Source organism: Lygodium microphyllum, unplaced genomic scaffold, assembly GCF_053477565.2.
Source record: "Lygodium microphyllum isolate KBCC unplaced genomic scaffold, Lygodium_microphyllum_v1.1.10 scaffold_148, whole genome shotgun sequence".
NCBI lineage: Eukaryota > Viridiplantae > Streptophyta > Polypodiopsida > Schizaeales > Lygodiaceae > Lygodium > Lygodium microphyllum.
In genome coordinates this window covers 32907-104995 of record NW_028229631.1, presented here as the reverse complement: position 1 = coordinate 104995, position 72089 = coordinate 32907, and the positions used below count along the sequence as shown (strand labels likewise).

Here is a 72089-nt window from a genome sequence, read left to right as displayed (position 1 = left end):
AGTGGAGGCTCATATGATAGGTCGGTCATGCCGACCTAACCGCCTTTATGGACTATAAAAGCTAAACCCCTTCACAGCCATCGATTATCTATCTTTTACCCAATCAGAGTTGTTCTAGCTAGCCTTAAGCTCTTCACCTATCTTCTGTCTAGATTGCCATCGAAGCTTCACAGTGGAAGTGCACGGGTGGACAAAGCCATCTTTGTATCAGTTGTTTGGAGCTAAAGAATTTTTCTAATTCTCCTCTTATCTGTTGTGTGCTCTCTATCTCTATCTCTTTCTCAAATTTTGTTTGTTGCGCCGTGTAATTTTTACAGGTTTTGCTACCACTTTGTAGTTGGCAACTATGGGCAATCAATTTACCTACAATTTTGACCAGCCTGTATCTATTTTTTGCGAGAAGAACAAAGAGATCTTGACAAAAAGGCCACTAAGGTGGTTGAATGTGCCTTTTCCACCTATCATCACCATGGAAAAGTCAAACCAAAAGGAAAAGACAAGCTGGCTGGTCAAAAATTAGCAAACTTTCATGTTGGCCATCCTTCTACTTCCACTTCTTTTCCATCAAACACATCCTTCCATGGTGCCCCATCCTCTTCAAACCCTTCAATAGGGTACATTCAACAAACCAAAGTGGTCTAGTTATTACTAAAAAATGGGACACAACATCATTGAATTTTGTAAGAGTATTGCATCAAAGAAGAAGAAGAAGAAATTCAGTCTTGCTCTCATACATGAAATCATAAACTATTCTCACTTCAAGGATTACACTTTTTTTTCATTCAGTGTTAGTATAATCTTTCTATTCATGATACTTGTTTTTCTATCATCACTAATGCAATTTCTACTTGGTATTTTGACAATGGTACATCTAAGCACATCACCTCTTGCCAAGCTCTCTCTCTCTCTCTCTCTCTCTCTCTCTCTCTCTCTCTCTCTCTCTCTCTCTCTCTCTCTCTCTCTCTCTCTCTCTCTCTCTCTCTCTCTCTCTCTCTCTCTCTCTCTCTCTCTCTCTTATGTAGTTAAAGGCATTGGTCGAAGTGCAAGTTGTCTCTATTTTGGATACTCCTTTGACATTGCATGATGTTCTCTATGTGCTTAGCTTCAAGAAGAATTTTATTTCCATTTCATCCATTTCAACTTTAAAGTTTTGCATCACTTTTTATGGCCCCCAATGTGTGGTATGTGGTGATCAAGTTTATTCTTCCATTTTCATTTCAACTTTAGAGTTTTGCATCATTTTTTTGGCCCCCGATGTGTGGTGTGTGATGATTAAGTTTCTTCTTCCATTGTCTTGACATGCATCCTCATGAAAGATCTCTATCATCTTGATACATATGATGAATAGCTTGCTTAAAATCCTATTCATAGTGCCTTACTAATAAGTGAATCTTTCCAACATACACATTTATAGCATTAAAGGCTAAGCCACATCAACTATTGAGCATTGATGAAGCTCCAATAAAATGATAAGGTTAGAGATCTTCCAAAATGTCACTTTCCATCAAATCACATTTGTGAAGGTTGTTTACTTGGTATGATGTATCAATTCTTCTTCCCTAAGTATTCTCATGTTCATTGTCCATCCATTTTGCATCTGCTTCACATTTATGTTTGTGTTCCATACTAACCAAATACATTGGTGGATTTCTATATTTTGTCACATTCATTGATGAAAAAATTCAATTCACTTGGATATATGGGCTAAAGTCTAAGTATGAACTCTTCTTTTGTTTTAAGACTTTTATTTCCTTAGTGGAGAACCAAAGTAGCTTTCACATTTAGACCCTCTACACTGACAAGGGGGTGAATATCTTTCCAAAAAAATTTTAGAGCACCTTGCATTTGGAGGTATTCATCATCAATGCACTATCCCTTACTCCCCACAACAAAATGTAGTGGAACAAAAGAATAGGTCACTCATAGAGATGGAAAGATGCATGCTAAAGAGTAAGAATTTACCTAATTCTTTTTTGTTTGATGTTGCCACTTATATTTTGAAGAGGTGTCTTGTAAGAGCTTTACACACCATTACTCTTATGAGGCATGGATGTTGAGATGTTGAGCTCTACATGAGCTAGCATCCACTATGTGCCTTGGTAATATGGTAGAATATTACTCACTAGCATGTTAGGTGACTGACATGAGGATATGCCAATGATTCTGTAACTAGACTACACCCACGTAGTCAATCCTTGGTTATGGCACATTCATTGTGCCACTTCTTCTTTCCTTACTGAGTTTAAACTTAGTGATGACCACATGTACATACGTTGTGGTACTTTCATATTAGTTTTTTATCATGTTGTAGACTTATTTCTTTGTGTGGAAGAAGAAGATTTCAACCCTATCTCTTTGTGTGCTCAAGTCTCCATTGCCTTTGTGCTGTATATTCTTGCTTCTTTATCTCCCTTCCCTCTTGTTTATTTTCATGGTATCAGAGCCATCCCACAACTGTGTGGAGGTGGATTGAAGGCTAAGGTGAAGGCACTGGAGCATGAAAACAAGCAACCAAGCAATGGGTAAGAATCCCTTCCATCTTGCTCAATTTACCTTCGGTTATAGCCATAGGAGGCTCCCAAGACTGGCAAGGTGACAGCCTCTGATTGTTGCAATGAAACTTGGTGAGCAAGAAAAATAGTATATGTACTATAGATCATCCCTTTAGAGCTTCTCCATTATGATTTTTGACATTTGAGGTCATTTCAACCTCCATTCTAGACCAACAAGTGATCTTGACATCAATTTTTGACATTTGAGGTCATTTCAACCTCCATTCTAGACCAACAAGTGATCTTGACATTAATTTTTGGTATATTGTAATTTCAGTTGTGTCAGCTATTTACAGGTGCACATGTTACAGATTTTAAATTTATAAGATTTTAGATATTTGTTGGGTTGGAGACACAAAAGATATATAATACAAATTGTAGATTGTAAGTATTATTATGTAGTCAATAAAAAAGGTTGTGTGTTTAGTTGTGGGGCACCTTGTATCAACTTACTTGTAGATTAGATTTTGATGAGAAGTTTGATAAGAACAATTATCTTGCATAAAAGTTTAGGATGATAAATTTCTTGAAGGACAAAGGTGTTTGGATTTACATTGAAGGAGACATGGCAATATCACTTGAAGTCCTTGTATGAAATGCTACTATAGAATAGGTAAAGGTTAAGAAATATTTGGGGCAAACATAAAGTAAAGTATTCGTTGTCTGTCAATGTCATGAATAGCATGATGGGCTATTTGCAAGAATCTAAAACCCCGATTATTGCATGAAAGAATTTGGCAAGGTTGTTTGAAGTAAACACAAAGGCCAAAAAGCTATAGCTCAAGTCACTGAGCTAAACCAAGTGAAAAGAGAGAACTTATCTATTAATGATTATGACTTAAAGATCAAGATTATTATGGAAGCCCTTGGATCTATCAGTGTGGTAGTTGTTGCATCATCCCTTGTCTCCACATAGCCTAGAGAATCTGGACTATGTATCTATCTAAACCACTCTCCATGAGAAGTCATGTGGTCAGAAGCACATGAGTCTACATCTCAAGGAAGTTACTATATGTATATCCTCTACATTAGGTGCATTCAAGGCCTATTTATAAATATCCTTATTTGTGAATTTTTCATGAATAAAACATAACCCTTTTCTATTCAATCTGTAAATAACCCCTTATATTACACCCTTCTATATGTAAAAAATGTAAAAAATGGTATTTAAAATTACCTTATTTTGAACCCACTTGATGCATACATATATTCATGAGTAACTTACCAGAGGTCTACATAACATACATCATTCTTTGACGAACCATTAGTAGTCATAGTATTCATAAAGTGCTACATAGCAAATAATTGTTCACTTTTTTCGTCATTGTTTTTGTTGTTGTTGGATGCATAATTGTCTTGCTGCTTTTTTCTATTTCTAATGTAGCCTTCTTTTTGAAATTGTAGCTCTTGTATTCATCTCCAAGTCCAACTAAGCATGCATACACAACACCATCATCTGAAAATGTTCCTTTGAGTATATATGATGATAAAACTAAGTACTTGACTGAGCTGATGCATGTACCAAAGATTATTTAAAAAAAAAAATTGTTAGTTAGATGGTAGAACTGGCATTCCAAGTTCAATTCGCATCTGATGGTTGTTATGTAAAATATCGCAAAAATGATTATTGGTTTATTGCAAAAGAACATGCTAGCAGATTGTTTACTCTTGATGTAAGCTTGTTTGAAATGGATGCTTCCATGTTTGCACAAGGTTCACGTGTTGTGGTTGATATTGAAATTTGGCATTAGAGAATTGGTCATGTGAATGTGCAGTATAGCTGAAAGACATGCAATCAATATAGAGTGTGAATTCCTTGCATAAGTTTGGAGTTGATGTGATACATAAATGATGTGAAGCATATTAATTTGAAAAACAAGCAAGGCATGTGTTTCCACATGAAAATCATGTATGCAAGAAGCCACTTAAATTGGTACATTATGATGTGCGGGGTCCTACAAAGATTGCAACTTTGAGTGGTTGCAAGTATTATATATCCTTCATTGATGATCATACTTGTAAAGTATTGGCTTACTTTATGTGTGAGAAAAGTAAGGGATTCACTCACTTTAAAGGCTTTAAGGCTTTGGTTGAGAAGGAGACATGGTTGCCTATTAAATACCTAAGGTCGAATGGAGGGAAAGAATATCTCTCCAATGAATTTTTTGATTTTTTGCAAAAAAATGGTATACAGAGGCAATATACATGTAGATATACTTCGTAGAAAAATGGATTTGATGAGTGAAAAAATAGCCATATTATAGTAGTGGCTCGTGCATTGATGTCATATTGTTCAAGATCATGAGTGGATGCATGATCAAAATTTCTAATTAGATTTGTTGTATTCTTGTATGAGGCATTACAATCCTGTTATGCATTATCTTGGTCATATGGATTTTTGCAAGCTTTTGTTTCAAAAAACCTGGAGATCTTGATACATGAGAAGAATGCTCTTAAAGGGAAGCTTGATGGATTGCAGAGTGACTATAATAATTTACTAGTTATGTTCTTTAAGTTGCAAGGCATGGAGCAATAAGATAAAGCTGAAATTCAGCAACGGATAATGATGCTTTGAAGGTTGATATTAATAAAGTGATAAGGATATCACTAAGCAAGTCAAGATAAGGGGACTTGCATATGATAAGATTCATAACGTTGATGTTATACCTTTTGTAACACATGAGCAACATGCATAGGAATAGTCCATCACTAGTTCTCATGATACTCATGAGCCTCACAACTCAAGAAGTTTTTTTTGTATGACTATATTTAGACTTTATATTTTCCATCATACTTAAGATGGAAATGCCTAGGCTTTGTGATAGTCTCCTGAGCCGATTATGCAACTTGCAATAGAGGGCTATGAGTATCCTACTAAAGAGACTCTACTCATCGTTTCTTTGTGCAACTTGCTTCATTGCGCAAGGCTTTAACACATAATTTATCTCATTAGGTATGTTTACTTTTGATAAGGCATTTGACACTATGACATGAAAGGGTTCGAGTCATGGCTATTTCAGCCATCCACTAGGTTGTGCCAAGTGTTAGCCATGGCTTAATGCATTATATTTATCCTTAGCATGGTTCATTACCTTAGTCTTAGTATTTTCATATATGAGTAGCCTTTAGATGCCTCATGAAGTGTAGTTATGTAGGCAATTTTTAAGGATGACTTGAGGAGGTATCATTGGTGTCTTTAATGTTTTGGTCATTGTTGATGACCATGACTGGATGTGTGATGGACATTGTTGATTATCTTTGAGATATGACAATTGGCACCATATCTTTCTTTGTGTTTTTAAATCTATTTTCAATATATTCTCTGATTTGTGTCTTTGATTTGTTATGTTCTTGTATGAGGCATTACAGTCCTATTATGCATTCCATATAGATTTGGGGCTACAACAGCTCTGAAAGCTACTTGTAGATCTTCATGTAGACCAGATTGCTTCGACACTTATCTACACTAATAGCCATAGTGCTTTTTCCATTGTATGGAACCTTGTGTTTCATGCCCACACAAAGCATATAGAAGTTCCTTACCATTATGTTTGTGAGCGGATGTCAATTGGAGATAGAGAGTTATCTTATGTACCCACTGAAGACCGATTGGCAGATCTTTTCATGAAGTCTCTTCCTCAACCAAACTTCCATGCTTTTTAATAACCCTTGAACTTGATTCCATTAGTTCCATGATCTATTATACTTTGTACTATCATAGGTTGATATATCCACATGGATGAAGTTGTGCAACTACCTTATATTTTCTTTTTTTTTCTAGGATTTTGTCAATGTTCCTAGATCATTCTTACCATTTCATGAATGGATCTTTCTAGATGATCTCATGGACTACACATTGATGCCCTTTGATCCATGATCTAGGCTCCCTAAGCATTTAAGATATCACTAAATGTAATTATTGCCCCTATGTCCTAGGCACTAAGTGACACTAGGGTTAGAGTTATACTTGGGGTTTCTTGTGATGGTAAAGCGATTAGGGTTTCATTTCATTATCAAAGGACACTTTGTGCATTATTAGCATACAAGCGTGGCATTATTCACTTTGGTTGCCTTAAACCATTGTATTTTCTCTCTCATCAATACATCACCTCCCATTTTGTGATTTTAGTTATTATGCATTGCATTCATTATATTTCATTCTCTATTAATTAATCATGCAATTACTTTACATCTGGGCCAATTAAAGTTGATTGTGATCATAGTTTTGTTAGAGAGATGCAACCATGATTTGTTTGCCCTTTCTTTAGGGCTTCACGTTGATACCTCCAAATCAGTTCTAATAATCGTTGCACAAAAAGTTATATTCATGCCTTGAGTTGGCAATGTGAGGTGGTTCCAAAGCTGCTATTTGCAAACATTTGGGCTATCCTTTGGAGATAAATGTCTTATCGAAGAGGTTTCTTTAACTGGATTTTCACATGCATTACATATACTTTTTTATGCTGAAAATCGCAAGCTTGGCCTTTCCATGTGCATTGTAAAGTTGCTGATCAAACTATTATGATATCAAGGATTTCGTATTATTTACCATGGCTTTCTTGGCCAAAGTCTCATATGCAAGAAATCACTCAACCTATTCGATTCTTTCTTTGGAAGGATTCTACACGTTTGGGCATTTCTTAGATCTCATGAAATTATGGCTACGCTCTAAAAAGAATAGGAAATGGGGCTATTTTGGATCTCGAGAGATATAGTTGCTCTTCATAGATCTCTATTTCAGGCTTTGTGTGAGGGATAGCAAGCCTAGTTTTTGATTGTCACGTCTTTCCTTGAAGACCAAGGTATTATGTATGGAAACACTAGGATCCCTACTCTATGGTGGCATATGATTAATATTGAACAAGTTTATCTCAAATATACCACTCCTTTATACGAGAGAAGGATTGGCTAGCTCAATAGAAATCCATTTAAATACCAAATATTTACGTAGCAAATGTTGGTTCATCCTCTTCCCCTTACCTTTGTGCTCTTAAGATATCATAGCTTGATGGGTTGTTACTTCTTTTGTACAAAATATGAAGAAACTTTCCATAATTGGTTTCTTGTTTTGATGGTGAGAAGTTTGGTCTTTGTTGTCTTCTATATTTGGTCTCTCATGGTAAGGCTATTTATGCTTCCAAATGGATGAATTTTTGGATAGCCCAAATTCTTGAATCTTGTACAACTCAATTGCTTCCAAATGGATGGGTTTTTAGATAACCCAAATTCTTGAATCCTATAGAGGTACATATGAAAGTTCTTTTTCACTATTTACACTTTCCAAACTATTGACACATGGACTATGCAAAATGCATTCATTTTGGATTCCTTCTTTGGAGTGCATAGCTATATCGCCCATTTGAGAGGCATTCTCCAATGGCAACTTTACATCATTGAGCTAGGAAGTACTCTCTCAATAGGGCTTTCTTTCTTGGTACATTGTAGTTTCTTTTGTTTCATTGACATGATAGACTATTTGAATCTGTAGTCATGTATATTTGGATTGTGTATTGGAGAGACACACACACGCACGCACGCACGCGCACATGCACGCAGAGGTGTGGTGTGTACTTTTGGATTTTGTGTTTTGAGTTCATAATTTGTTAATTTGCACAGCTCAATAGACACACCCTTCCATTTAATATACTTCTTTTTATAGCACCCGTGATTTTTTCCATTAATTTCCACTCCTTGCTAGGCCTACCAACAATGAATGGCCTTATGGTTTGATTTCCCCCATACATTTATCGTGTTTAGAGTATCACACCACCTTTAAATTCATCCTACAATCTTTTGTGACCCTACTTCAATTGTTCCTAGTCTAAGAATTTGACAGCCAGTCCAACAATCACTCTATGCCACTATGTTTGGAGAGGTACATTTTGAAAGGTGGATGGATAGCTTGTACACTAGGTGGAGTGAGGGATAATCTAAGATCGCATTGATATTGTAATCAAAGTGAAGCTTTTATCTCGAAAGCACTTAGTACAACATTTTTTTATTTGATTGCATATGCCCTGAGAGCCAAGGAGAACTTGAAAGCAAAAACATGACACTAATTTGTAGGTACAAGTGGATAGGATGCGATGGGATTAAGATGTGCTACATATACAAGCTAAAAGTTTGAGATGAGATGATTATTGATCATTAGTTAAGGCATGTACAAGCCAACAGGTTGAAATGGAATGACTATAGATGCAAAATTTTAGCATATCCCTCATGGTCTCTCCAAATAAAGTAAGTGTCTTGACTCTTTTAAGTGTTCAAATATATCTTCAATGAGAGCTATATCAGAACTCGGCCACTATGGATGGACAAAAATTTGCGTTCATCACACAAATTGCAATATCTCTTCATCCATCGAGTGCCTTTCTCTATGACTTCACCCCAAATTACTAATCTCTTTGGCCAGGAATCTAGCCATGGTGGGTGGTGGGGGGGCGAGTTAGTATAGTATGCTATGCACATCAAGAGCTCTGCCAGGTAATAACAGAAGCAAAGCAGTCAGTAGCATCAAACTGTGTAAGGGCTGAATTAACAAAACTGCATGGCCTTCCTGCATCATCATCATCATCACTCCTGCCGCTGCCGCCGCCGCCAAGCTCACTGCGACCTCTGGGAGAATGCCCTTGCTGTTCATGATCATTCGTCCATTGAGCCTGCAAAGAGCCACACACAATCATCCTTGCAGCAGCATGTCAAAAGACCTCACCACGTACAAGATCAGACGCATCTGATCATCTTTTGGGACCATCATGCCAATTGTACAATCATCATGCAGACTTGAGAAGCAGGAATCCCATCCCTAGCTCACCCTTCATTAGGCGGCCATTAACATGCAGGCTCAACAGTAGGGATTGGTATAACATAAAGCACGCCCTCTCCTCACAGTCATTAACTGGCTGTTGCAGAAGACGTGTTTACACAATGGAGGGGCTTTCATTGGAGGAAAGGTTGCATAAGATGGAAGCAAGTTCAATTGGCAGGGAAAAGGCGCAGATCTATCCGACTTGTGTACTTCTAACTGTGATGAAACGGAGCTGTAGAAGGAACAGGAAAGTCGATAGAAGTGATTATACCTGTTGGGAGGATGAAACAGTAGCAGCAGCAGAGAAGGCGGCGTCGCACAGGCGCAGCACCTGCAATTCGGAGCTTGAAAGAGCTCCAATGGCGCCGCAAGCCAAGCCGGCGAAGGAACCGAACGTGGCCATTACCAGATCCTGCGTACGGAGAGGCAGACGAAGAGAGAGAGAGATCACACGCCTAATTCGTCTTTCTAAAGAAAGAGTGGATCAAAGCCCATCGTCTCCCCACGCCCACAACATCAGACACAACGTCACGATGCAAAATTTGCTAAGCCCTACAAAATCTTTTTCGTCCAGTTGGGAGTGGGAAACTTCCTTTTCAAGAAGGCTCTTTCACAGATACATCCTACAAGATGCACCGAACCCCCCCCATCCCTCTTATAGGCAACTTCCCTCTTATTATATAGGCCTATGGAGGGGCAGCAACACCCCAACATGCATTTAGAACACAAGCATTTATAGAGGGAAAGTGCACCCTAATGGATTCAAGCACACTTACTAGGTCAAAATAGGGTAGAGTGGCCAATTGGGAAATGGATGGATTCAAGCACCCTTACTAGCCTGTCCAAATAGGGTAGAGTGGCCAATTGGGAAAAGGGTGCGAACATGCACCTCAGGGATAGTAATGTGAAAAAACAAAAGGGAATATGTTGAGCATCTTGCTCAATAAAAGGTGTCGTATTTCTGGCTCCCATACAACCCGCTACCTTCAGAAACCCTTGGATTTACATTAGTAGGCTCATTCAATTCCCCTTTATGTCATCTATTTACTCATGCATTCAAACTCGAAAAACAAAAATCAAACATGCAAGATACCCTTAAAAAGATATCTTCTTCATGAGGTGTATCACAATTAGCTCATGTGTCAACCTTATTGGTCCCTTCATCTCCAATTAAACTAGCCTCACATCTTTTCATATTTAACAATACACATCTAGGTAAGAGTCAAATAACAGTTTGTCTACCTTTGTCTACCTCTACCAATTCAAATGGCCTAAAAATTAAATAAAAGCTTTAGATTCATGCCACCTTAGAATGTTACTCATTCTAGCAACATCCATCCCCATTCAATATGACTACTTTTTTGTTGCATAGAGTTTATATTTTGAATTGATTCCATTCCACAAAGAATGTTCACAAAGGAAAATCAATTACTTATTGTAAATGTTCTCTATTTATTCTCAAGTGTACTAATATTATAAGTATAACATGACAAAAAGCAGCTAGAAAGTAATCGAAATATGCCCACTATTCATGAGAGGCATGAATAGTGGGCATATTCTACAAATATACCTATATCATGATAAAAAGTAGCTACAAAGTAACCAAAATATGCCCACTCTTCATATGAGTCATGAAAGTTGCTTGGGAATTATTAAATCCAAAAAACATTACCAAGCTTATCATGTTGATTATAAAGCTAATAAGATAAGAATCTTTAGGCACACCACAAGTTGTACTTGTAATCATACGATAGCCCTAATAAAATTATGTCATTATCAAGTAAATTGGTCAAAATTTCCTCTTTGTGGTAGTAGGAATTTTTTAAAATAAATCTATTTGTTATGTTATGTAAGAAAATGCACAAGCGAAAGAAGAGTTCTTCATCCACACATAGCCTCATAAAGATCCAAGCACGTTTTACTTGCATTTGCCAACTCATTCGCAACATTGATCATCGAGTCACACTTGAACCTAGCCTGCGCCTATAACCTAGACCATTTAACTACATCCCTTCATTGGGTACCCACTCATACAAGTTCATTACAACAAATGAAGCTCATTTTGACACTAGGTTATGATAGCTCTAGGAAAAATTGTGTGCCATTGGTATTAACTTCAAAACAGACGTCAAAATCTTCATCATAATATTCATCTCAGTATATACCAATGTGCATACCAATATATATTTTGACATGTATTTTGAGGCTTATTTTGGTGTTGTGAAATATATAACAACAGTCATTCAATGCATAAGTCGATGCTGGTACAAAAATGCCTATAGTTGAAACTTTTCCTTTATTTACTTGTTTCTACAACATTTGGCACCCAAGCATGCAATACCTCAAGGTAAGTAATATTCTTTCTTGAATTTTTATGCATCTTTTATTCTTTTACTTGCCTCTCTCTTCCACATGCATACAGAAAAGAAAGATAAAACATGGGTACAAGGTTTCTATATGTTTTTTTTCATCTTTTTCTTACTTTTGATGAAAGTGATAGAGAGGAGGGAGAAATTAGTGAAATAAAACAATGTCAATTTCGTACATATATATATTATTTCTTTTTTCTCCTTGTTGTCATGAAATTGGTATGAGAGAAGAAATTTAGGAAAATTCATGTCCAATCTCTTATTGAAATCCCCTTCTCAATCTCTTATTGAAACCCCTTCTCAAATATAAACTTGTAGGTTTTGATTGATTTGGTGGTAGTTTCTGCTTCAGCTACTATTTGCTAATTGTTATCATTGCATCTCCTTCACTCTTGAGAGCCAGTTTGGTAGTATAGCTCCTTGATCATTCCTTGTGTTTTCTCCTCCCTCTTGGGGCTATCCTCCAGCATTGAGGGTCTAGGAAGGCTACGTCCTACCTTTTTGGTTTGATTCCTAGTCATTATACTCCGATGGATGGGACCATAGTCCTCATCTAAGGACTCAATATTGAATATGCTTAGAGGTAGAATGGGATGATTGCCTCACTTGTTGATGTTTGTTGTTTCAAGTAACTAGGAAATAAGTGTGTGATGCCATGCATATGGCATCTTGCCTCTAGTTTATTAACATATCTTTCTTTTAGACTCTTGCATTTGGGTATCAAGCTAATATTTGCTTGGGTTGTTGACCAGGCTCTATTGGTGGGCTTAAAATCCATGTGGAATTGATGTTTATCCAAGGCACAACAATTCTCTACTCCGATTGGAGTAGGCAAAGCTAATGTTATTCCCTTAGCATAAGCTTTATTGTATTGATCAAGATTATTAGCATAAGGGTTGGAATACATAAGTCATCTAGGATCATGACACATAGTTGCATCATGATCATAGCTCCATAGACTCTATTACATGGCTCAGGTCTTTCAAATGAAAAATGATTACTGCCATAGGGAATGCAATAAATGTTGCATCTCTTGGGCTTCTCCCAACTTCACATTAAGTTCCCTTTGATACTAAGCTTGCAAGTGCTCAAGAATGTGATTGATCCTCTAATTCTCCAACCTAGATAGCTACGTCTGATGTAATGAAACTATCAATAAGGTCACAAATCAAATGTATGGAAGTTTTTCTTAGAAGCTCTTTGCTTGTAGAAGACACTTTTGGATATATATCTGATTATGTACATGGTCAAGTGTAGAAATATCTTATAATTTCTTGTCTTTTAGTCGTTACATGGCTAAATATGTTTAGCTCTTTAAAAGCATTAGTAGACTCAAATTTGGACCTAATTTTTTCCTTTGTTTCTCTTAGCTTCCATGCTTGTATTTGTACCCTTTTCCTCTCTCGAGCTTCTTTATTTAATTTGATCCATTTTTTACTTTCCCTTAACTCTTTTTTTGATATTCTTTATTGCATTTTTATGTATCTTTTATTCTTTTACTTGCTTGTTTCTTCCACGTGCATACACAAAAGAAAGACGAAACATGGGTACAAGGTTTCTATATGTTTCTTTTCATATTTTCCTTACTTTTGATGAAAGTGATAGAGAGGAGGGAGAAAATAGTGAAACAAGACAATGTAGGTTTCCTACATATATTTTATTTCTTTTTTCTCCTTTTTGTCATGAAAATGGTATGAGAGAAGAGATTTAGCAAAATTCATGTCCAATCTCTTATTGGAATCCCCTTCTCAAATATAAACAATGAAGTTGTAATGGAGATGGGGCTTGATGTCTAATATAAGTGTAATGATTGCCATTGTATTAGTGCAAGTGATATTTAAGCAAGGTTGCATATGCATGTAAGATGTTAAACTTCATGCTCTTCATTGAGCTTATGTCAAGTATGTAGCTTTCCTTTTATTTTATTTGTTTTCTTGTAATTGTATATAGAATGAAATATTCCTTTAAGGTTTGATTTAGGAAGCTATGTTCTATTCTTGTATGCAAATATGTAGGAATACAGGTAGAAATGAGAAATTTGTTTATATGAAAAAATCATTTGAAAACTAGAAATTGTATGCCCAAGAGTTTAGGATTAAATACAAAAATGATAGAAAATTTTATATAAAAGAAGATTAAGAGTAAAGAGAGAGCATGTAGGATTGAATGTGTATTCCATGAGAATATATACTAGAAGTCTATTAGATCTTGGAAACTTAGATATGAGTTTTTGTTTGGGGTACTCCCCCACTTTTACACTTTTAGGTTTTGATTGATCTTGTGGTATTTTTTGCTTCAACTACTATTTGCTAATTGTTGTCATTACATCTCCTTCACTCTTGAGAGCCACTTTGGTAGTATATCTCCTTGATCATTCCTTATGTTTTCTCCTCTCCCTATTGGGGCTATCCTTCAACATTGAGGGTCTAGGAAGGCTACATCCTACCTTTTTGGTTTGATTCCTAGTCATTATACTCAGTTGATGGGAGCCATAGTCCTAATCTAAGGACTCAATATTGAATATGCTTAGAGGCAAAAAGGGATGATTGCCTCACTTATTGATGTTTGTTGCTTCAAATAATTCAAAAATTAGTGTGTGATGCCATGTATACGGCATCTTGCCTCTAGTTTATTAACATATCTTTCTTTTAGACTCTTGCATTTGGGTATGAAGCTAATATTTTCTTGGGTTGAGGACCACAATGCCAACAAGATACCTCTTCTCTATATTGGTGGACTTGAAATCCATGTGGAATTGATGTTTATCCTAGGCACAACAAGTCTCTACTCAATTGGAGTAGGCAAAGCTAATGGTATTCCCTTAGCATAAGCTTTATTGTATTGATCAAGATTATTACCATAAGGATTGGAATACAAAAGTCATCTAGGAGCATGAAACACGATTACATCATGATCATAACTCCATAAAATACATGGCTTAGGTCTTTCAAATGAAAAATGATTACTGCCATAGGGAATACAATAAATATTGCAACTTGGGCTTCTCCCAACTTTACATTAAGTTTCCTTTGATACTAAACTTGCAAGTACTCAAGAATATGATTGATCTTTTGATTCTCTGACCTAGATAGCTATGTCTGACTAATGAAACTATTAGTAAGGTTAGAAATCAAAGGTATGGAAGTTTGTCTTAGAAGCTCTTCACTTTGTAGGAGACGCTTTTGGATCTATATGTGATTATGTACATGGTCAAGTGTAGGAATATCTTATAATTTCTTGCCTTTCAGTCCTGACACGGCTAGATATGTTTAGCTCTTTAAAAGTACTAGTAGTCTCAAATTTTGACCTCATTTTTTCATTTGTTTCTCTTAGCTTCCATCCTTATGCTTGTACCCTTTTCCTCTCTCGGGATTATTTATTTAGTTCAATCCATTGTCCACTTTTCCTTAACTATTTTGGTGCTTGAGTTATAGTCCTTTTAACCCCATTTATCTCTTATTCAATAGTTTCTCAATGAGATGTAGGTATATGCATTTTCATTTTGAAGGTCTATTTTCCAAGAGTATCTTTGGAATGACGTTTCATAAGTTTCCTATCCTAATTAGCAACTTTCCTCTAATGATTTCTACTCAAATGCACTTAAGATAAGACTCTCTAATAATTTTAAAGCACAACTACACACTTTCAACTAGGTACAATAAACACTTATAAACTTCAAGTCATCAATCACTTCAAGCATCCATGGATAGCTCATGAAGGTTATGATTTCTAGTTATTCAAGGACTACTATCAAAGATTTCCTATGCTTGCAACTAATGTTTAGGACTAGAAAAGTGTCAAAGAAGGACCAATGGAGATGATTTTTTAATCCAATCGAGGTGATTAGCTGGTGGTTGTAGGTAGTTGGTGTCAATCCAACCTTTGGGATCTTGTAGTTTGTTATAGTGCTTGGTATAATCAAGATTTTTTTTGGCTTAGGTTGCTCTCAAACTAGATAGATAGATTGGAAGCTAGAGTCAATCCCATGAGATGGGTCAAAATACCTGTCCAATTACTTAAGGTGATCCTCAAATCCACTCAATGTGATTGAGAAACTGACTCCTATCCTCTAGGTAGGGTCTACTTTTAAGCTTTAATAATTCAAGGTGGTGTTAGGTATAGTTCGGTCTACTCTATGCTAGATAACTCTTAATTTGGTCACTTAGCACGATTGAGAACTTGCCTCTTGACTACATCGATTACTACTTTCAAGATCTAATATCATAGAATTCTGGTGTTCATAGAATTGTATTGTCTATAATCTAGTCTAACTAGAGTCAATTGGTGGTCAAATTAGATAAGAGGTGTGGACTTGTGGACACTTTCTCGTAAACTAGGTCAAAGAGTCTTATAGCCACCAAGGCGTTCATGGACTCATTCAATGTGATCCAAAATCTATTTATTGCACATTGGCTATATTTTGTGTGTAAGACATTATAGGGAGAATATAAACTATCCAAAAGCAAAAAATATTGAAAATTTGGGCACTATGCAAGTTCTAAGATAGTTCCACAAGGAAGGTCATTTAGCCAACATGGTCATGAAAATGAGTCAATGTGATTGAAAATTTGACTCTCAGAACTAGCTACGAGTGTACTAATGGAGTCAAGCCTATAGTACACACTATCTAGTATGCTTAGACTTAGACGATGCTTGATGTATATCCTTGAGACAATCTCACCAAATGGGTCCTAACAAGTCTTCTAAGTCCAATAAGGGTTGTGGAACTACTCAATGTGATCCAAAAATGGTCTCCTCTCAATCTAAATTTTGTTTAGGTAGTCTAAGTATGTAAGGTAATATTCAAGGTGGTGTAGGTGATCTCAAATAAAAAAACTCTCGATTGGGCACTCAAAGTATTTCAAAGAAAACTCCATGAAGTTGGTCCTAAGCTCTCTCATGAGATTGACAATATTGACCCTATCTAATGGGATTTCCTGATCTCTCATCTAGACATTTAGAACTCTTGTGAACTAGTCAATTGATATGATAGTTACACTCTAAGTAATCTCAGATCAATGTAGAAGCTATATATATGTGCTAGAGGTGATTTCTTGGTCTACCGTGATGGGTTCACTGAGCTAAGTTGATTCATGATTCAAAGCTTAAAGCATCTAGAATCAAGAACTTGACATATTCAACTAAGTTAAGATCCCTAAAACTGGTCTTGGTTGAAGAATGACTTGGCTATGTCATATCAATCTTTGTAAGTTCAAATTGGATATTCATCTATGTCTAAGGATCAATCAAGGTGATATTTGAGCTCGAAAGTGATAATTTGGCTATACACTTAGTATCTAGTGAATAAAAAAGGTGAGGGTCAGGGGTTGCAACGAAATTTTCATGACAATATTCATCAATCTATGGACAAAATGCAACTAATTGAGATAATGCTATCTTTGGTGTGGTTATTTTAAATTGATGTAGTTGATGATTCCAAGATGTATGATGTTATAAAGATGATTCAATGAGAAAATAGAGGTGTTTTTAATGCAATCATGGTGATTCATCAACAAGCAAGATCTAGATGCAATCAAACTTGCTCAATACAATAATTTCCAAACAAGTAGATCAACCATATCAACCAATTTTTCTATCTTGATCCAAGTTTCTCATAGATATTCAATGTTTAGAGCATACATGTTGAAGGGAGATGATGTTTGAGAAATTTTGTTTGTAGATAGGGATCCCACAACAACCTAAATTTCTCAAATCCTTCTTTTCCACTTTCCAACTATAGTCATGGTGATTCCTATTACAATCATGATGGTTTTGTGGGTTTGGATATTAATATCCTACACTCTCTCAACCTATGCTACAATTGTGTATGCAAAGAAATCATGTTGCATGCAACTAATGACCTTAAAGAGTTTCAAACTCCTTTTTAAATTAGCCTTTCTGATTCAAAGTGATGATGTGGTAGTTGAGGTGATTTTGGGACTTTTGCTCCAAATCTGGCTCCATACCTATTTCCGTCATTGTCATATTTCCCAACAATCTCAACCAATGCCTATAGGGCTTGTATCAATAGTGATAATAATGGGACTTCCACTTGCATAATTAACTTTCCTCAAGGTAGATGCAGTCTTCAGCAATTTCTTTAGATTTTTCATAGCAATGCCCATAAAGTGAGGAATCCAAATAAGATGGAACACATAGGCTCCCAAAAATCTACTCATCTGTGAAAGTGAAGAGCAAGTCTCTTCCATCCTATCAATAGCATCCACTTTTGCTCGAAATAGCCTTCTACCGTATGGAATACACATGTGTCCCACAATCAAAACCAAATTCATCCCAAAGATTAACTTCTATGAAAGAGTCAAATTCACATTTCCAACCTAGTTAAGAGCTTTTCAAGGTCTATATTGTGCTATGCACAAATCTCCTACATCCCTACTCATTCAATTCTTAATTTGTATCCTCTTCTATGCACCCTTTTCTTAACACATTATCCAAAAAAGGCATTTTAAGATGTGGCATGTAATCTCACAATACTTTATTCATTGCATTCATCATGTGAGCAATAGAATTCATTGTCCCCTTGTGGTAAAGTGCGCATCTGCACTTATCCCAATGGTATCTTTATAGTAATGAGATTGTTGCCTCTCGAGGTGAGGGTCACCTCAAAAACTGTATGTGTAGCACATGCAATCAAGAGAATTATTTTATTTAGAAAAACTTACAGGATTATATTTATAGAAGGGATTTTTCAATTAAAAATTCAAAAAATACCTACATTTAAAGGAAAAGGGGTAATTTTATTACCTTGCAACATATCAGGAAAGGATATTTTCTAATATCCCTTGAACACACATGATATAAAGGGTTCACATATAGTGACCCCCCCTTGAGTTCATTGCTTTTGATTTCCAACTAGAAATTATCATAATCATAGTATAAGTCACACAAAGAGTATATATCAAACACCTTTGCAAACTCATCCACAGTATGATCTACTCCTATATTCCTACTAGTCACTTTCTTAACCAACTTTATATCCTGAATGAACCTCAATGTACCATTTTTCTTAGGTATTATAAACAACCTATTTGAATAAGGGGCTATAGAAAGCTCCAAAATCCTCAACTTAATCTTCTCATTCAATCGATCAATAAGCTTAGACAAATGTGCCTTCAACACAAGAATTGGACGTAAGTTCCATGGTACATGCGGTATAGTGAAAATGCCATAGATACAACAATACGTGGATCCACATAGCCAATCTCATGTGACTAAAATGAAAAATCTCTTCCATAGCTAGATAGCATATCCACAAAGCATTGGTTCTCTATATGTAAAAGAAAGTCAATCCTTTCAAAAAACATATAGAACTTCTTGTTGAAAATCCAATAAAATTTATAGAAAAAACACTTATATGTGTGATATAAGGCAAGAGCTTTTTCCATCATGCACCATGGTGTTCAAATTTACAATCTTACCTATCACAACCTAGTTTACAAGAATCTCTAAACTCTTTCACATTAGGTGGCAAAGGATAATCCCTCAACATATTTATTCCTTGCAGGATTCACACAAATAGTAAGGAACTATATAGCTCATTTGCCATCACAGCTTCTAATCCTTGCATATGTCAAACCATCATCTAAACCTTCTCAATAGATTTACTATATCTAAACCCTCTATATCACATGCATTTAAGGCCTATTTAAAAATATCCTTATATATGAATTTCTTAGCAATAAAACACACCCCTTTTTCATTCAATTTGTGAATGAATATTTTGTATGGCACTCTTCTGTATGTAAAAAGTACACAAAAATGGTATTGTAAAAATCCCTTCTTTTGAACCCATGTGATATGCTTAGATATTTTTGAGTGGCCCACCTCCCCCCTTGAATAAACCTTTGTCTCCATGCATATAGCAATGCTATATGGATATCCATGGATGATAGGATAGGAAGAGGGGTGCTACACAAATAAGTGCTCATCATGTTGGATATTCCCAATAGTCACCTTTATAGTAGGACAAGTTAATACAAATCCCCATGAGCATTATTAGTAGCCCACACCCTCCATCCATGCTTTATATCCACTATGTTGAGAATCAGTCAATCACACCCTGTGTATGCCCCTTTATATGGAACAACTAGGCTAGGAAGATGTAGTTTATTCTAGGAAGAGAGACCAAATCCCATATGGACAATGGATGTAAAGTGCTACCAAGCTACTCTATAAAATGATGTACTTGACTATCATTTACACACAATATATGACAATGCAATAGTACTTGTCTCTTTCTGTCAAGTATCTGTGTCATTGTCTCCTTACACAAGAATGTCTTTATTAGTCCAAGCTTCCATCTTGGAACCTAATTCACTTGTGTAACAGTTGGTCTTCAGTCCTTGATCAATGGCATCATGAGTTCAATCTATGCCTACAAGCTGCCATAGCCATGCTCTAGATCCGCATCTTTGACATGGTATCAGAGCCCAGTTGGGCATGGCCTTGCCTCTCCAACCTCTCGTGGTTCCTCTCAATATCTGCCCAATTTCTCATCAATATCACCATCATCATCTAAGCATTCCTTACTCAATAAGGACTTCGCAACCACCACTGAGAAAGACCTCTGCTACTCCCTTCTACAAGCTCCTCCCATGGAGGACGACACAAGAAACCCTCCCCAAGACTTCCACAAGGTCCCCCATCCATATTCTTACTCCTTAAGGCCGCCTGCATCCTTTTCATCCTCGTCTCCTCAGCCTTCTCCATGCTCCTATTTATGGCCCCCCTACCTCTTCCTCCTCCACCTTTACAGCATCCACCACAGCCGCCGCGCCGCCTTGTTCTTCTTCGATCACTGGCTTGCCATCTGGCCCTACTTCTTCAAGAAGGTTAATAGCGCCAAGGTCATCGTCTCTGGTCAACGTGTGCCCCTTGGCAAACACGTCATTGTACTCTACAATCACCACACCGAGGTCGATTGGATGTACATTTGGAGCCTCGTGCTACGCAAGGGTCGGATCAATTAACAACCACTCTCAACATTTGGCAACTGGTCAGTCTATATCTACCAGCAATTTAATGGATGGTTCTAGTTATGTTGGTTAGCCTAGCAATGTGTGTGGCATGCCCTCAGATTCATACCCTTGCACAACAGATGTGATTGTCCCTCCTAGCTATGATGACAGAAATACTACCAGAGGATCATATCATGGAAACCCTTAGGCTGTTGTAGTTTATGGCATTTAGTTAGGCTTTGACAGATTCCCTCAAGTTGTGGTTAAGAGTAGCTTGTGCAATGCCTCGGGGGATCACTCATGAATATATGTATATATAACATGAGTTCAAAATAAGGGTTTTTTATAACACCATTTTTATAAAATTTTTATATACAGAAGGGTATCATATAAAGGGGTTACTTACAGATTGAATAGAAAAGGGTTGTGTTTTATACAAGAAAAATTCACAGATTAGGATATTTATAAATAGGCCATGAACGCACGTTATATAGAGAATATATATATAGTGAACCCCCCGAGCGCAATGCTCCTATCTTTGGATGGGCATTCTATATGCTCGAGTTTCTGCTCATTGACTGGAAATTGTCGATGGATGAAGTGGTATTTTAGAATTCCCTTCAAACGTTTAAGGGTCCCAAGGATCCTCTATGGTGGCTGGTCATCTTCCCGGAAGGCACAGATTACACGGAGGAGAAATGCTTATCAAGTCAAAAATTTGCAAAGGATAATGGCTTGCCCAAGTTAAATCATGTTCTTTTACCTCAAACAAAGGGCTGCTATGCATGTTTATGTCATCTCCTCAACTCCATTCATGCAGGGAAAAATAAAGTTGTGAGCATTCAAGTCCCATCCATGTTTCTATTAGGAGATTTTGAAGACACTCGAGATGCTTTGGTCATCGTGCAAAAATCAAAGATAGTGATGTCTTTGCTTGAGGGGGACATAGACATGAACATGAAGATCAGTACAAGAAAAGTCCACCATAAACATGAAGACCAAAAGACCACACCATTCAAAGCTGAAGAAGAAGAACCAAATATGAAAGACAAGAAGATTTTCCATCCTAACAAAGAGAATTTTTATGCTGAAAAAGACCACAAGGACCTATCGGTCCTTGTCTCTCATTTTCTGTTTTGAAAAAGCATTGTAAATGTCTTAATGTTCCTTTCATAAGCATTATAAACTCCTCATGTAGCCTATGCATGATAGCCTCTACACACTAAATGAGCCCTTGTAACATTCCCCTAGATGTCTGCCATGTTTGGGCACTACCCACACTTATCCTTTTCTACAACAACCTCTGGATGCTTCACCTATTTGTGGCATGCCCACACTTAGCAAGATTCTACTCATGACAGCCTATGTACACTTAGTGCTTTTCACAGTTGTGATTGAGGAGGGGTGTTGAGAATCTATCATTCACACCCTGTGTATGCCCCTTTGTATGGAAAAACTAGGCTAGGAAGATGCAATTTATTCTAGGAAGAGAGACCGAATCCCATATGCACAATGGATGTAAAGTGCTACCAAGCTACTCTATAAAATGATGTACTTGACTATCACTTACACACAATATATGACAATGCAATAATACTTGTCTCTTTTTGTCAAGTAATTGTGTCATTGTCTCCTTACACAAGAATATCTTTACGAGTCCAAGCTTCCATCTTGGAACCTAATTCACTTGTGTAACAGTTGGTCTTCAATCCTTGGTCAATGGCATCATGAGTTCAATCTATGCCTACAAGCCGCCATAGACATGCTCTACATCCGCATCTTTGACACACTAGCCATCTACTATTATCATACAAACTTTCCACCATAGTATTGATTTTAAATCCATGATCAATAAGAGCAATGCAAGGTATTTCAAGATCTCCAACTTTCACCATCATCTCAATGATCGCTCTAGCCTTATGATTTCATGTATAATGGCTTCTAAGTATAACACATATATCATCTTCATCACTGTGATGCATCTAATGCACTGATGTATGGCTACAAACCACTGCATTTTCAACTTTAAAAACTTCTCTTTTACCATCAACGATTGCATTTTTAGCATAAAAAGTTAAGTTCAAAACCTTCATCATGATCATGTTGTACTTGAATACCCTACAATCTTAGCTCTTCTTCTCCCTAAACCATAGCATGTGTTCGATCCCCAACAAACTTCCATTTTCTCTTAATGATATCAATTATCTCTTCATGGAATCCTCTCTTGGCAATGCCAACAATCTCTCCTAGGGTAAATTCCACTTTACTATTCAAGATGCATTCTTTCATGACCTTTTCCAAGTTAGTGACAATTTATATATCCCATTACAATTTATAGTGTGGTTATTTTCCCTTTGGTTTAGCATTTTCTTGTCTTTTTTCTTTTGAAACATCATCCATAGAATGCTTAGCTAACAAGATATGGAGTCTACCACTTCCCTTACCTACTATTTTTTACGTTCTTATATTTTCATAATCTCTCTTTCTCGTTTCTTTCACAATAGCCTCTATGTTTTGAGACATGGCAAGTTCCTGCATATACAAAAAAGAAATCCACTAGAGCATTCCAACCTACTTTTCCTGAATATTCTTTTCTTCCTCACTTAATTCTATTCTAGGAAATTTTCCCTTTTCTACAGTATGCATAGCATGTGTCTAGATTTCCATCTTCTTACCAAGACTAGATATAAAATTAGGATCTTTTCCAATATGTAAATCAAAGATAGCAGCTTCAACTACAATATATGTATTCTTTATCCATGTCATCGACTAGTTTTTGCATTCCATCCTTTCCAAATTTGGGTTAATTGGTAATCTTGTCTTGTGCAAATGAATCTTTCCATTCTTCAATAAAATTAAATTTTTATCTAATGCATATTTGTACATTTCATAATCTCTAGACTCATGCTTAGTGCTATCACACTAGATACATCTTTGTACAAAGCCTTCTTGCAGGTATATGGTCAAGAAGACTATAGGTATCACATCTTTGCTCCACTTGGTGATAGTAGAAGTCTTCAACCATTAGTCTACCTCTAACAATTTTGTTATGCCACTTATCCTTCTTTGCTCTCTCTGTCCATTACATGGCTTTGGTGCATTTTAGAAGGCAGAAGTTCTCGGTGGCCTCAGCTACCTTCATTTTGCAAAGTTATCCCCAACAAACAACATTTCACAAAATATCTAAGGATTTGCTTCACATGCATTATTAGGCTAACGTCTTCACTCATTCGCATAGTATTCATACTATTATTTTTCATCCCATCCCCCTTTGGAGCTCTCAAGAGAACACTAAGAAAATAGGGATCTTACTACAAGAAAATCTATCTTATATGCATCAACAAGATTGTTTTCATCCTTAATGTAACCACAATAAGAAAAAGAACACTAGGCACAACAAATCTTCACAAGTCTTCATGCAACATCATATAAAGAATCTCCCACAACTTTATCTTTAATCAAATTGATCACATTCTTAATATTCTTCTTAAAATCCATCAAAGAACCACAAAAACACAAAAGAATGCTTCACTTTGAATGGAATTTCATCACATAGTATTCATATTCAATGTCTTCATAGTCTTCTCTCAATCTCTCATATAAATATAATGTTTTTTAACATAGAAATGATTATTTCTCACACTTTGTCTCTCTCACACGTATCCTCACTAAATAGTACATTGGAATTACAATCAATAATCCTCAATAACCATCTCTTGTTCATGGATACCCCTCCCAAGAGGTATGTATGATATAAAGCCACTACAGTGTCCCTTGAGAGCTCACTACTGTCTCACTGTCACTATAGTCTTCACTTTCAAGTCTTCTTCTACTACTCTGAGCTATTTTGAGCTTGCGTTCTTCCTCTTCCAAGATTACAAAACATTACCAAGCTAAACATCCATCCCATAGAACATTCACAGAGCAAATAGAACAAAAATAGAAGAGAGATAGATGCTCTACAGAAGCTCAATAGAGGGTCAACAAAAACCATAAAAATCATACAAATTAAACCAAAACCACTTCAAACCATCCAAAACCATTCAACATATTCTCAATCAATCTTGAAAAGACTTATTCACAGTCTCAACTTCACCAATAGAAAGAAAACAATCAAAACATAGGCAAAACAGACCATAACAGAACCAAACAGACTCATCACCCATCAAAACATTAAATCTCAGCCAAAACCCATCATGACTCTCCTAAAGATATCAAACTATTGCAAAACACCCTCATATCAACCAAAAACCATCAAAAAATCAACAAAAAATAGTGAAAAATACAATCATTTCAATAGTCAATATATCCCCACACTTAGTTAGGGAGCATCCTTGTGACCTTAAAAAAGGAGAATAGAAGCTCAAAATACTAGCTCATCACTTTATCTTCATCAGCAATCAGCAATCATCCAATGATAGACAACAATCCATCGCAATTCCATCCATTCTTTAAAATAACCTAGATCTAGCAAACAAATTAACAAAAGGAAAACACCTTAAAGTATAGATCAATCCTTAGTATGACAAACTAGAACCAAACAAATTAGTAAAGGATATAAGATTTTTCTGCATTGCAGCACATAACATCCAGACAATCTTTAACTTCAACCTCCAACTAGCTTTGATCAGCTTTAGCTTCAATCTTCTTCAACAACAACTTCATTGGGTCCTCGTGACAAGGATAATATACTCACAACACACATATCACAAAATATAGAACACAACACCCCCAAATACATAACTCAATATAGTCTAAATGGCATCAGTCCCCAAAAATGGAGAGCTAAAAAGAAGGAGAACTTCCATTAAAGAGATGATACATCCAAAGACTACGCTACTGCTATGCAAGATGAAGATATTTCTTCTTAATCTTCATGCTAAGCTTGAGACATTCTAGGGTTTTTCTTTCATCCAAAAAATGAATAGGTACATTCTAAAGGAAGAACAGACAACACATCCTTTCCAACAAGATAATGAATTTGGTAAGAAACGCCTATAAGAAGTAGTAGAGCACATCCATCTCAGCAAAAAAATCACATTCTCATTAGGATTTATTGTCAAATTTAGAATGGTCTTCGAAGTGTTGAGATTGGACTCTTGATGCATGAAGGTAAAACACCAATAGAAATGTGTAGTGAGACATACAGAAGCATCTTCATACTGAGTATTCACACGAGCAAATTGAAGATATGAGTTCAAACATCTTGAAGAAGTCTCCTAGGACCCAGGAATGAGAGGCCAATTAAATATGGGTCCTGTCTCACAGAATCATGTAAAGTCTACTGCCATCGGAGAATGTCATTATCAAATCCAAGACTATGCAATACATACTGAGGTGGAATATTGATATATTCCGTAGGAGGTGGAATAGGAATGAAGGTAGAACATTGAAGAGGTGGATATGGTAGATCATAGAAAGATGGAAAGTATAAAGATAATGATGTTGGAAATGGAGGAATGATACTAAAAAGGCTTTAAGTGATTCTGAACAAAAGTTGAAAGGAATAGGAGGAACAACAAGAGAAGGATTTGTAGGAGGAGAAGAGGTAGTAGGACCAGCAAATAAAAGGGCAGGGAGTAAAAATGGGAATATGAGGGGATGAAGCAGGGGTAAAAGATAAAAGAGGAATGGAATCAAGATTAGTGGTAAGAATATGAATATAAGAAGAAAGGTTAGTAGCAATGAGGGAATAGAAAATAAGATCACCAGTATAAATAGAACAATGGAATTTAAAATTCTGGAAGAAGTAAACAAGGGATTATCAACAATGTGTTGCAACACCTTAGCACATAATTGTTGGATATCAGACTTGTAAAAAGCACTCTGTTGTTGACAGTGTGGACCCATGACAACATCATCCAAAGGAGGATGTCAATCAACTCCTCTACACCATGATATGCGCTGATGAAATTGCATACCATCCACAAGATTGTATGGAAGCTCACGCTCAACCACCAAGACCCACGGACCGCTTATTGCTTCAAGTGTTTCAAGCAAGAAAAAATGGCTATCTCTCACCTAGCTGACGTGCCTTCAATCCTATGGGGGTGTAGTGAGCTTACCTTGATGCCCAAACAAGTAGCCTCCTCCCTCAAGCAACCTGGTAGCTCAACGGTTTGAGATGCAAGCTCAAGAAACCTCAAGCCTCCACCTTTAAACTCCATCCTCCATAGCCACACATGAGACAAGTGAAGAGAAGAGAAGAGAAGAAGAGAGGAGATGATGGAGAGCTTCTTCTCCTTGATACAAGACATGTCATAGACAAGGATCACATAGCCAAAAGGAAGCAGAGAAAAATTGAGGAAGCCCAAGTCAAAAAGTGAATGAAGAAGCTCATTCTACCCAGGCAGTAAAAGTGTAGGAGAAGGCAAGCTAAAAAAAAACATGGGGAGACCATTGAATATTCTAGCAAGGTGCTCCCAAGGATGAAGGAAGCATCAAAGATTCTAGTAAGGTACTCAAAAAGAACATGGGAAAGCACCAAATGTTCTAGCAAGGTTCTCTCAAGGATGAGGGAGAACCTCTGAGAGCTCTTGCAAGGAAAGTGCAAGGCGCAATGTAATTCATTTTATAAGAGCGCCAACCTCCCTCTTGTGCAAGTTGTAAGGTCTAAATGGACATGGGTGAAGGGATAAGGCAACTAGAAGGGAATGGAGAAATAGGACCTTGGCAAGATGCCTGGTCACGTAAAAAAGGGGATGGGTGCCCAAGGGATTTAGGGTTTTGTATATAAACTCAAAAGTGAATGAAAAGCTCATTCTTTTGGTGTGTGGCAAAAGTAATCTCTTCTTCTCTCCTTATTTCTTTCTTGTGTGTGTGTGCTTGAGAGAGGGAGTGTGAGAGTGTAGGAGTGAGTGTGTGAGGGTGAGGGATCAAGGAGAACAAGCTCTCCATCATCTCCTCTCTTCTTCTCTTCTCTTGTCTTGCGTGCAGCTATGGAGGATGGAGCTTGAACGATACCAGGAGGCATATTCCACGGTGGATTCTGTGATATTCCATGGTGGATTCTGTGATTATATTTATTTTTCGAGGCTCGTATACAAGGTGGATTCCTTGTGCGAGAAGTTGACGAGGACACCTGTCTTTTTTGGGCATCATATTAATTTAATATGCACGTGGGTGATTCCATAGCGAGTGATTCTGTAAAATACATATTAACGAAAATTTGCGAGTTTAGAGTGCGCACTTGAATTAAATTAAGGTTACGACAAAGTTCTAACCTATTTAATTATTTTATAGCTAAAGACTACTAGGTATTCACTTTTGTTGGGTTTTATTTAATTATGTTCTAACAATTGTGAATGTTTCAATTGATGTGTAGAGCAGGCAATGATGGCGTTGGGTAGCATCGGGTGATGACGTAAATCCAAATGCCTAGACGAATTACTATTTTTGATGGGCGCACATCTTATCACTAAAGACATGGCACCAATATTTATTTAGGCACGATTATTTATTAAAGCGCTTAACAAAAAAATTATTATCTTGTATGCACATAGGCGCTCGATTAAATATTTCATTATTTGATATTTATATTTGTACACATCTGACTCTTGGACACCCAAACGTCTTACTCTATAATTGGGCAAAACCAAACACAAAAGCAAAAGCATGCTATTTGTAAAGTGGGATATTTTTTAGCTTAAAGATAAATAAATCTATAAATGCATGCCTTGTGAAGTGCTCACACAAGGCATGGGGGAAGATTGCACCCAATTTGTCTTTTTGGTCTCATGTTGTGTAAATTCGATTTTGCTTTTATGAAGGTTGTAAAGTTCTTTGTTCTTGGGAACCTTTCGGCATTTGCTACTTATGCATACAACATCCGATCTGTGCACCAATGGTATCAGAGCAAAGCTGAGATCAAGAGCTTCCAATCACTTATCATCTCACGCTATTGCAGCACGTAGAGTTGAAGGTCACCATAGGGGTTTGGCAAGAAAACTGGACAAGATAGATGGAGATGTATCTTCAAGAGATAAGTAGATTCAAGTGATTGTTTATGGGTTCAAGAGGAACTTTTCAACCTTCAGTTTTCCATATACTTTGGCTTATCTTGGAAAGACAAATTCATTCATAAGAGGGTTGGATAAATGGGTTAAGATCTTGAACTTATGATCACAATGATAGATTATTTGCAAAAAGAGAAGTCTAACTTCAATTGATACAAGAAGAGTCTTGCCCTTCCTTGCATATGAATATAGCTGCCTATTTCATCCTAGGCATGAAGAAGATCTTCAAGACACTTTCTCTTTTCAACTTATTAGTACAATGAAGATAGAGGTTCAAGATAAAGACTGCCTATATCAACCTCTGAATGATTCAAGGTTATGGAACTAGCTTCAGGTTGCTAGTTTTTCATTAAAAGATCATGAGATTCATGACTTAGAACAACGTAACACGAATAAAGCAACTACAAAAAAGCTTCAACCTATGGAATGAATGTTATGGACAGCCAAGATTAATTCCAAAGCATGGCAAGAAATCACCAAAAGACTTCTTTCAAAACCACCCTTGAATGAAGAGCAAGCAAGATACTATGTAGAGGGAATTCCAAATCTAGTTTGTACTTGCAATGATTGTAGGCTGAAGGAGAATCTGTGTTTACATGTTTTAGCCATAAAATACCTTTTTCTAGGTTGAGAAGAAGAGGCCAAAAGTATCATATAAAAGCGCCAAAAGATGTCTTGGAAGCTTCCTTACAAAGAGTATAGCTTGTAGTCACTCATGAGAACCAAGAACAGCTCATGTTTTACCAAGATTAAAGAAGAGGGTCTCAAATAAAGCTTCAGCCCATGAATACCCTATTTTGGGCTGTAAGAATAATCCAAGATGACACAAATAATCTCCAAAAGAGTACTATCAATGCCTTTCAAGGCAAGAGTGATAAGATGCAACAATTACACGTGAAAGTAGAGCATATTCTCTTCATAAACCATAAGAATAGAAATGGAGCATCAAATATACATGATTCAGCCCAAAAAAGAGAGTGTTGGGCTACATATGTCAGTCCAAAATCAAAGCTTTATGTCTTCCAAAGATCTCTTCTTGATAGAGAAGAGAGACTACATCAAGAGGTAGGTACATAAGGCATTTCCCTTCTCTTCTTCTTCACAGATACATATACCACTTGAACCATGCAAGCAGTGCTTTGTAAAACAAAGATTCAGCCCATGAAAGACCAAGCTTGGGCTGATAAGTACAGCCCATAATCCTTGATAATCTAGATCAAGAAGTGGAACAAGAAGCTCACTTGATAGGAGAGATTTGCTACTCCATAGACATAGACACAAACAATGTTCAAAGCTTTCTTCTTTCTTCTTCCATGAGCATGAATCCCCTGAATGGCCCTGTTTCCCTCCTCTTTATACATATTTACCCTATTTCTCATAGCCAAGAGTGGCCTTCCATTTTCGTCAATGCATAGGAAGAGAGGTACTTACATGTCAAGTAGAGTCCTCTTAAGTTGCTTGTGGTTGCATGGGACCTCCTCCTTTGTGTGGTAGCTTGGACTCCTCCATCCATGGCACCATGAATTGCCCAAAAATTGTGGTGGAATAAATAGACTGATCCTCCTCTACAACAAGCTTAATACACAAAGGTTTTAAAGTCTCATTAGTCATGTTAAGTCATTTATGCAATGTCATGTGTGCACTAGGTTGACCAAATACACTTTGGAGAATTATAAGAAGCTTAAGAGATGGGGTTTTCCATTTGAGCTTAGTGACAAAGAAGCTTACAAGGCATAATCAAAGGGCTAGAGTTCCAACAACCCAATCTCACATCATGTTTTATGCTTGGTGATTTACATGACTTATTGCAGCTTGTGGTCAAAGAAGCAAAGTAGAGTGTGTTTTAACTTCAAGGTAGTCATGACATTGTATTTATTCAAGGTGGGAACATATGACTCAAGGCAAAAATGTCAAGAATCGAGTGATGGGAGATTTGCTTGAGCTGTTGTGCCAAACACACACTGTATACACAAGAGGAAGCTCACTCAAGAACACCAAAAGAGAGATGGAGGCCAAAACATTTTCTTGCTGGTTTTTTCTTCTTCTTCCACACAGTATACAATGTACACAAAGTATAGATAAGATACAACATAAAGGAAAGTGGCCTACTAAGTCACACAGTGCATAACTGACTACACTAATCGACTGGCACTATGTCTTTGCCAGCTGTAGGTAGGTGTAACAAACTAAATATAATAAGTGATAAGTCAGTGGCCATGTGAGACCACCAACATGCTAAGTGTAGACGTGCAGACCCATCTAGCCAGGTGGTCCATCATCAATGTCCGCACGTGTTGAGCTTGCCATCTCAACACTCCTCCTCAAGCTCAACTCTATCTTTGCAACTCCAAGTAAGCTTCGAAACTTTCGAAGCTTCCTCTGCACCCAATGTCTTTGTGAAAATGTCAGCTATCTGATCCTATATGCTGACATATACCAAGTCAATCTCTCCTGCAAGTACCTTCTCTCTCACAAAGTAGTAGTGCACCTCAATGTGTTTTGTCGTAGCATGGAACACTGGATTCCTAGCTAGCTATATGCTACTCATGTTGTCACAATGAATGACAATTGGACCATCTCCCTGCACATCCAAATCACCTAATAACTTTTGCAGCCATACCACCTCACATGCTGCCATAGCAGCACCTCTATACTCAGCCTCTGTACTCAATAAACCAACTGTAGGTTGCTTTTTCCTGCTCCATGTAACTGTTGCACTACCAAGGAAAAACATGAATCCACTCGTAGATCTTCTGTGTGACATGCTACTAGCCCAATCTGCATCTGTGTATCCAAAGTCCTGTATGTCCTTACCCGCCTCATAAAAAAGTCCATAATGTAAGGTGGACTTTACATACGTCAATATATGTCTAACTGCATCCAAATGAGGCTTTCTAGGCATCTGCATAAACTGACTGGCAAGGCCAGTAGCATAGCTCAAGTCTGGCCTTGTGATAGTCATGTAAATCAAACTCCCTACTATCCTCCTGAACATAGTAGGGTCTTCTATCTCATCCCCAACATCAACACTCAACTTCACTTTTTGCTCCAATGGTACTGAAAGAGGCTTACATGCTATCATACCATACTTGGATAACATATCCAAGCCATAATGCCTTTGGAACAGCCATATACTATCATCACATCTGATCATCTCAATACCAAGAAACTATCTCAGCTAACCCAAATCTTTCATCTCAAACTTCTTCTTCAAGAAGTCCTTAACTTCAGCAATCCCATTGTCACTGTCACTTGTAATAATCAAGTCATCCACATAGATGACCATGATGACCAAACCTGCATCTCCCTTTCTCACAAAAAGTTAGTGACCAGCATCAAAAATACAAAATCCAATATTGATAAGATACTCTCCAATCTTGTCAGACCATGCTCTAGGTGCTTGCTTCAGCCCATAGAGCGCCTTCTTTAGCTTGCACACATATGTGGGATGCTCTAAATCCTCATAACCTGCTGGCTGCTCCATATACACTTCTTCTTGCAATTCACCATGCAAGAAGGCATTCTTAACATCCATTTGCTACAAACTCCAATCTTTGGCTGCTGCCAAGGCAATCACACACCTAACAGTTACCATCCTAGCAACTGGATTGAACGTCTCTTTATAATCTATGCCAAATGTTTGAGCATAGCCTTTTACAACCAGCCTAGCCTTATACCTGCTAACTGAACTATCTGCATTATGCTTGACTTTGTAAACCCACTTACAGCCAATAGCTTTCTTATCCTTAGGTAAGGGTACCAAATCCCAAGTCTTATTGGCTTCTAATGCAGCCATCTCCTCATCCATTGCTGCATCCCGATGAGCATGACCAATAGCATCCTCAAAACAGGTGGGCTCAACATCCTCAACTAGTTTCACCATATAAGCATAATGGTGAGCTACATAACCTTCAAAACCAAATCTTTTAACACGGTATCTGACCCTGCTAGTTTTGTGTACCACCGGATCACTCAATGGAGCCTTTTCATTACTATGAGCTCTCTATACACCTGGCATCCTGACTGAAGGAATGCCAAGCTCATCATCCAAACTCTCCGAACCACTAGAATCTCCATCAAATCCAATGACTAGTAGATGTATCATTACCATCCAACACTTTCTACTTTCCTTTGTCCTTCCCTATAACACTTATAGATCGACCTGAAGATGTGGGGCTACTTCTTAGTCTCCCAGACCAAGGGCTCACTGTAGGTGTAGTACCAGATGATGTTTCTGGTCCACTAAGACTCTGTGATTCTTGTTTATCTTTCTACACCTAGTTGTCGAGATCATTATCATCATCCAAAACATCACTAGCAGGTGTATACCAACTTCCCATCTCATCAAAGATAACATCCTTTCACACTCTGAACTCACCTATGATAGGGTTATAATAGCGATACTCTTTTTGCTCTAAAGAGTATCCAATAAAAACACATTTTTCTTCCTTTGGATAAAGCTTCTTCTGTAGCTCATTTGGCACATGAAGGTATGCAACATAGCTAAATACCTTCAAGTGTGATACATCAGGCTTCTTGCCAGTAAAGCATTCTTCAGGAGTCATCCCATGAACTGCAGCTGTGGGAGTTCTGTTCATAATGTAGACAACAATATGGACAACTTCAGACAAAAAATGTTTGGGCATATTCTTTTCAGCCATTAATGCCCGTGCAACTTCTGCAATATGCTTGTTTTTTCATTCTGCAACACCATTTTACTGTGGGATATACCTGCAAGTAAATTGCCTCTTTATCCCATGAGTCCTCAAGAAGACACTGAACTCATTAGAGATGTACTCTCCCCCTCCATCTGATCTCAAGCACTTTACTTTTAAGCCTATTTCTGTTTCAACAGCTGCCTTAAAAGATTTGAAGTGCTCAAACATATCACTTTTTTCCTTCATGAAGTATACCCATAACTTCCTTGAATAGTCATCAATAAATGTGACAAAGTATTTGTTGCCACTAAGTGGTACATTCTGTGTAGGCTCCCAAACATCTGTATGCACTACATCAAGTATTTTTCTACTCACTTCTCTATCATGCGAGAAGGGTTGTCTTGCCTGCTTACCAAACTAGCATGCTTCACAGACTTTATGCAATTCTACAACTCTAAAAGAAGGCAACCCTGTAACCAATCCTCTGGATTGCATTAATTTTAGCCTTTGCATTTACATGTCCAATACGTTTATGCCATATTTCAATATCCGTAACTACTCCTTTTCCTTTAGCATACATAGCAGCATCCATTGCAAGAATTCCAGCATCTAAAGTGAACATTCGGCCAACTCTACTTCCTTTTGCGACCAACCTGCACTTATCATTAAAGTCTTCTACAAAACAACCTTTTGCATTGAATCGGACCTGCAACCCCTGCTCTATCATTTGGCCAACAGACACTAGATTCTTTGTAATTGAAGGCACATGTAATAAATTTGTCAGACTCTTTGTCTGACCATCATACAAGGACAAGGAAACCTTTCCAATGTTTGAAATTGGGTGGCATGAATCATCACCCGTCTGCACATAACCTGGGTTTTGTAAGTCCTGCATCTCTCCAAACCATTTAACATGATTGGTCATATGATTAGATGCACCTGAGTTGACATACCATACATCATCATGTGTCCTCTTTCCTGTAACTGCATTCATCATATGCTGCATAACAAACATACACTCATTTTTTTCTTCATTCTGTTGTGAAGACGATGCATAGTTTCCTTGTTGCAATTTACCACTGCGAATATCATCCTTCTTTGCATAGCAATGGACAGAGCCTTCTTGCAAACACCTCAAAAATTATAGATTTGCAATCTATAACCTGCACCCCCACCTTCGGTCAATACATCCGAAATCACAATGTACCTTGAAACTGTCTGCAACCTTGCGACTCTAAAACGGGGCCTGAAACGGCTTCATACACCCAAAACAACTGCGGGCTTTCCCTAAAGGGCTTATCTATAGAATGTATAGTGATCTGCTCGCACACCAAATCTCACAGCAATTTGAGATTTTTGCTCGACCCTGCTTCCGGTGCCTCCACATGCACTATCCAAGAAAGAGAGTGGAAGAATGGGAGAGCTGTAAAATATTACACGGTGCAACAAACAGAATCTAAGAAAGAGATAGAGAGTACACAACAGATAAGAGGAGAATCAGTAAATTATTTAACTCCAAACAACTGATACAAAGATGGCTCTGTCCACCCGTGCGCTTCCACTGTGTGAAGCTTAGATGGCAATCTAGACAGAATATAGGTGAAGAGCTTAAGACTAGCTGGAATAACAACTCTGACTGGGTGAAAGATGAGTGTCAGATGGCTGCGAAGGGGTTTAGCTTTTATAGCTCGCGAAGGTCGTTAGGTCGGCCTGTTGACCCCGACCTACCATATGAGCCTCCACTAGTCGGCCAGGGAATATTCTAGGGAATATTCCCTTTACCATCAGGCCGGGTGCGTTGCCCCCAGACCCCCGCCAGGGGGGCCGCTGGCCCCCCTGGGACCCCCCAGCCAAGGGCCGCTTCTACGGCCCTCGGACCCCACAATAGGGGCCCCTTTTAACTCCCTTACACTGCAACTCGATGCAATGCGCCTCGAGTTGCTACCAGCTTAACCACTCCGTCTAACCCAAAGATTAGACCCACAACAGTCACCTTTTTGCCATCCTGTCACATAGACCTCATCTGATATACAAGTCAAGACTCAACCAATGTCCGGGCTCACATTTGGCTTCTCCTCATAATGGGGGCCTTACAACTTTGAGCACCATGGATCATTGGTAGCACCTAATGAGGGTGGGGCATTGATCATATCTAACACCCCCCCTCAATGTCCACCCATAGGTGAACTATCTCCTTGGCCCAATGCCAAGTCTCTGAAGATGAACTTGAAGCAAATCCTTCGTAAGTGCTTTGGTAAAGATATTTGCTCCATTCTCCTCTGTTGGACAGTAGACCAATTCCACTATCCCATCCTCCATCAAATCACGCACATAGTGATACTGGATCTCTATATGTTTAGTGCGTGCATGAAACACTGGATTTTTGGCAATGGCGATGCAACTCTGATTGTCACATCTCAGCACAGTTGGTTCTTCATCCTGCACTCCCATATGCCATAGAATCCTTCTCAACCATACGGCCTCACATGTAGCAAAACAAGCTGCCTTGTACTCTGCTTTAGTAGAAGACAATGCCACTGTTGGTTGCTTCTTACTAATCCAAGAGAAAATTCTTGAACCCAAAGGGAAACAATAACGAGAAACTGACTTCCTGGAATCAATGTCTCCTGCCCAATCTGAGTCACAGTTCCCCACAAGAGAGGTTCCGAAACTGTATGTGATACCATAGTCAAGAGTTTTCTTCAAGTATCTGAGCACCCGCATCCCAGCCTTCCAATGACTCTCATGAGGTTTGTTTGAGAACCTGCTCAAAACACCAACAGCAAAACTGATATCTGGTCTGGTGTTACACAAGTAGATCAGACTGCCGACCAACCTCCTATACCTCCCAATATCTGCTAGTGCTGATGTATCCTCGATGGATAACTTTGCATTCACCTCCATAGGTGTAGCTATCTCCTTGCACTCGGTCATGCCAAATGCCTTCAAGATCTCCCATGCATACTTCTTCTGAGAGATGAAGATCTTTCCTGGCTCTTGCCAGACTTCAATCCCCAAACAATAGTGCAGCAAGCCCAAGTCTGTCATTTCAAACTCAGAACTCAAAGCCTTTCGAGTTTGGTTGATCATATCTTCATAGTCACCTGTAATAAGAAGGTCGTCCACATATAGGACAATCACTACAGACTTTTTACCATCCCTGTAAACATACAAGTTAGCATCTGAGGCACATCTTTGAAGTTTAGGTTTAAAAAGAACCTATCTATCCGCTGGTACCATGCTCTGGGGGCTTGTTTCAGCCCATACAATGCCTTCTTCAGTTTACACACTTTGTTCTCAGAATGGGGGGCCTCAAACCCTGGTGGCTGAGCCACGTACACCTCCTCCTTGAGGTCACCATTTAAGAATGCTAACTTAACATCCATTTGGTACACTGGCCACTTCTTGTGGGCAGCCACTGCAAGTACCATGCGAATAGTGGTCATTCTGGCAGTTGGGGCAAATGACTCTTGAAAATCAAACCCTTCAACTTGTGAAAATCCTTGGGCAACCAGTCTAGCTTTGTACTTTTCTAAGGTACCATAAGCCTTGTACTTTACCTTCCAGATCCACTTGGTGCCAATAACCTTCCGCTTTGCTGGTCGATCCACTAGCTCCCAAGTGTTATTCTTCATTATGCTATCATACTCCGCCTGCATAGCAGCCTTCCATGATGGATCTGCAAGTGCTTCTTCTAAGTCAATTGGCTCCTTTACTTCTCTCATAATCTCAACCATCAAGGCCATATTGACTATGTGAGCAGAAGCCCTCCTTTGCTCCTCTATTCTCTGAGACCTCCTTGGTCCGTCTGCCTTCTCCTCAATAGATGCAGGCATAGGATTATTGTGGTCATAGAGCTACTTCACCCAGCGCGGCAATAGCTTTTCCGGTGGGGTGATGTCAGGTTGGTGAACTTTTTCCTCATCATCTGAAGATGATGCTTCCTCCTCCTTAAGGATAGGGATAGCTCTCGGGACAGGTTCATAGTGGACTACTTCTTCGCTTGATGATAAAGTGGAAGAACTTGCCTTCTCCTCCTCCATTGTATGCGGCTCCTCCTTGAACACCACATCACGGCTCGCGATGATCTTCTTTGCCTCTTGGTCATATAATTTGTAAGCCTTCTGCTCATCACTATAACCCAAGAAGATGTCAAGATTGTGGGAGAGAAGGAAGGAGTCTCGCTTGAAGCTTTCTTGCTTGCACAATGGGGGAAGACACACAAGGGTGGAGGCTGAAAACAATTTTCCTCTTCTTAGTTGTGTAAGCCAAAAGAACTCAAGTACAAAGAAATAGAAGAACCCTCTATATGGGTCTCAAACCAAACTCAACTAACTAAGGTGGCATACTAATTGAGCCACGAACTAGAGTAGATAAGGATAGCTATCATGTAGCTATTATTCATGGGCGGTATACCAACCGCGTCTGCAACTGACAAGTCGGTGACATAAGTACACAACGGTCACCCTGGCGTATCACGAGTGGAGCTCGATATCTCAACACTCCCCCTCGAGCTCAATCCCAATTCCTGCACACCAAGCAGGTCTCTGAACTTGCGCAGCTTCTCTGCGCCCAATGCCTTCGTGAATATGTCAGCTACCTGATCCTCTGTGCTGACATAAACTAGATCAATAAGACCTAGTAAAACCCTCTCTCGCACATAGTGATAATGCACCTCAATGTGCTTTGTTCTAGCATGATAGACTGGGTTATTTGCCAAGTGTATACTACTCATGTTGTCACAATAAATGACAACTGGTCCATCTGTAGACTGATGCATATCATAAAGTAGCTTATGCAACCAAGCTACCTCACATGCAGCCATTGCTGCACCCCTGTACTCAGCCTCTGTGCTCGACAAGGCAACTGTAGGCTGTTTCTTGCTGCTCCAAGTGACTGCAGCACTCCCAAAAGAGAACACATATCCACTGGTAGATCGTCTATCAGAAATACTACCAGCCCAATCAGCATCAGTGTATCCATGCAACTGTATCTGAACCCCAGTCTCATAAAATAGTCCATACTGCAATGTGGACTTCACATACCTGAGTATGCGTCTAGCCGCATCCAAATGTGGTTTCCTTGGAGCCTGCATAAACTGACTTACCAATCCAACAACATAGCTCAAATCTGGCCTGGTAATAGTCATATAAATCAAACTTCCTACTATGCGTCTGTACATAGTAGGGTCTTCTAGAAGCTCACCTGCATCTGTGCTCAGCTTCACATTCTGCTCCAAAGGAACTGAAATAGGCTTACATCCTGTCATCCCATATTTGGACAGCATGTCCAATCCATACTGCCTCTGCAAGAGCTGTATCCCACTTGGTGATCTAATCACCTCAATGCCCAAGAAATATCGCAGCTCTCCCAAATCCTTCATCTCAAACTTCTGCTTCAATAGCATTTTCACATGAAGGATATCTTCATCACTGTCACCTGTCATAATCAAATCATCAACATAAATGACAAGTAGTATAATACCTTTCTCTGTTTTTCTCACATAAAGTGAGAAATCTGCCTTGGAAATCTGAAAGCCAATAGTGACAAGATACTGTCCTATCTTGTCAGACCATGCTCTAGGTGCTTGCTTCAAGCCATACAAGGCTTTCTTCAACCTGCAAACAAACTCAGGATGAACAGCATGCACATAACCTGGTGGCTGCTCCATATAGACCTCTTCTTGCAAATCACCATGCAAGAAGGCATTCTTTACATCCATCTGATGTAAAGACCATCCCTTTGATGCAGCCATAGCAATGACTGCTCTTACGGTTGCCATCCTTGCAACCGGACTGAATGTTTCTTCATAGTCAATGCCATATGTTTGTGCATACCCCTTGACTACTAATCTTGCCTTGTATCTGTTCACAGAACCATCAGCATTGTGCTTCACCTTATAAACCCACTTACAGCCAATTGCATTCTTACCTTTAGGCAAAGGTACTAATTCCCATGTAGCGTTTGCTTCCAAGGCATCCATTTCTTCATCCATGGCTTTCTCCCATTTTTCTTTTCCCATGGCTTGCTCAAAAGAAGTGGGTTCTGGTTCCTGTATCACCTTGACCATATATGCATAGTGAATGGCTGTAAATCCATCATATTTCAGCCTATCCACAGGATACCTAACTCTGGTAGACCTGCGCAAAGTGGGTTCACTCCCAGGTGCTCTCAAAACATCCCTGGTCTTCCTTACTCCAGGTGTAACAATAGAAGGAATACCCAACTCATCATCAATGCTCTGTTCTGAGCCATTGGATTCACCATCCACATAAGAGTGACCTGCATTCACATCAAACATGGGCTGATCAACCTTCTCTTTTCCTTTTCGTGATACCTGCATACCACTATCTGCATTGCTTTGAGAAGATTCTCCTGATCTCAATCTACCTGTCCACGGTGAAGAATGTGAACCACTGCTAGAGGACGCTCCAGGTCCACTAATATTTTGTGACTGCTGCTGTGAATTCTGTGCAGCATTACCATTTTGTGCATCTACATCATCAATCACATTTACTGCTTTATACCAGCTACTCATCTCATAAAAAACAACATCTCTGCTCACTGTAAACTTACGAGTAGAAGGGTTATAGCATCTATACCCTTTTTGCTGCAGAGAGTAACCAATAAAGATGCACTTCTCAGCTTTTGGATCCAACTTGGATCTCAACTCATCTAGCACATGTACATAGGCAATGCAACCAAAAATTTTCAAATGAGAAATATCTGGTTTCCTACCAGTATACCTCTCCTCTGGAGTCATTCCATGTATTGCTGCAGTGGGAGTCCTGTTCATTATGTAGACTGCTATAGCAACAGCTTCAGCCCAATAAAAATCTGGCAAGTCTTTTTCGTTGAGCATGGCACGAGATACCTCTCCAATATGCCTGTTTTTTCTTTCTGCAACTCCATTTTGTTGTGGGGTATGACTGCATGAATATTGCTGCTTTATGCCATGCTCCTGCAGGAACCTTGCAAACTCATTTGAGAGGTACTCTCCCCCTCCATCTGACCTTAGGCATTTTATTTGCAGGCCTGTTTCTTTTTCAACCATAGCTTTAAGAGTTTTGAAATGCCCAAAAACTTCACTTTTCTTTTTCATAAAATACACCCAAAAATTTCTGCTATAGTCATCAATAAAGCTGACAAAATAATGACAGCCTCCAAGAGATGCAGCTTTAGTTGTCCACACATCAGAGTGGATTAATTCCAATGGCTTCTTACTCTCTTGAACATGTCTAGGAAATGGTTTCCTTGCCTGTTTTCCAAACTGACAGGCTTCACATACCTTATGCATTTCTGCAACCTTGAATTTCGGCAAACCTGCAACAATATTTTGGGCCTGCATTGATTTAAGTCGCTGTACATTAACATGACCAATGCGTTTATGCCAGATATCAATATCTGCAACTACATCGGTCCCATGTGCAAACATTGCTGCACTCAATTCAGACATGTCTGCATCCAATGTAAACATTCTGCCCTTCTTCTTCCCTTTTGCTATCAAGCGACCTTTATTTTTCATATCCTCAACAAAGCATCCATGAGGATTAAATCTGACTTGCAAGCCCTGCTCAACCATTTGACCAACTGAAACCAGATTCTTGGTGATATTCGGGACATGAAATACATTGGACAAGTATTTCTTTTTCCCATCCTGCATAGACAAAGGAATTTTTCCAATCTGCACAATAGGATGTGCAGTATCATCACCAGTCTCCACAAATCCTGGTTTTTCCATTTTTCTTGCATCCTCCATCCATTCTGCATGACCTGTCATGTGGTTTGATGCACCTGAGTCAACATACCATACATCATTTCTTTCTTCTGCACTTGTCACAGAATTGTTCATGTGCTGCACCATAAACAAGTGCTCATTTCTGTCATCACCCTGTCTACTAGAAGATGCATAATTCCCTTGTTGCAGTTTTCCATTCATGATGTCATTCTGCTTTTTATAGCAGTCTTTAGCCATATGACCCATTTTACCACAATAGTAGCATTCAACATTACTGTTTGCATTTTGGCCTCTTTGCCATCCACCACGACCTCTTTGGCTCCCCCTGCCTCTAGAGTTACCACGTCCTCCTCCATAGGACTGGTTTTCTTGAGTTTGCTGTATATTCTGATTTCTGCCACGGCCTCCAAATCGGCCTCCTCTACCTCTGCCTCTACCTCTTCCAGCATTTGAGTAGAAGACAGCTTCTTTTGAAGTTCCTCCTGAAGAAGATGCACCACCATTTCTCTGTTCCTCAGAAATTAGAAGAGCAATCAACTCCTCAAAATCAGGAAATCTTTCACGAACTGAAATGGATGTCCGAAACTGTGCATAATCCTTTCCTAGACCATTCAAGGTCACAGAAACTAAATCATCATCTTCCACTGGTGACCCAATGGAAGCAAGTGCATCTGCAATCTTCTTCACCTTCATGTGGTAGTCGTTGATGCTCATATTTTCTCTTTGCACATTGTGCAACTCTTGCTTGAGCTGCATTTTCCTGGCTTGCGTATTTGTGCTATACATTTTTGACAAAGTATCCCATGCCTCCTTTGGCGTACTTGCATCCTGAATATGCACAATCATAGAGTCTGAAATGCTGATAGACAGCCAATACATAACTTTCCTGGCCCTCTCATGCCATGCTTTAAATGCCTGCATTTGCTGTTGATTGGGAACATCAGGAAGAACTGGTTCTTCTTCATTTCCTGCAACAAATTCCCAATATCCTTTTCCCATAAGGAAATTCGTCATTCTAAACTTCCATGCTTGGAAGTTGTTCTTGTCAAGCTTTTCAGTGACAATCTGTGAAAGAGAATCAGATGCCATTACAGAAGACTACAAAAAATTCTGTCACTGCAAAAACCACAGCTTCACCCTCACAAGCGAAAATCTGCAAAACTGGCGAAAGTGGTATTTGACCACACAGTCACTTCCTAGTGACGATTTTGCATAAACACGAGCCAAGGATGATTCTGAAACTCCCAATGTCTCTGCGCACAAGCATACGATGCAATTTCTACAGTAACTTTTCACCGACCTGTAGAACAGTGGCTGCACAACATAAAACTGGGCCTTTTCCTGAGTGCGTGCAGAAAACTTCCGCCTCCAAAACAGGCCCCAAAATGGCCTCAAATCAAAAAAATAAGGTCGCCATGGGCTAAAGCCCTCTCCCGCAGCATATACTGCCCTCTTGCTTCACCGCGAAGGGCGTCTCAACCTGAGACAATGCACTCCTGCACTTTCCGGCTGTGCTACCTGCAGAGATCTGCTCCCAAAACAGAAAATGAAAGCAACACTGCTCCTCTTACCAGAACACCGCGAGCTTGGCTTGCTTTCTTGAGCTCCTTACCACGAACAAGGCTCTGATACCATGTCAAGATTGTGGGAGAGAAGGAAGGAGTCTCGCTTGAAGCTTTCTTGCTTGCACAATGGGGGAAGACACACAAGGGTGGAGGCTGAAAACAATTTTCCTCTTCTTAGTTGTGTAAGCCAAAAGAACTCAAGTATAAAGAAATAGAAGAACCCTCTATATGGGTCTCAAACCAAACTCAACTAACTAAGGTGGCATACTAACTGAGCCACGAACTAGAGTAGATAAGGATAGCTATCATGTAGCTATTATTCATGGGCGGTATACCAACTGCGTCTGCAACTGACAAGTCGGTGACATAAGTACACAACGGTCACCCTGGCGTATCACGAGTGGAGCTCGATATCTCAACAGAAGATGCATTTTCTGCTTTTTGGTTGTAACTTGTTTCTCTTCTCATCTGGAACATGTGCATAACATTCACATCCAAAAATTCTGAAATGTGAGACAGATGGTTTCTTACCAGTGTAAGCCTCATGAGGTGTTTTTCCCTTGAGAGCCTTTGTATAGCTTCAATTTAGAATGTAGACTGCAGTATTAACAGCTTCAGCCCAAAAATTGTTAGGCAATCCCTTGCCCTTTAGCATGCATCTTGCCATCTCCACAATGGTGCGATTCCTACGTTCCAAACATCGTTCTGCTGAGGTGTGTGAGGCGTCGTCAATTGATGCTTGATCCCTTTGCTCTTGCAAAAGCCTTCAAACTCCTTTGAGTTGAACTCACCACCACCATCTGTTCTAAATTTCTTCACACTTTTCCCTGTTTCATTCTCAAAAAGTATTAGCCATTCTTTAAACTTACCAAAAGCTTGAGCCTTATCACGAAGGAAGTACACCCACATCTTCCTACTGTAGTCGTCGACAATCAACATAAAATAAGAAGATCCCCCCAAGGCCTGTGTAGGCATCTTACCACACAAGTCAACATGCACCAACTCTAGAAGAGCCTGTGCTCTATTCTTGCTTTCTTGTGGAAATGCCTTTCTTTGTTGCTTGCCCATCATATAAGCTTCACATGGTTCCTTCAATTCAGTTATTGTAGGTAGGTGAGCAACCATACCTTGCTTTTGCATCTCCTTCAATACTGCAAATCCGATGTGTCCAAACCTTTCATGCCAAACCTTACTTGTGCCCACTCCAGCGGTGGCTGTAAGAGCACTTAGCTCATACAGGTTGTTCCTTCTTTCTCCTTTGCCAACAATTGTGCCAGCACTATCAATAATTTCTGCACCTGTCTTCTTGAATCTCACTTCATGACCAAGATCCATTATGGCAGCAACTGATAAGAGATTTCTCCTGATTTCGGGAACATACAACACATTTGAAAGCTTTTTGACTTCACCATTTGCAGCAACAAAAGAAATAGTACCTGTGCCCGCAGCAGGGCATTTAGCATCATTTCCAACCGTCACAGTGATGGATTCTTGTAGAGGCTACATAGAACTGTATAGACCTTTCTTGTTGGTCATGTGACGGGAGGCCCCGCTATCCAACACCCATGAGTCAGTGGTAGATTCTTCTTGCGCTGAGGAGCACACTTCCTCAATGGTTGCCATGAGTAATTCCAACTCTGCTTCAGCCGTATTGGCTGTCTCTTTCCCTTTACTTTTAAGGGTACCATTCTTTTCATCCGCCTTCTTGACACGACAATCTGCAATTGCATGTCCTTTCTTCTTACAGTAGAAGCACTCTCCTTGAAACTTCTTCTTGCCGCCCTTCTTCTTTTTGTCACCATCATTTTTGGTGGAGGAAACACCTTTGCCTTTTGCATTGGCAGAGAATGCAGCATCTCCATTGTTGCTTCCTTCTCGGGCTTTCAGCCTCAACTCCTCCTCCATTAATAATGCACAAAACTCCTCAAAAGTCAAAGCTTGAGGTCTCACCTGAGTATTAAGGGCAGTTACTAGTCCATCAAACTTTTGTGGACAAATCCGAAGACACCTCCAAGCTAGCTCTTCACTAGTCTTTTGTATCCCAGCGCCAGCCATCTGGTCGCGCAGATTCTTAATCCGAGTGATGAATGCTTCAACCGTCTCTCCTTCAGCAAACTTCTCCGCTGCTAGTTGATTCTCCAAGTTTTGAATCCTTGTTTGGTTTCGTGTTTCATACTGACTCCTTAGTACATTCCAAGCATTTGACGCTTTGGTTGTATGCTGTATCAGAGTCAAAACACTATTAGAACAGCTTGTAACTAAGGCACACAATGCATCTGCATTCCTTCGTTTCCAAGCTCGTAGAAGATCTGCATTCGGAGGAATCATCACACTAGGATTTGATGGGTCGGGGGTAGGCTGTGGTTCTGCGTCAGTCCCCGCCACAGTCTCCAGAAGCTCATAAGAATCAAGTATAGTTGTAATTTTGAACTTCCACAAGGTGTAGTTTGTACCATCTAACTTGCCTTCGCTGAAGGTTGGTGGACGAATCCTCAGTGTTTGAATAGCCGGTACAGCAGCACCACCTCCTGCATCGCTTCCTGATGCGCCAGAACCGCTTCCAAGAGTCGACATAGTTTCTCTTTGCTGTTGAAGCCTTTTCCTATTGCACGCTCTCCGATCTCTAGAGCCCCTTAGGCTCTGATACCATGTAAAATATTACACGGTGCAGTGAACAGAATCTGAGAAAGAGATAGAGAGTACACAATAGATAAGAGGAGAATCAGTAAATTCTTTAACTCCAAACAACTGATACAAAGATGGCTCTGTCCACCCGTGCGCTTCCACTGTGTGAAGCTTAGATGGCAATCTAGACAGAATATAGGTGAAGAGCTTAAGGCTAGCTGGAATAACAACTCTGACTGGGTGAAAGATGAGTGTCAGATGGCTGTGAAGGGGTTTAGCCTTTATAGCTCGTGAAGGTTGTTAGGTCGGCCTGTTGACGACCTACCATATGAGCCTCCACTAGTCGGACAGGGAATATTCCCTTTACCATCGGGCCGGGGGCGCTGCCCCCGGACCCCCGCTAGGGGGGCCGCTGGCCCCCCTGGGACCCCCCAGCCAGGGGCTGCTTCCGCGGCCCCCGGACCCCACAATAGGGGCCCCTTTTAACTCCCTTACGCCGCAACTCGATGCAATGTGCCTCGAGTTGCTACCAGCTTAACCACTCCGTCTAACCCAAAGATTAGACCCACAACAGTCACCTTTTTGCCATCCGGTCACATAGACCTCATCTGATATACAAGTCAGGACTCAACCAATGTCCAGGCTCACATTTGGCTTCTCCTCATAATGGGGGCCTTACAACTTTGAGCACCATGGATCATTGGTAGCACCTAATGAGGGTGGGGCATTGATCATATCTAACAAGAGCTTCTTACCCGTTACTTGCTTGCTGGACCTTCCTTCTTCTCCTTCACTTCAACCTTTGAAATCAACCTCACTTAGTGGCACAGCTCTAATACCATGTCAAGAATCACATGATGGGGTATTTGCTTGAGCTGTTGCGCCAAACACACACTATATACACAAGAGGAAGCTCACTCAAGAACACAAGAAGAGAGATGGAGGCCAAAACGTTTTCTTGATGGTTTTTTCTTCTTCTTCCACACACTATACGATGTACACAAAGTATAGATAAGATACAATATAAAGGAAAGTTGCCTACTAAGTCACACAGTGTATAACCGACTACACTAATCGACTGGCACTATGTCTTTGCCACCTGTAGGTAGGTGTAACAAACTAAATATAATAAGTGATAAGTCAATGGCCATGTGAGTATCATAATGACCACCAACGTGGTAAGTGTAGACGTGGGGACCCGTCTAGCCAGGTGGTCCATCATCAATGTCCGCACGTGTTGAGCTTGCCATCTCAACAAAAAAGACCAAAGGATGGAACTTTATGTTGGAAGGAAGGACATGATTGATTGAAGTTGGAAGAACAACTTATTTTGTGAACTCTCTAGAAAGTACTAGAGTGGTTGAGAAACAACAGAATGTGTTATTTTTCATTCACCGGCAAACATTCCCATGACATTCACCCCCTCTTAGCATGCACATCCTTCGGCATGTGCCACTTCTTTGGATTTTCAGTAATTAGAGAGATCTTCATTTGTCATGTCTTCTTCTTAATCTTCTAATCCTTCTTCTTCTTCTATGTCTTCATGCTCTTGGATTATATCCAAGTCTTCTAACTCATATGTTGAACTTTGTCTTCATTTGAAGAGCTTGAGTCTTTTTCCAGCTATGGGTATCTCCATGCTTCTCCCATCCAATTCACCCAATAAATATCTGGCATTGTCATGCACAATCTTTACCACGTACTGGCCAAACCAATGCTTTACCATCTTCCTAAAAGCATTGGTTTGATTGTCTAGGTTGTTGTCATAGACAAGCACCCATTCATTTTCTTGGATAGCTCTTCACCGAAGTGGATGTTGCCTATCAATTTTTCTTTTGTTCTTTAGTCTCACTGTTTTTATCTTCTTAGTAGCCACTTGAACATCTTCAAGCCTTCTTTCTACCTGCCATATGTGCAAAGTCAGAAACTCTTCTCTATTGATGCCTTCCTCCCAAGGTAGAAAATTCCATGTGAGAATAGATTCTTCAATCGGCATAATTGGTTGCTGCCCATGCATAAGTTTAGATGGCATATAGCCAATTACAGTACTGTAAGTAGTCCGGTCAGCCCATAATGCAAAAGGCAGCATTTTAGGCCATTCTCTTATCTTTCCTCTACAAGAATTTGCTAGAGCTTTGAGAATAGGTTGATGCCCTCTCTCATTTTTCCCATTTCCTTCATGATTGTAGACTGATGTCAAAGCCAACTTAATACCCAATTGAGCAAAGAAGTTGCATGCCTCATCGGCATCCAACTCTCCTCTATCTGTGGTTACTTTGCCGACACATCCATATTTGCAAAATACTTCTTCAAGCAGAAAGTGACAAACATCTTGAGTGGTCTTGGTTATTAAAGATTTATCTTCAACTTGATTGATTAGATCCTCTCTTGCAAGCACTAAATACCGCATATTCCATATCCCTGTAGGCATGGTTACAAGATTAATAACCCATCTATAATATATAGACAAGGGATAAGTTGATTGTAACCCATCTCGATACTTAACCATAGAGTACATCTCACACACATAACAGGTTTCAACAAGATGCTCTATGTCTCGATACATGCTCTGCCACCAGTATTTTTCTTTGACTTTAATAAAGGTTCCCTATATGCCTCTATGGCCAACCCACAAACTTTCATGAAATTCCTTCATTACCTGTTGTTGCAATCTTTTCTTACCTAAAACTCTGATAGGTGCTCCTTTCTTCTTCTTTATGTGCTTCCATAAATGCCCATCTTTAAGGAAAAATCCATAAGCTTTCCTCTTAATGTGCTTGAACTCCTCATCACTCCAAGTCTCCTTCTTCTTCATTGTGCTTAAATATTGGCTGAAATCTTCTTCATAATCTTCTTCAAGGAAATGAGCTAGAACTTGAGTAATGCAATGAGCATGCTAGCTTCTAGCTGACTACCCTTCTTCCATAGGAAAATCTGTAATCTTTGCTGTTGTTTCTAATTTACATCAGTACCTTTTTTTGTTCTTGATGTACTTAATGATGTACCATTAAAAATATTAGCTACACTTGTTGTTTTCACCTTTGGCCCTGTATATGTAGCAGTTGAAAAGGTATTATCAGTAGTCATGGAATGAAATTCATCAAGTATACTCTATTCAACTTCACCTTCTTCCATCACCTCCTCGTCATTGTCATAGCTTGTGTGTGACAACATGTCAGCAACAACTAGATTCTCCTTTCCTGCAATATGCTTTAATTTGGGGTTGAGATATTTAATATATGCAATCCATCTTAGCATAGCAATGTCAGGTGTAGAGCAATTGGCAATCATACCCAAGAGTGGAAGCCAATCACTTTCTACCACTACGAGAGCACCTATAAAGTATTCACGATCACACTTTAATGCTATTACAACTCCCCACAATTCCCTTTTTACTTGTGTGCACCTTTCTTTGACGTTCATTGAGAACCTTTGCTCCAAAATGAATTGCATATCTCTTACGTTCAAGATCTACTTGGCCAATAGCCCATCCTATCCCAATGGGACTTGTATCCACAGTAAGGATGATGGGTTGTCCAGTTGAATAATTAGCCCTTTTGAGAGTGGGGGTTGAAATTAACAGCTTCTTTAATTTGCATATAGTGAGAGTATACTCTTTACCCCACAAGAATCTTTTTCCTTTTCTTAATAATTGATAAAGATTTTCGGCTATATGAGCAAAAAGTGGTATCCATATGACATAGAATACACATGCATCAAGAAATCTTGTCACCTCTAAAATATTTGTGCATTTTTCTTGCATTCTATTGATGGCAACTATCTTGATTGGTGAAGGTTTACGTCCGTAGGGACCACACAGATGTTCGACCACTAGGACTTCTTCAACTCCAAAAATTGATTTAGCTCTACAAAGGGTGAGATGAACCTCTTCTACCCTTGTCAAAATCCTGTCAAAATCACGAATATGGTTAACTACAAATATCTTGCAGCCATGTTCGTAAAGCTCCTCATTCCTTTCATAGACTTGGCATCCCTTGATAGGTACATCATCAAGAAAAGGAAAGGTAAGCTATGGAATAAAGTCCCTTATGACTTTGTGCATGGCGTTCATCATATCGGCCCCACATAATTTGTTGCACCTTGTGGTAAAGTACACATGCGGACCAATCCAAGAGGTATCTTCATTGTGGTAATGGCTCAACTCTCTAATGAAAGCTGAAATTGGTCATATCCTAAATATAGGTCACCCATGGAATAAATTGCTCTACCTGCAAAAGCTTCATCAAACTCGTCAACAATTGGACCCGAACCAACATTTCGGATTATGACTCCATTAACAGACTGTAGATCTTGAATGAATCAATTTGAGTAAGGTGCTGAAGAAGGTTCTAAAATCTTCATTCTGATCTTTTCATTTAGAAGTTCCAATAATTTGGGCAAATGCACCCTTGGAACAGGAATACGCTTGAGGTTCCAAGGCACATGTGGAACCGTAAAAATGACCATAGGGACCACAATATTTGGATCCACACAACCTATTTCACTTGGTTGAAATGCAAAAGCTTTACCATGTTTCAATAGCATTTGCATAAAAGAGTGTTTTTCAGCTGATAAAAGAAAAGAATTATCACTTATTTTGAGCTCTTTCATACTTTTCAATGTAAACTTGTGACCAATGTTGGTAGGATCATGAAGACTTGGCTGATTTGCTACCTTATCAGCCAGCCCTTCACTTTTAGGAGGTAGTGGGACTGCCCACACTGACTTGACTTTCTTATCCATTGTCTCATATTTTGTCTCCACTTGTGCTTTAGCCTTGTTGAGAGAATCGATATCTTCCTGTTCAACAAATTCTTGAATTGTTTGATAAAATCCAATGTACATACTTCTATGGACTGATTTTCACTAGAAGATATAGGCCTTATATCGACGTTAAAAGCGACGAAGATGTAAATAACAAAATTTTCTCCCATCGTCGCAAAAAGCGTCATTATTGGAAATGCCATAGAACAGTCGGTATCAGCGTCATTATTGGCATCGGTATCAGCGTCGCATTTGCGACGCTGGTACCGACGCCAATAACGATGCTGATACCAACAAATGTGACGTTGATACCAACGCCAATAACGACGTTGATACCAACGCTCTGTGATGCTAGTAACGATGCCAATAACGACGCGAGCAGTAAATTTGCGACGCTAATAGTGACAATAACATGGAAAAAAATTTTGTGTTATAGCACTGTGTGCTTTATTTGGGCCATACAAAATAGTTTCTGCACTATGTACAATGCTTGTGTAAACAAAAACAAAGTATACTGAAATCATAATACGGATACATGAAATAAATACATAATCGCATAATGAAAGTGACTGGTACAATCATGACAAGATATCACTACTACATAGAAAATGTCTACATAGATCAGGCGACCAAAAAAGAAAGGTGTGTGAGCTCCAAGGATCCAAGGGCGAGCTACATATCCTCGCCATCCGAAAGCTTGTCTCGCTCGCAAAGAAGCATCGAACAAACTCTGCAAAAAAAGAAACAACAACATATCAGTTCACCATACAATAATGTATTCTAATTAAACATGGTAACTACGGACAAGAAAGATGAGTGACTTATAGGGCTGTAGCGTCTATACAATCGGTTGATCAATGCAATGAGACCGTGCCTCTCTGCATATCGAGTCTCAAGGCCGGTCGGATCGCGATTTGTAATAGAGTGCTGTAAAGAAAATAAAATACTAAATGTTAGAAACATGATTGTTAGTACAAAGGATATTGTAAAAAAATAAACAAGCAAAACAAAAGAAAAACTTACAAAGTCCTCCAAATATGTCATGTGGCTGCCACTCCCAAGATGATGGACCACTCTGGCCTCTAGTGGTACCCTCGCCGCCTCACGCTGCTGACTCTAATGTCCTGGAGAATATGTAGCCTCCTCCCTCAATCGGCGCGCCAGTCATCCGCATCTAGCCACTTGGGCTTTGCAGCCCCACTCTTGAGTGCCTTGAGTGCGTCCAATCGTCTGTGTGACATATATGCACGCATGCAGTCCATCATCCAACCCGTAGAAAATCTATCTACTAAGGCTGGAACCAGAAACTCCTCATGCAAGGATGCTACTATGTAGTCCTTGCTCCCCTCTAGTATGTTCTTCAAATGATCTAAGACGTTGTGCTGAAAAATTTGTTGGTACAACTCTCTCATGCGAGCCATCACCCTCCTCTCCTCATCATTCATGATGATGGCTCCTAACCTATCATCGACTAGATAGGCATATCCCCCTGGGGTATGCCTAAGATGGGCTCTCTCCCACGTGAGTCCATGCTCCTAGACATATCCAGGAGACCTCTGTGCATCCGGTGTACGGACTGGGGTAATATCTGTCGGAGTGGCACCCATAGGGTGCCACCCGTAGACGGTTGGAGCAAAAGCCGGAGTAACTAGAGTAGACATCCCCACAGGTGTGGCAAATCCTAGAGGTGATGCAACTCCAACAAAATGACGAGACGGAGACACTGCGTTCGTGCCTCCACAGCATCCACCTAAGCCTGAGCCATGCTCCTTGAAACCGCCACAAGAGCGAGGGAACCATTACTTGTATGGCAATCAATTCAAGGTCCAAAGTGATCATAGGATTCTTAAGTATTTTCTTACTCAGTCCAATCTTACTCCTAAGCAACGTCGGTGGGTAGCTACACTACAGAATTATGACTTTGACATCACTCATACGAGGGGCAAAGACAATATAGTGATGACTGATTCTCTTTCTCATATGTAGGCTTGCAAAGTTTCAGCTATGACTGAATTGCAAAATGATTGGATTGAAGAACTACAGGAAGCTTATCTTTTAGATGAAGAATTCAACCATATTTTTTAGAAATTGCAGTAAGGTCTTATGGAAGAAAACTCACATTATTAGTTCAAAAATGGCCTTATTTGGTTGAAAGGCAAGGTTGTCATTCTTTGTACCTCTTCTTTTACACGAAAAATTATGGAGGAACTACATTCTTCGCCTTTAGCTAGACATTTAGGAGTTTTCAAGACATATGACAGGATCAATAAAAGCTTTGGACTGTGGAAAGATGTCAAGGACTTTGTCATGAAATGTATGCCTTGTTAGTAGAATAAGGACAACACCTATAAGCTAGGAGGTTTGTTACGGCCATTACCTTTTCCTACAGGTAAGTGGACTCATATTACTACCACAAGAAGGGATGGAATAGTATATATGTGGTGGTAGATAGACTTACCAAGGCAGCCCATTTTATTCCAACCAAGATCCAATTTACTGCCTCTCAAGTGGCCAGTCAGTTTATGGAGCAAATTTTTAGACTACATGGATTACTGCAGGTGATTGTTCATGATAGGGATTCAAATTTTATGAGTAACTTTTGGCAGGCGGTATTTACATCTATGGGCACTAAATTGGCTCCATCTATGGCCTATCATCTTGGACAGACAGAAAGAGTTAATAGATGATTGGAGACTTATCTTCACCATTTCTGTTATGATGTCCAAACTTCATGGGATTCTTGGTTACACTTGGTTGAGTTTTCTTACAACAACTCTACCCATGCTAGTATTAGAGTTTCACCCTCCTTTGAGGCTCTGTATGGCTACAAGGTGCCCTTACCCATAGTCATCTTTAATGAAAGGATCAATCCTCATGGGAAGCAAGAGTTGGAAAGAATGCAAACCCTTCTTCAGCAATGTAAGATGAATCTTAGGAAAGCTCAAGACCAAATGAAGATGTATGCTGATGAGAAGAGGCGGCCTTTAGAGTTCCAAGAAGGAGAGTTGGTCTTACTAAAGGTGCCCAAGTCTAGGTACTCTACATTAAAAGATGGATCTAGTAATAAGCTTGCTCACAGGTTTTATGGCCCCTACTGGATCCTTAAGTGCATTGGAGCCTTGGCATACAAATTAAAGCTTCCTTCTTCCACAAAGATTCACAATGTCTTTCATGTTAGTCAGCTCAAGCCTTTTTATGGTGATCCAGTGGATATAATTGACGAGCTGCCACCTATTGATGAAGAAGGTCTTATTCAGTACATCACAGAGGCTGTTGTAGGTCAGCATGAGAAGAAGCTTCGATCTCATTCTATCATGGAATATTTGATCAAATGGAGAGGTTTACCACCTGGGGAAGCTTCTTGGAGGACTGATTGTGTATTGGATGAGTTTCCTTTCTTAAGGGATACATTAGTAGGAAGCCTATTGATTATGGAGCTAGTTTTGGGCAAACAGATTCAGGACAGCACGCTGTTTTAGAATAGCTTTTATCGTGCCTAATTTTCAGAATTAAGCTGTCTACATGGTCTTAAAGTAATCTTCAAGAGCTTCGTTTTGATATATGGCACGCCTCATTTGGACACTTCTACTAGAAGTTATGGCAGATTTGGTCCATTAGGGTGTGTTTACACAACAAGATGTCTACTTCATTTTGATATATTATCTATTGAAGATTTTATGGCTCCATATACTTTTGAAGTATTCTAGATCATATATATAGCTGAGGCCTACTCTTGTTCTTCAATTTTAGTCCATATGTTGGTCATTTTTCATTCATTTTTTCATTTGTAAAGCTGTAAAAATAGAGTAGTACTCTGTTATATCCATCCTTTCCTAGTCTTTCAAGTTTGTTTTTTAGGACAAAATTTTTTGGGAAGGGATGGATTGTAAGAAGCTGAGAATAAGGATTTAGTATAAAAATAATATTGATGTTATGCCATGTCACACTGACATTGGTATAAAAGGAGAGGACATGTAAAATTTCATATCTTTTTGACACATTAATACAATAACTGTCCTTCTCTCCCATCTTGCTCACAACTTCTATGACTTCTCTCTCTTTCCTATCTTTCTCTCTCCAATTCTAGTATTTCTCTCTCCTCGTCACTCTCTTTTTCTCTCTTTCTGTATTCTTTCTCTCTCTTCTGCAGTCTTCTATCTCCTCTTTCTCTCTCTCTAGTTCTCTCTCTGACATTAACAATTTCATCAAAGGCAATGCAAGCAATGAAAAATTTCTCACAAATTTTCTATAAAAGCTGACAAGGCCTAAGAAAGAACATAACTCATGCACATTTTTAGGGATTGACCAATTCAAAATTGCATCTATCTTTTTAGGATCAACGCGAATACCATTAGAAGAAACGATGTGACCTAAGTATTCAATCTGGGTTTGGAAAAATTGACTCTTGTCAGGGTTAGCATATAATTGATTCTCTTTTAAAAATTTAAAAACTAAAGATAGATGTTCACAATGCTCATTCTCATCCTTACTGAAAGCCAATATATCATCAAAGAAAACAATCACACAATTCTCATACTTAAAAAATATACGATTCATCATACGACTAAATGTAGTTGGTGCATTGGTCAAACCGAAAGACATAACAAGAAATTCATAATGACCAAACTGAGTTCTAAATGTAGTCTTAAAAATGTCAGGTGTATCCATGCGCACTTGACGATATCTAGATTTGAGATCTATCTTGCTAATAATAGTGGCCCCTTGTAGTTTATCCATAAGGTCGTCTACCCTAGGGATTGGACATCTATTCTTAACAGTGGTTTTGTTTAGGACATGATAGTCAATGCATATCCTATAGGTATTATTTTTCTTTTTAACTAGTAGGATAGGTGCACCAAAAGGAGAACTACTGGGCCTAATGAGTCCTCGACTCAACAATTCCTCAACTTGTGCTTGGATTTCTTTTTTTTCAATCTGATTGTGTCTATAAGATGCTTTACATGGTGGCTGAGAACGTGGGATTAAATCTATCTTATGGTCTTCAGGACGTGTAGGTGGTAAACCAGGTGGTAAATCAAAGGCAAAACAATCTTTAAATTGTGAAAGAAATTGCGAATGCTTAGGATGCGTCTGATTTTCCTTAGCTTCAATTTCATTCACCCATATTAAATATGATTTACTACATTTTCTCAATGCACGTTTAGTTTGTGTGTGACTAAGAAGTGGAAAATTATCAAAGGTGTGTAATTCATGTAATGTGATTTGTTTCCGTTAAGATGAATTTTCATGAAATGTGTGGAATAATCTATGTCAAGGTTATATTTGTGACACCAAGGCATTCCTAAAATAATATCACTAGCTTGTAAAGGCACAACCAAGAAATTTATGCGATCAACATAATCACCGATTTTAATCTCTAAATCATGCACTTCTTGTGTACCATTGTATCTAGTGCCTAAGAATGTAGCCTTTATGCGATAATGAGTTGGAACAATAGGTAAATTCAATTCTTTTACCAACTTTGCGAAAATAAAATCATGCGTGCTTCCATCATTATGCAAAACAATCTTTCCTTGACCATGCACAACAAAACATTTCATTGTTAATAACGAATGAGGATTTGGCATACCTAGTAAAGTATCTAAAGCATCACCGATATCATCATCATCTTTAGTGAAGTCTAGCATATCTTCATGGTCCTCATCTTCAGTTGCTCCCAAGTGATTGATTTGAATAGCTTGCTTCTTGGACTGACAGTCCGCTGCTAAATGTCTAGGTCGATGACACTTGTAGCAAACCATAGGCTTTGCTTTGGAGACATTATTGGTAAGGGCTGGAAATTTGGGTATATTGGGATTTGCTGGAGAGAAGGCTTAAGGTTTGAATTTGTATTTGATGGTAAAACAAGAGGTCGAGTCCAGGGTTTATGGAAAGAAGAAGGAGCAAAGTGATTTTGATCAAGTCTTCAGAAGTTAGAATTGAATTGCTTTGTACCAAAGTTACCATTAATTGAAAATTCTTGCGGTCACTTTTCTTGTACACGAATTTTATTGTTTGTATCATGTGCTAAAGAAATCACATCCTCCAAAGTCTTTGAATTGAACATATTCACTTCCACATAGAAGTGACCAAACAAAGCGGACATATACTTGTGCTTATGGGTCGCCTCAGGAACATCTTCAAACATTCCAAGTTGAAGTAAGGCACTCTAGAAATGTTCAATGTATTGCGGGACGGATTCATGATCTCTTTGTTGTAGGAGATCCCACTGTTTGATAGTTTTCTCATGGAATTGAGGTGGAAGGAAATTTTGCAAAAATTTCTTTTGAAAGGCTTCCCAAGTAGAGGGACAATCAACACTCTTACGGACAATAGTCCACCATAATGATGCTATGCCTGCTAGATGGTTAGTGATACATTTAAGTTTATCTTTTTCAGCATAGTGCTCTTTATGAAAATAGTCGTCAAACTGACTAACGAAAGCAAGAACAATTTTGCCATCATGTTGCCCATTAAAAGTATGAAATTTAAAATTTCTTTTGCTTATCTTGGCCTCTTTCCTACGAGCCTGCGCATTGAGTGTTGCATCAATAGTACATCTAATAACATCTTCAAGTTGCAATCTGTCTTGATCGACAGTGGATTGTTGAAGTGTAGCCAATTGTGCCTGTAAGTTTTGACATGCCCTTCACTCTTCTTGAAGCTGCATCATGATTAGATCCAATTTTTGCTCCATAGTTAGTTGTGGCAAATCGGCTTCGCCCATAAAATCGTCCATGTGATGATCCGACATTCTACAAAAATCTCAAACAACCTCACACACTGAAAATCTTGTTAGAAGGATGAGCGTAGCTCAAATTTGGGTTTACAAGGCTTGCTTTTTAAAAAAAAAGGCTTTTGCTTTTATGATCATGCTTTTCTCAGGTACGGCAATTGAAAACAATCTTCTTCCAAGAAAAATAGTCTTCCGTATAGACTTTGCACATGACAACCTTCTTGATGTGAATCCACTCAATCAAGTTGTAGGTGGAAATAGGGGCTTGCTGAACTTCAAAACCGGTTTGGAAATACCACAGTGTGAACACTTGCTATGGAAGGGATTGATAATTGAAACGTTAAGCTTTAGATAAGATTAGTAACTTTAAGATTTTTAAAAAGCTTAATGATTTTAAAAATTTTGGCATAGGACGATGGCATGTTCTTGCTAGATTCGATGTCGACGAGTTTATACTTCCACCACAAATTGTTGAATTGTTGAGGCTTATGCCTCTTTTAAGCTTATTGAGCTTATAAACTCAAACTTCATAAACTTCTTGTTTGCTTTGCTGTCAACAAAAATGACTTGTAAAGGAATTTCATGAGTGGTCCTCCGCCCTCTCTAGGAGAGGTCCTTTGAGAGATCAGAGGGTACAACAAGGGGTTCTTCACTACGCCAGGAACATGCCTGTGTTGTCAGTTCCTCTCGCAAGACACCTTGTAGAGCCTATTCATTCTATGAGCTTTGCCTTTGCACTCTCATGGGAGTGTTTACCCATGAATGAAAAATAACACTTTCTGTTGTTTCTCAACCACTCTAGTACTTTCTAAAGAGTTCACAAAATAAGTTGTCCTTCCTACTTCCATCACTCTTGTCCTTCATTCCAACATAAAGTTCCATCCTTTGGTCTTTCTGCCTTAAGTCATATGTTCCCACCTTGAATAAATACAATGTCATGACTACCTTGAAGTTAAAACCCACTCTACTTTGCTTCTTTGACCACAAGTTATAATAAGTCATGTAAATCACCAAGAATAAAATATGATGTAAGATTGGGTTGTTGGAACTCTAGCCCTTTGATTCTGCATTGTAAGCTTCTTTGTCACTAAGCTTGAATGGAAAAACCACTCTCTTAAGCTTCTTATAATTCTCCAAAGTGTATTTGGTCAACCTAGTGCACACATGACATTGTGCAAATGACTTAACATGACTTATGAGACTTTAATAAAATCAAGAATCTCTATGATAAGAAAAGTCTAGTGAGTCAGATGTATTGGCTGAAGCAGCTTATGGATCTACGCATGAAGGAGAATGTGAGTATGTCTGCTCACTTGAGCCAGTTCCATGCTATACTCAAGAACTTGACTTCGCAGGACATCACTTTTGCAGAGGATGTCACTCCTCTTTTCTTGCTTGGTACTCTTAATGAGTCATGGGATGTATTCCGCACTGCGTTATGTGCCTCTACTGCTACCTTGAAATTATCTGATGTTGAGAGTGCTCTTCTGCAGGAAGAGGTTAATCGTAAGAATTTGGATACCTCTCGTGTGTCGCATGCTATGACAGTTAGAGGCAGGAATGATGGGTATAGAAAGCATGGCAGTGGTAGTGTGGCCGTGGACAGGATTCTCAAAAATCTCGGTCCAAGTCTTGTGGGAAGTCACGTAGCAAATCCCATGGCAGGAATGCAGATGTTACTTGTCACCATTGTGGGAAAAATGGCCATATTAGGCCACAATGCCATGAACTGCGCAATGAAAGGCGCAAAGATAAGGGGAAAGACAAAGTGCATGATAAGTCTTCTGATCGCAGTATAGTGCCTGCAAAGTCTAGTGTTAAAATTGAAGAGATCAATGTTATGCAGCCTGAGGATGTTGATGATGATTATATCCTTGCAGCTTCTTCTAGTTCTTGGCAGGTGACGGAGGTACACTCTATGTATGCACAGTGTTGGCTCTTGGACTCAGGTGCATCCTTTCATGTGACACCTTGCCGAGAGTGGTTTCATTCATACCGTATTGTTTCGGGTTCTATGCACTTGGGTGATGACAGCTCTCTTGATATTGTGGGCATTGGTGATGTTAGGCTGTAGTTTCCTTCTAGCAATAGTTTTGTTATGTAGGATGTACATCATGTACCTGCTTTGACACGCAGTCTCCTGTCAGATGGACAGCTTGATGATGCATGTTATCATGTATCTTTTGGAGACTCTGCATGGAAGATCACTCATGGCAGACTTAAGATTGCGAGAGGTGCCAAGGCTAGCAGCCTCTATCCCTTGATTGTATCTGCTTCTTCCCTTGATCATGTTTTGTTTGTGGGTTCTATCCCACATGTATCTCTTTGGCATGCCCATTTGGGCCATATGTCTTTGAAGGGAATGAAAATTCTTTCTGGTTTGTAGTACTTACCGCCCCTTGATTATGCATGTTTTGATTCATGTGAGCATTGTCTTTATGGCAGGCAGACTAGGTCTACACATAAGAAGTCTGGTAGGCCATGCATGAGTGAGCCCTTGGCATTGGTACATTCGGATGTCTATGGGCCCATGCCTTGTCAGTCTATGGGTGGTGCCAAGTATTTTGTTACTTTCATAGATGATTTTTCACGAAAATTTTGGGCTTATCCCATTAAGCTGAAATCCGATGTCTTGGCTGTGTTTCAGAGATGTCTTGCATTAGTTGAGAACCAGTCTGTGTGTAGGCTAAAATAACTAAGGACAGATAATGGGGGTGAGTATGTCTCATGTGCTTTTGAGCAGTTATGTGATGAGAGGGATATTAAGTGTCACTTGACTGCCCCCTACACCCCCCCAGAATGGTTTGGCTGAGCGGATGAATAGAACCATCCAGGAGCATGTACGCAGTATGCTTAGCCATGTAGGCCTACCACAGAGCTTTTGGGCTGAGGCAGTTAGTACAGCTGTGCATATCATAAATAGATCACCTTCTAGTGGTTTGGATTTCTAGGTTGTAGAGGAGGTATGGACTGGAAAACCTCCCTCTAATGCATTTTCCTTGGTTATGGGGATGCAACGAGATGGATTACCGTCTCTGGGATCCGCAGGCACAGAAAGTCATCCATAGTCATGATGTAGTCTTCCATGAAGATAAGATGTATCGGTAGCCTGAGAGAGTTTTTGAGATCCGCAGGGTCATATTTTAGGAGGAGCCGAGAGCTCCCACATAGCCAGTTGGACAGCCTACAGTTGCAGCACATGCTCATGGTCAGGGTGTTGGACAGGCAGCTGAGTAGGCAACATAGCCTACCGTGAGATGGTCTACTAGATACAGATGTCCACTTGATAGATTTTAGCCCTCGATGCATTATGTCTTGGTTACAAATGCAGGAGAGCCTTTCACTTATGATGAGGCTATGCATAGGGGTGACAGTCACTCCTGGGAGAGGGATATGTAGTCTGAGATAGACTCCTTGCATAAGAATGAGACTTGGGATTTGGTTTCCTTGCCTACGAGCAAGAAGGTTTGCGATGCAAGTGGGTGTACAAGCTGAAAAGTACCCCTGGACACCCCAAGCTGGCATACAAGGCTAGATTGGTAGCAAAGGGTTTTATGTAGAAGCATGGTGTGGACTTTGATGAGGTCTTTTCTCCTGTGGTTAAGATGACCACCTTGCGCTTAGTCTTGGCTTTGGTTGCTCAGCTGGACTTGGATTTATGCCATATGGATATCAAGATGGCTTTCTTACATGGGGACTTGCATGATGAGATTTATATGGAGCAGCCTAAGGGCTTTACAGAACTTGGCAGAGAGCACCTAGTGTGAAAATTGAAGAAAAGTCTTTATGGCTTGAAACAGGCACCTAGGGAGTGTTAGAATATCAAGCTTGCACTATTATCCTGTCAGTATGTATGATCGACATTAGCTGTGTCTAGCTGTATCAGCACAAGTGTGGGACATTAAATAAGTCGGTGGTCTTAGACCCACTGTGAATGGTCCTATGGACCTTAGTACTATTGTATACACTTATATTATGGTAGTAGTCTAAGTGATAATAAAAAGAAATGAGAGAGAGCACTCTGCTCTGACGGTTGTCTCTTCACTCTTGTCTCTGTCTCTGAATCTCAACATGGTATCAGAGCTCCCATGACTGGGCTCTATGGAGTGCATGCGGGAAGAAGATCTGAAGATTGACCTGCCAAGGTTGAAAAGAGAAGAAGGGTTGTCTACCATTGTCTTTCTGAAGGTATGCATTGGTTTATCAGGTCTCCATTTGGCTCAAGTATTGGTTGAGGACTGTCTGGCTCTTGTCTGGAGCATCTAGAGGTGCTATTGATCACATTAGAGAGGGCATTAATCAATATGAAGATCAAATGCTGCTGTTGTATACTCCTGGGCAGTCTGCGTGATTGCGCCAACTGACATAATGGATCTCCATGGCTTCTTGTGAAGGCAATGATTAGTACTAAAGGCATCTACAACTTGGTTGTACTCTTTGGAAGGCACTTCATCACCATGGCATGCTGGTACATGATCATGAACTCATCTAGGAGTTTTGAAAACTAATTACAAACCTAGAACAAAAGCCTGAACTGCTGTATACATAGCATATGCAACACATTGGCAAGAGCTTTGAGCTCCTTGGCATGCTCAAAAGGAGCTATTGGAGCACATACATGCTATGCAAACATATGTATTGGATATTATGCTTGAAAACTGAAGGTTGTTTACAAAAATACTCAGATTTGGGAGTATTTACTTGGATGGAAACTGTCATTGAATAGGGCAGCATACACTAGAGTCCTCCTCAAGATTTGAAGCCATTTGATGAGCATTTTGAGCTCTACTGAAGTGAGGGTTCATTCAGGAAGCATATGTACTGAGGTTGATGCATTTGGGTTGCATTTTACTGATAAAATATTCAAATCTAAAATTTTATGATAGGCTGAAAACTATCATAAAACTGTCATCATCATATAGTCATTGCCTTGAAGAAGTACATGCTTTTTGTTACCTATAGGGAGTTGTATGGTACGGGATATGACTGTTGAATGCTATAAGCATTGATATGAGCATTGAAGGCTCTTAAAAACTAAAATTTGAATCTAGAAACAAATGTATTCACTGGGTATTGGCTGGCCATAAACAGTGAATGCATTATATGACATTGTCTATTACAGATAGAGTGTCTGCGGATGCTTGTTTGGTCATGTATTGACCTGTACACACAGTGGCATATATATGAAGTGGTTTGAGGATCTCTTGGGCTGAAATACATCTTGATTTGACAGTTTATTGGCTATATACAATCTGTGAGTAGATTTATGTCAGTTGTACTTACTGGATAAGCAATGTTTTGTACCCGTATGCTTATGACTGGACTGCCACATGTACCAACAGATATTCTAGAAGGTTTGGAACATGTATGACATGTATACACATTGATTTTGGCCTTGAAATCGCTACTAGTTACTCACAGTTTATAGTTTTTAGACTGTATGTATTTACCTTGGCAGTGAGGTTGCAGGAGTTTAAGCTGAAGCAACTCCATAGCATATGTATTGACTGTTATACTTATGAGTTAGACCACTGGTTATGGACTATTTTGAGCTGTCATTGGGCTGAAATACCTTGGTTTTTTACTGCAATTAATTGCAAAAAACTGTCATAAACAGTTGAGGATTGAACTTGGTCAATCATACTTGTTGGCTTGCAGAAAGTCAGGTAGTGACTACTTATTGTCTAGTACAATATGGCTAATGCAGAGAGGACAAACAACATAACACAGATAGTAGGGGAAAAGCTTGATAGTAACAATTATGCCATATGGAAGTTCCGCATGGAGAAATTCTCAATAGGGAAAGGCTACTGGGAGTTGGTGACTGGAGCGGAAGCTGAACCTGAGCTCCCAGATCTAATCAGAGATGATTACACCGAGCTTGGACAGAAAGAGCTCGTGGAGTCTTGCATTGGCTCTTTTTATGTATCTCAGATGCCATGGTAATGCAAATAATGAACTGTAGCTCTCCTAAAAATGCATGGGACATTTTGGTCAAGTACTATGGCACAACCACAAGTGCCAGGAAGATACAGTTGAAGCAGATGTTCAACAACATGGAGAGAAAGAGCAGATCTATACAGGATTATGTCACGGAGGTTAAGACCATTATGGATCAGCTAGCATCTGTTGGTTCACATGTTGAAGATGAAGACATGGTTGCTGTGACTTTGAATGGCTTGGGGTCTGAGTATAAGTCTTTTGACACTTCTATGTCTGTGCGGGCTGAAATGCTTGATTTCAATGAGCTGGTTGCATTGCTTATCCATGAAGAAGTTAAGCTTGGCTTGGCTACAGGATCTAGCAGTTCTAAAAACAAGGATGCAGTTTTCTATTCCAATCAACGCGATTGTGGCAACCATGGTAGAGGCTATGGATCTGGCAGAGGAGGCTAGCAGAATGCATCCTATGGCAATAACAACTAGCGAATGCAAGAGGTGATGGAAACTTTAGAGGCAGGGGGAGATCTAGCCCTAGAGGTAGAGGCTCCTGGCAACAACATCGTCCATCTGACAATCCAAACAAGGATAAGGATTGTCATTACTACGAGAAGTATGAGCATATTGCCAAGGACTACTGGAAGAAGCAAGGCAATCAAAAAGGCAAACAACATGGACATTTTGCTACGTCTAGTCATGCAGATGATACTTCAGGAGATAGATTGTTTTCCATGCGGTATGTAAAAGACAGGGCTGCTGAAAAATACACTGATGATGCAGTTTGGTATATTGATTCAGGGGTATCGAACCACATGACTCCTCACGGTGATTGATTCACTGATATGGTGGTTGAAAAACATGGCTATGTCTGTACAGGTGATGACACGCAGCATAGCATTGAACATAAAGGCAAAGTGCCTCTTGTGGTTCATGATGGCAGAAAGCAAAATTTGCATGATGTATTGCATGTTCCTTCGATTACGAAGAACTTACTGTCTATCAGCCAGATGACGGAGCAGAACTTGCAGGTTAGATTCAATAAGCATGGCTGTTTTATTGAAGAGTTTGGCAATGGATGCAAGTTGATAGCTCGCGGTCACAGGAATGGCAGAATGTTTACTCTTGATGCTACATTGCCAGAGCTGAATTCAGCTATGTTTGCCCATGGTTCTGGCACTATCAGAATTTGAAAATTTGGCACAAGAGAGTGGGGCATGTGAATTTACAAAGGCTGCAAATTATGCAAAAAAAACAGCTTGTTACAGGTTTACCCAAGTTCCAATATTCAGATATTGGTCATGTATGCGATGCTTGCCAGTTTGGTAATCAATCAAGGTTACCATTTGTCAGGCATGTAAGGTAGAGTACACGTCCATTGCAATTAGTGCACTCTGATGTTTGGGGGCCAGCCCATAATGCATCCATGGGAGGCTCGAAGTATTATGTGACATTCATTGATGATTACAGTCGCTATACTTGGGTGTATATCCTGAAAACAAAGGATGAGGTGTTTGTTGTTTTTCAACAGTTTAAAAATCAGGTTGAAAAGGAATTTGATTGCTATATCTCTTGCTTGATATCAGATAGCGGTGGGGAGTATGTGTCAAATGAGTTTGACAACTTTTTGGCTAAAAATGGCATACGCAGGCAACTTACCTGCAGCTACACTCCTCAACAGAATGGGGTAGCTAAAAGAAAGAACAGGGTCTTGATGGAAGCTGCTCGTGCCATGATGAATGAGAAGAAGATGCCGCTCTATTATTGGGCTGAGGCTGTTATGACAGCCATGTATATCTTGAATCGAACTCCTACTGCAGGTATTCATGAGATGACACCGTTTGAGAAGCTGTATGGCTATAAGCCGGATGTAAGTCACATGAAAGTCTTTGGCTGTCTTGCTTATGTGCATATTCTGGATGAAAAAAGGAAGAAGTTGGATCCAAAAGCGCATAAGTGTGTTTTCATTGGATATTCGCAGGAGAAGAAGGCATACAAATGCTATGGTCCCTCTACCAAGGAGACCTTGGTGAGCAGGGATGTTATTTTTGATGAGATGGGTTCTTGGTATGTATCACCAGCTACAGTGCCATCGGATATGCCTTCCACTCATGTATCTACAGTTGATTTGTAGCAGAGCACTGCTATGATAGGACCTAGTAGTCATACAATATCCCCATGGACAGGGAGATTGAGGAGCTCACCGTCCATTGACACCAGTATGTCAGTGAGGGGGAGATATGATGTCTTGGACAGCAAAGGAAAAGAGAAAGTTACTGAGGATGCATCTGGTATAATGACACCTGGTAGAATGACTTCTAGATATGAGTCTGCTGACACTTTAGACAGTGAACTTGGTATTCTGACTATGTATATGCCTGGCGCAAGGCAGAGGAGGTACATTCTGCCTCATGAGAGAGGGGAATCGAGTAGTGCACCACAGCCTAGACGCTCGCAGAGGGTCAGATACCCTGTTGACAGGTTGACATATAGTGGCTACACTGCAAAGCATTATGCTTACATGATAAAAGTGATGGAGATCAAAGAACCAGGTACATATGCTGAAGCAGTGGAAGATGAGAACTAGTGTGTAGCTATGGATGAAGAAATGAATGCCTTGGCTGAAAATAAGACATGGGATCTTGTGCCATTGCCTGAAGGAAAAAAGACCATTGGCTGAAAATGGGTCTACAAAATCAAATGCAAGTCGAATGGCAGTGTGGAAAGGTACAAAGCCAGGCTGGTTGCTAAGGGGTATGCCCAATAGTATGGACTTAATTATGAGGAAACATTCAGCCCCGTTGCCAAGATGGCAACCATACACACTATGATTGCTTTGGCTGCTGCTAGAGGCTAGAAATTACAACAGATGGATGTGAAGAATACCTTTCTTAATGGCGAATTAGTAGAGGATGTTTATATGGTTCAGTTAGAAGGGTATGTTCACCTGATTTTCAGCATTATGTATGCAAGCTGAAAAAGGAATTGTACGGGCTGAAGCAGGCTCCGAGAGCTAAAAAAGGCATTGTACAGGGGCTGAAGCAGGCTCCGAGAGCTTGGCATGGTAGGATCAGTAACTACTTGCAGAGGTTGGGATTTACTATTGGTAGGGATGATCATAGCCTATTTACAAAGAAGTGACAGTGGCTTGGTAGTGCTAGTCATATATGTTGATGATTTGATAATCACTGGTGATGATGACTTGGGCATACAACATGTAATGAAGATGCTGAAATTTGAATTTGACATGAAAGATCTCGATGAATTGAAGTACTTTTTGGGTATTGAGGTAATCAAGGCTGAAAATGGTTTATGGCTGATGCAAAAACATTATACCATGGAAATGCTGAAAAAGTATGGCATGGCTGAATGCAAACCATTGGATACACCCCTTGATCAGAATGTCAAGTTGGACATTAGCACTGGAGCTGAAATTCAGGATGTGACTATGTACAGGCAGATGGTTGGAAGTCTGATCTACTTGACCATCACTAGGCCAGATTTGAATTATGTAGTTGGGCTCATAAGTCAGTTTATGCAGAAGCCCAGCAAGCCACATTTGGATGCTGTTAGGTAGATTATGAGATATGTTAAGTCCAATGTAGATTATGGGTTGTTCTATATGAGAGATAAGCCCTTGAAACTGGTTGGATACACAGATACAGATTGGGAATGATGCTCATATGATCGCAGATCTACGAGTGGTTATGATTTTGGCTTTGGAAGTGGCATGATTAGCTGGAGCAGCAAGAAGAAAATAATGGTTGCATTGTCTAGTAGTGAGGCAGAGTACAGGGGTGCTGCATTGGCAACATGCGAGATTTCATGGCTGCTCAAGCTTATGGCTAATTTGGATATTCATGTGGATGCTCCAGTGACCTTATTATGTGGCAATCTCAGTAGTGTACTCCTGGCAACAAATCCAGTATACCATGCCATGACAAAACACATAGAGGTACACTACCATTTTATCAAAGAGATGGTTCTTGCAGGGAGAGTAGATCTTATGCATGTGAAGAAGATTGATGAACAGGTTGTAGATATCTTTACCAAGTCTTTGGGTAAAGATAAGTTTAGTAGTTTCAGATAGCTACTTGGAGTTCATCAGATGATTTGACCTTGAGGGGGAGTGTTAGAATATCAAGCTCCCACTATTCTCCTGTCAGTATGTATGACTCTGACATTAGCTGTGTCTAGCTGTATCAGCAAGTGTGGGACATTAAATAAGTCGATGGTCTTAGACCCAGTGTGAATGGTCCTACGGACCTTAGTACTATTGTATACACTTATGTTATGGTAGTAGTCTAAGTGATAATAAATAGAAATGAGAGAGAGTACTTTGCTCTGACGGTTTTCTCTGTCTCTGAATCTCAACAGGGAGTGGTATCATAAGTTTGATGCCTTTATGCAGTCACAGGGCTACAAAAAAAGTGTTGTGGTTCTGTGTCTTTACACGAAGAAAGCCCGTGATGGTTCTTTATTGATTTTGGTACTCTATGTGGATGATATGCTGATAGCAGGGAAAGCTCATGATGAGCTAAGCTCAAGAAGAACTTTGAGATTAAAGATTTGGGACAGGCCTCTCACATACTTGGTATGTGCATTAGACGCGACAGGCATTAGGGACTCCTCTACTTGTCACAGAGGGAGTACATTCATAAAGTCCTTGAGCCCTTCCGCATGCATGATGTAAAGCCTATTGGCTGTCCATTGCCTTCTTATGTGAAGGTCTCACAGGTTGATTGTCCACAGACAGATGAGTAGAGGGCCAAGATGGCCAATATTCCCTATGCATTTGCAGTGGGTAGTCTTATGTATGCCATGATAGCCACTCGTCCAAATATTGCTTTTGCAGTTGGTGTTGTGGCACGCTATATGGCTACACCTAGCAAGAAGCATTGGGATGCCGTGAAGGGTATCATGAGGTACTTGACAGGCACTGCAGATATGTGCATATGATGTGCTAGCCAGGATACAAGAGTTGTGGGGTACAGTGACTCTGATTATGCAGGACATGCAGATAGTAGGAAGTCCACTTCCGGCTATGTATTCACCTATGTTGGAGGTATTGTTGCTTGGATGTCCAGGGTGCACAAATGCACGACCCTTTCTACTACAGAGGCCGAGTATGTTGCAGCCATTGAGGCTTGCAAGGAGGCCATTTGGTTGGGTCGTTTGGTTGCTAACCTTGGTATTGATGCTACCTCTACACTGCATTCAGATTCTATGAGTGCTATTCAGTTAGCCAAGAAATGTCTTCCATGAAAAGACAAAACACATTGAGGTGATGTATCACTTCATATGTGGGGTCTTTGAGGACAAGTTTGTTGATCTTGTCAGGATCTCAACTGACCAGAATCCTACAGATCTGCTCACGAAAAGCCTCTCTACAGAGCGCTTTGCCTTCCTCAAGAGGTTGATGGGCGTGGGATGAGATGATGTCTTTCCTCATCCTGTTGTACATGTGTACATGTACTGTCTTTTTCTTTTTCTTTTCACTCCTCATTAGGGTAGATTTGCCTTTAAGTGGGAGGTTGTTGGGGGTAAGCCGCTTGTGTATTACTACACTGATAGTCATTGCCACTGCACACTACAGGTGGTGGCGGGTGCCCATCATCGTCACTTTACTCTTTATTCTTTTAGTGACAGTTTGAATAAAGGAAGGCCTGGTCACACATTGTGACTATTGGAGTTCCCATTTCTTGTCTCTGTCTTCCTTGCTCCTGCTCTCCCCCCATAGCTCTTGAGTGCAAGCTTCGATCCTTCTCACCTTTCAAGACAATGTCATGACTACTTTGAACTTAAAAGGCACTCTACTTTGCTTCTTTGACCACAAGTTGTAATAAGTCATGTGAATCACCAAGCATAAAACATGATGTGAGATTGGGTTGTTGGAACTCTAGCCCTTTGTTTCTTCCTTGTAACCTTCTTTATCACTAAGCTCGAATGGAAAAACCACTCTCTTAAGCTTCTTATAATTCTCCAAAGTGTATTTGGTCAACCTAGTGCACACATGACATTGTGTAAATGACTTAACATGACTTATGAGACTTTCAAAGCTTTGTTTATTAAGCTTGTTGCAGAGGAGGATCAATTTGTTTATTCCGCCACAATTTTTGGGCAATTCATGGTGCCATGGGTGGAGGAGGGAGAGAGGAGTCCAAGCTACCACACAAAGGAGGAGGTCCCATGCAATTAAGAGGACTCTACTTGATATGTAAGTACCTCTCTTCCCATGCATTGATGAAAATGGAAGGCCACTCTTGGCTGTGAGAAACACGGTAAATATGTATAAAGAGGTGGGAAATAGGGCCATTCAGGGGATTCATGCTCATGGAAGAACAAAGAAGGAAGTTTTGAACATTGTTTGAGTCTATGCCTATATAGTAGCAACTCTCTCCTATCAAGTGAGCCTCTTGTTCCACTTCTTGATCTATATTATCAAGGCTTGTGGGCTGTATTTATAGGCCCAAGCTTGATCTTTGATGGGCTGAATCTCTATTTTACAAAGCACCTCTTGCACGGTTCAAGTGGTACATGTATTTGTGAAGAAGAAGAGAAGGGAAATGCCTTATGTACCTACCTCTTGATGTAGATTCTCTTCTCTATCAAGAAGAGATCTTTGGAAGATATAAAGCTTTGGTTTTGGACTAACATATGTAGCCCACACTCTCTTTTTTGGGCTAAATCTTGTCTCTTTGTTGCTCCATTTCTATTCTTATGGTTTAAGAAGAGAACATGCTCTACTTTCACTTGTAATTGTTGAATCTAATAATTCTTGCCTTGAAATGCATTGAAAGTACTATTTTGGAGATTATTTTTGTTATCTTGGATTATTCTTGGTAGCCCAAAATAGGGTATTCATGGGTTGAAGCTTTATTTGCGACCCTCTTCTTTAATCTTCGTAAAACATGAGCTATTCTTGGTTCTCATGAGTGACTACAAGCTATACTCTTTGTAAGGAAGCTTCAAGGACATATTTTGGCACTATTATGTGATACTTTTTGCCTCTTTTTCTCAACCTAGAACCATGTATTTTATGGCTAAAACCTATAATTACAAATTCTCCTTCACCTACAATCATTGTAAATACAAAGTAGACTTGTAATTCCCTCTACATAGTATCTTGCTTCCTCTTCATTCAGTGGAGGTTTCAAAGAAGTCTTTTGGTGATTTCTTGCCATGCTTTGGAATTAATCTTGGCTATCCATAACATTCATTCTATAGGTTGAAGCTTTTCTGCATTTGTGTTACGTTGATCTACGTCATGAATCTCATGATCTTTTAATGAAAAACTAGCAACTGTGAAGCTAGTTCCATAACCTTGAATCATTGAAATGGTGAAATAGGCAGTCTTATCTTAAACCTCTATCTTCATTGTACTAATAAATTGAAAAGAGAAAGTGTCTTGAAGATCTTCTTCATGCCTAGGCTGAAATAGGCAACTATATTCATAAGCAAAGAAGGGCAAGACTCTTCGTGTATCAATTGAAGTTGTACTCCTGTTTTTGCAAATCATCCATTGTTGTGATCATAAGTTCAAGATCTTAACCCATTTATCCAACCCTCTTATGAATGAATTTGTCTTTTCAAGATAAGCAAAAGTATATAGAAAATTGAAGGTTGAGAAGTTCTTCTTGAACCTATAAACAATCACTTGAATCTACTTATCTCTTGAAGACACATCTCTATCTATCTTGTCCAATTTTCTTGCCAAACCCCACTTGTGACCTTCAATCCTATGCGCTGCAACATTGGTAAACCCAACGTGAAGGTTGGTGGTAAGAAAAATTCAAGATGGGGGATTCTTTAGGAGATACTCTGCAACAGTTGGTGCGCATATTGTAGCAGATAAAGGCTGAAAATGCAATGGTCAGTTGGTCCAAGCTAGCTGGATAGCCTGCCTCTCAAAAAGAAGGTCGTCTATAGCACATGTATGATGAGGAAGAAGCTCGATTCATTCCAAGGAGTCACTACTCCCGCACGCATTGGGCAAGAACAACAACGGAGACAGTCATCAAAATTGGAGAAAAAGAAACATCATGTATTACACTCTTAGACCATGGTTCTGATATAAACGTCATGGGTAGGAGTCTCTATGAAAGTGGTAGATGGCCCATAGATGTTGATCCAGGCTCAGAAATGAGAGCCGCAAACAATTCTTCTAGAGAGTTATATGATGCATATCCTAATGTGTAGGTAACTGTTGGAGACATAAAATACAAATTTCACTTCTTTGTTCAAGACTCTTGTAGTTATCCTATCATTCTTGGGCAACCTTACATTTTTGAAGCCTTCTTGGAAACAAAAGCTCTTGATGATGGTTCTTTCTATACTCGAATTTGAAGGAAGGATAATGAACAAGCTGTCGAGTTTCTAACTGTGTGTGTTAATCATCATCGAAACAAAGATTGATTGCAAGATTATCCTATGCCTCCTAATGCCCAAGATTTCAATGGTTTTTGGGCTGCACTGCTGTAAAAGGAGGCTATGGTAGTACTTCATGTAAAAAGATTGTGCCTCCTCATACTACAAAAACTATGTCTCTAGCAAATCTATGTGTATGTACAGCCAACAGTAAGGGCTATTATAAGTATCTTTCAGCCATGACTAAAGCTGAAAGAAAATATTTATGTCATGTAAAAAGGGAGTTGAAAACTTATGACATGATGGCTAAAAATAAAGATATTTGAGGCATCTCTTTTGGGAAAATTACTATCGACACATTGGCTGAAATATATGTAGTTGTTCATGTAGAAACATTATAAGGATATCAGGCCATAGCAACACCGATTAGCGATGACAAATAGCGACGGTACCCAGAGAAAAAAACGCAGGCCGAAACCCGAGCGCATTTCATTTCGTGCATTCATAAAATTTTTCGAGAGGGAGAGCGAGAGAGAGTGTGACCGTTTTGCTGAGAGGGAGAGAAAGAGAGAAATAAGGCTTCTCACCGCCGCCGTCGCCATCGCGAAGAGGAGCCGCCAAACCCTTCTTTTATGGTGAGTGCATTCTCTCTCTCTTTTACTTGTTTTTTGTATAATTTGTGTATATTGAGAGAGGGAGAGAAAATGGGAGAGAAAGAGAGGGAGAGGGAGAGGGAGAGGGAGGGGGAGGAAATGAGAGAGGGAGAGGGAGGGAGAGAGAGAGAAAGACAAAGAGAGGGAGAGGGGGAGGAAATGGGAAACGAAGAGGGAGGGAGACATTAAACATAATAGGAAAATGAGAGAGAGGGAGAGGGAGAGGGAGAGGGAGAGGGAGAGGAAGGAAATGGGAGAGGGAGAGGGAGGAAATGAGTGAGGGAGAGGGAGGGAGAGAGAGAGAAAGAGAGGGAGAGGGGGAGGA

At 39.5% G+C, this 72089-nt stretch overlaps 1 protein-coding gene and 1 pseudogene across 1 annotated transcript; one reads left to right on the top strand and one right to left on the bottom strand.

Moving 5' to 3' along the window:
* Positions 1 to 8584: 8584 nt before the first annotated feature.
* On the bottom strand, positions 8585 to 10015 carry LOC148008413 (uncharacterized). Its single transcript, XM_087674252.1, has 2 exons — positions 9632 to 10015; positions 8585 to 9211 (listed from the first exon to the last, which is right to left on the bottom strand). Exons 1-2 carry the CDS (start codon positions 9761 to 9763, stop codon positions 9020 to 9022), a joined length of 324 nt encoding a protein of 107 aa, XP_087530378.1. The 5' UTR covers positions 9764 to 10015; the 3' UTR covers positions 8585 to 9019.
* Positions 10016 to 13272: 3257 nt separating this feature from the next.
* Positions 13273 to 61159, top strand: LOC148008412 (putative 1-acyl-sn-glycerol-3-phosphate acyltransferase 5; annotated as a pseudogene).
* The last annotated feature ends 10930 nt before the right edge of the window (positions 61160 to 72089 follow it).

Coding starts and splice junctions, on each gene's coding strand:
- LOC148008413 (XM_087674252.1), bottom strand. CDS start 9,763: ATGGCCACGTTCGGTTCCTTCGCCGGCTTGGCTTGCGGCGCCATTGGA. Junction 9,212..9,631: donor CTGTTTCATCCTCCCAACAG/GTATAATCACTT, acceptor GGCTCTTTGCAG/GCTCAATGGACGAATGATCA.